At 37.2% G+C, this 72,089-nt stretch overlaps 2 protein-coding genes across 2 annotated transcripts; one reads left to right on the top strand and one right to left on the bottom strand.

Annotated features, from left to right (window-relative positions):
* Nucleotides 1-21,107: 21,107 nt before the first annotated feature.
* On the bottom strand, nt 21,108-51,002 carry LOC135745020 (SEC14-like protein 1). Its single transcript, XM_065263406.2, has 16 exons — nt 50,845-51,002; nt 50,327-50,410; nt 35,835-35,984; nt 35,440-35,571; nt 35,224-35,352; nt 33,582-33,765; nt 33,296-33,405; nt 32,641-32,830; nt 29,075-29,163; nt 28,925-28,995; nt 28,451-28,622; nt 28,038-28,172; nt 25,602-25,736; nt 25,126-25,377; nt 24,106-24,284; nt 21,108-22,384 (listed from the first exon to the last, which is right to left on the bottom strand). The coding sequence occupies exons 2-16, from the start codon at nt 50,387-50,389 to the stop codon at nt 22,225-22,227; spliced, it is 2,151 nt and encodes a 716-aa protein (XP_065119478.1). The 5' UTR covers nt 50,390-50,410; nt 50,845-51,002; the 3' UTR covers nt 21,108-22,224.
* On the top strand, nt 40,922-44,603 carry LOC135744849 (E3 SUMO-protein ligase ZBED1-like). The gene is made up of 2 exons (XM_065263225.2): nt 40,922-41,705; nt 42,358-44,603. Exons 1-2 carry the CDS (start codon nt 41,362-41,364, stop codon nt 43,772-43,774), a joined length of 1,761 nt encoding a protein of 586 aa, XP_065119297.1. The 5' UTR covers nt 40,922-41,361; the 3' UTR covers nt 43,775-44,603.
* Nucleotides 51,003-72,089: the final 21,087 nt, after the last annotated feature.

Raw genomic sequence — 72,089 nt, 5'->3', positions numbered from 1 at the left:
GATCTTTCATAATACGATGTTGAACATGACCATTTGTGGCTGCAATGAAAACGCGCTATTTTTGTGTGTGTTTCTTTAAATGCAAAGAAAGCTTCTGTTCACCTCCCCGTATACAAAGAAGGGGTGGAGCGTTTACACATGTGCTTTGGACTACATCAAAATATACGCGCTCATAAGGCAGATTCTTAGTGGAGTGTAATCAATGTGACATCACATTGATAGGGGATCCCCAACAGCCTGTTGCAGTTAAAGGAGATTACACAAAGATAAGATGGATTTGTATAATAACAATATGTTTCTGCACACTCACTGGCGATTCATTTTCTGCTAGAAACACATTTAAAAGTGCATTAGGTTAGGGGGGCTGTAAACAAATATAGCAGATCATCTGCTTATTTACAGTACTGTATCTTCACCAAACTACCCAAAGTGCCTCACCTGGTCGATTTTTAAGAAAATTTTGAAACAGTAAGCAATCTGCATTTATAAATTACAAGCATCAGACTTTGCGTTTACATTTGAATGACAAGTTGGAGGCATTTTCTGAACTTTATTTTTGATTAAACTGATGTGCCATACTGACAATTAAAGAGATCTAGAAGTCTGTCTCGTTCCACTGAAACATCCCACATCCTAATAAAATGAGATTTTAATTAAATATTAATAAAAAGAAGCGCTGCTGATGTAAATGAGTCATTTCTTGCTCTCCGAGTGCTTTTTGAAGGAGCCGAATGACTGGGGTGACTCTTGTGATGATACACAAGTAACATTTCATTTCCCTCAAATGATACTTCTAATTGGTTAATGATTCATTTTGTCACGTTTTAGAACTGCTTTGGAGAGAAAAGTGGGGAATGTTGAAGTTCAAACAAAAGGATGAATCTAGTACTGATCTTTTTAATCCAATTGCAGTTAACATATTGTGCAAAATGTCTATCTGTAACTTGGCCCTGGGACAGAAACTTATAGTTATAGTGTAACACCGGGCTTTTCAATGTTTTTTCAGGGGTCTTCAATGGGGCAGGGACCCCTTAGATGAGAGAGGCATGGAGCAGGGCCCCATGATAAATGTGTAAAACAGAGATTTTTCAGCAAGCAGTAAGAAATGAGAGTCTGCTTTATTGTATTAGGCACAACGCAAAGTGGAGTACAGCACAACTAACCAATCAGAATCAAGAACTGGAACTGTTTTATAAATAGAAACAAACCATATTGTCACATAGCTATACTGTGTTCTGGAAGAAAAAAATAGAGACGAGTCAAACAATTGCTTTGTGCATTTAATGGTGTAAAATAAACTTAATTTCATTCATGATTTGTAGGTCTGGTTCCCCTGAGAAAGCAGTTCATGCACTGGTATGATAGTCATTAATAAAGGGTTTTGAACTGTGTCAGGACCTCATTTGTCTGTGACTGCAGTGTGAATACTCACATGATATTTGCAGCTCAGGCCTAAAAAATACAGGGGTGAAGCACAAATGGTGGCATCCAGGCTGTGACTAAATTTATTAAAATGAATGGAAATGAAGATGAGTAGCTTTTAACAGGCATAATGGAAAAGTTTGGCTGAAAGGTAGTCCGGAGCTGAAGGACCTTTAAATATGACCAGATTTTTCAAATGACAAGTAGGAACATGTTCTAGTTCAATGGTTAAAATATCATCGGAATCTTATTCGTTATTGTCTATGATTTTAGAAACAGGGACAAAACCTTTTGGAATGTTTTCATCTTTTTATTGTTGTAAGTTTAAGGAAAACCGAACACCAAAAAACAGGACTGGGGACATCTTGTCACCTTAATCTATGTGCACAAGTGGGAGAAGGACAATCTGGCATCTCACCAAACCTGTATGTCTTTGGAAATCGTAGTATCCGGAGTAAACCCATGCTAATGCCGCGGTCGGTCAGGCTAGACTTTTCCTTTCATTGACTTACCTTCATAGGCATGCAAATGCGGCAGACGAGAAACGCAAGGTCCTGTGAAAAACAAAGTTCGAATCACATGAGGATGTGTAAACAATAGGCGATTGACAGGTCGCATACGCGACCTTTCCAGAAAATCCAAGATGGAGGAAGTATTAATAGTAGCGGTGTCGCACAATCCCATTGTTCAACATTGAATTGAAAGATTACAAAGATTCATTTAAAGAATACATTGAAATAAAATTAAATTGTTCTCTAATATCTACAGGTATGTGGCTTTAATAAGTGCAAAAATGATCCAGAAACATTTTTACATGTCTGTTTCCTAGGATTTGCCTTTAGAATGAAATGGTCTATTATTACCTTATTTGAAAGGGTCATGAATAATAATGTTGAGCTCTGCTCTGATTGGCTGTTTCTCAGAGCAGCTTCTTCAGTAGCTCTCTGTGTGTGAAAACAGACCTTTAAGCATATATCAGACGAAGATTCAGAATTCAAGGAATAATCAATAGTTTGGAGATTGTTAATGGACGTTTCTGAGTGACAAGTTTGTGGTTTCTTTTTCAGTATTGACCTGCAAAACGTAACTGTAACGTCAATTCAGCCTAAATGTTAGCATATAGCATTAACTTGCATATAGCGTTAACTCAACAGTCACAACTTTATTGTTAGCATTGTGACAAAATTGCATGTAACATTGCATTTAATGCTTTGGCGTACATTTCGACTGTAACATCACAGTCGGTGTTATGTTGAGATTGGTCTGTTTTCCAGTGGTCTTTTGCATGCACAAGTTTAACGTTAGAAGGAGGAAAAATTGTGTTGTACAGAGCTCTTATTATTCATCTGCCTTGACATAAAGAAGCTGCCTGGATGAGTGTCGATGTAAGCTGAAATAGGTGGTATATTTGAGAAATTTTAACAATTGGCCTGAATTTTAATTTTAAATGTTTGCTGGATTGAGTTTCCTACACATTTGTTGAAATATAACTTGGTTTGTCTTTTCAACATTTCTATCATGTTTTGTGATGTTTATTGAGCTTGCTCATGCAAAGTTTTATTTCGAGCCATTAATCCCATTTTATTTGAGTTGCAAGGATTAAATAAATGGGACATTAATGGGTGTGATAGATGTAATACTCAACTGCTGAAAAAAAATCACAGGAACATTTTGTAACTTGTAACCTGATTTATTGTATTTTTTTACCGTTTGCTACTTCAATCTGTACTAGTTGTTGTTTTCTTATGTCTCATATGCTCAAATAACTTTTTGTTTGTTTTGATCGTTAATGTGATGTTGACACCCATGTTCATCTGCATAGAGAAGTTCTGAATTGTTCAATGGTTTTGTGAATAAGCCGTCCTGACGCTATCTACACCTACACAAGAGTGCACTTAAGGATAACAACACCTTTCTCCACGGTTTAAGTTACAGTACCCATGTAGCTCTCAGACAGGATTGTCTACCACATAATAAGTGCATAACAGGATTAGAAGATCTCTGCAGCTTAGCGATTTCAGATCTGTGTGGTTTTATTCCTCTCCAGGGTTTCGTGCTGAGGACCATTAAGAAAAACACTTCTGAACTGCTGGATCCATGACATTCAAACCATCGATGCTCCCTCGGGTGATTTAAATTAAACTGTTTCACATTAAGTGCCACCTTTGTGGCCAGTTTCTTCACCTTAAAACATATTGACAGTGATTTATTTCCCCATTTGTCAGTAGGTCGCTATAGCAGCCCAAATTTGAAGGATACATGAGCATTTACCCTTGCAATGTCACTAAATCTCATCTTCTGTATTTAGCTTATTTGTACAGTAACTTGTATTGGTGTGTCCTTGACTTTAATGGTTGGTGATATAACATCTATTGAAATGTGCTCATGATTTTAAAGGTCACATTATTATACTTATATAAAATTTTATTGTTTCTCCTAAAGACCACTTCCAATATCTTTGAAGTATTCTACCAATCCTTACAATTAGCTATTTAATATGATCATTTACTACAGGGTTTTGCAGCTGTACTTTTAAAATATGTATGTTATGTTATGTTTAGCTGTTTTTCTCAAGGACATATTCAGTTTTGGACATTAGAATAGGTTTGCATTAGTACCAGGACTAATACATTTGTGTCTCTACACCATTTATGTCCCAGTAGCTGTTAGTAGCAGGACTCTTTTTACATATAATTGAGCACCATTAATTAGTATAAGCAAAAACAAGCCTAGACTTTTATTATGGCTGCTCTTACTAATAATTTTATCACATTTTATTGGGTTTTTTTTGTGGTACAATATCAGTGTTTTGTTGTTGTCCTTCACCAGAGTTTTCACATGTCGTGCCATATCTCAAACATTATTTATAACTAAATTAATAAAAAAATATATGCATATGAATTAAATGTTACTTTAACTAATAAACTACATGCACCGATTAAGCATATATATGCATTTTGTACTTTATTTTGCATAATTTCTACCTGTCCCATGGTTTAGCTGTCATTACCAGTGTTGGGGGTAACACATTACAAGTAACGTGCTATTACTTTTCTGGAGTAATGAGTAAAGTAAGGCATTACTTTTTAAATGTACACATTAATATTTGACTTACTTTTTCAAAAAAGTAATGCAAGTTACTTTTTTAGTTTAATTAATTTGATTAAAAAAATTACTGAATTAAACTAAACGTAGTCATATTATGCACTCTATGCGTTCACACCTATGTGGGAACAGTTTGAGTCAGAAACTGAGATGGCAGGCCAGAGCTCGACAATTTTGTGATGAAATATGCAATTTCTGAATGCAGAACTTTTCAGTCATAAAAAACACCTGCAAGGCCTGAAAGAGATCAAGGCTCAGCCAAGAAAAAGTAACGCAAAAGTAACATAAGCATTACTTTCCATGAAAAGTAACTAAGTAACGCAATTAGTTACTTTTTTTTTTTTTGCATTACTTTTAAAAGTAACTTTCCCCCCTTCACTGGTCATTACCAACACGCTCTGCATAAAGAGACTTTCCCACTGTTTTTTCATCGAAAGTTTATTTGGTAGCCATGGTAACCTAATGACATAGTGGAGCACATGGATTTCAATCTGCAAGACTGATGCCTTCATGTCCAGAAAAGTAAGTAAATCTACTCTTTATTCTTTGTGTTGGGCATGTACACTTATTATGTGTCATTACCATGTGTGTTGTATTTCTGTATTTTTAAACAGTTTTGAAATATTTTTATCACTTTAATAGTTAAAATGGTGCACAGTACATGTAGAAAGCTAGCTACACTTGCTTAGTCGTCATCTTAGCTAGTTGGTCTAGTTTTTTGACAAAAATGTCATTACCACCACAGTCATTACCAGCACAATACATAATTTTGCCAATAAATTATGTATAAATAACAAAAGCATCCTACAATTATACATTTCTGACAATGTATTAAAGTTTTGATATATGGCATTCACTTAAAATAAGCTTAGATTCCAAGCCAGGGTAGATTGATGAACCAGAAATTTAGATACGTAAATGACTATAATTCATCTTGCAAGTGAAAATCTCATTAAGTTCAAGATAAATTAGATTCCATGTGAAACCACAAAATGTTTTAAAAGCACTGATTTATTATTCATTTAAGTTAAATTTTTATACATATATTCGATGATGTGATGGTAAAGACACTTGTACTTGACATTTGACTTTGACGTACAGATGTGTACCAAACAAGTTGAGAAGATGAAAAAGAACCTATTATAAGAAGTCTTATGCAAAGCCCAAATATTCACCCTTGGTCATGCCAGTATGGGTGGTATTAACCATCTCATGTATACAAAACAGAAATCTGTTATTTACATAGTAATTACTGACATGATTCTGATTTAGATCAGATCTGAAGAAGCGTCCTGCTATTCTGCAAAGACTCCCGCAGAATGATGGAGAAGCACGAATCACGGGAAAGAAACAGGACTTCATGGAAAGCGCTCCAGGCTCAGACGTTGCCTCGGGCTGCGATTGCAATAGATATTCACTGGGGACTGGCTCCATATCCACCCCAACTTATGTGAGACTCCAAAGACTTCAAGTCCCATGACGATAAGAGTCGCCCACGGGTCTGCTCAAAGCTGAGCAGGTTCAGCTCAATCCTTGAACTCCTCCTCAGCCTTACATTTCCATCTTCTCTGTCATCTCCTGTATGAAATTGAGTTGCACCTGAGCTTTGTAACTGACAGATGGTGCATGAGCTCAGGGGAAATGAATGCTAATGGTGGGCAAAGTTGTTGGCACTGGGTCCATATTGGCCTTTAAATTATGTATGGGGGTCACATTGTATGATTCCTTTGAAGATACAGTGGTCCACTCTGACTGCTTCTTACAGTGTATCATTTTGAGGCCAGAATTAATTTATAATATCTCAATATAATGTACTGATATCTAATTTTATGAGTATATGTGGATTATTCGTCCTAAAGCTCTGTAGCTAGATGCATAGCTAATGCACTGTGAGTCGCTGATGCATAGCTTACGGCTTATAGAGGCAATGGTTTAGGTCAGATGCAGAAATATAAATCAGCCTAGAAAAAAGGCACTTCTTCTGCAATGTAAAAAAATCTTTAGCTTTTTAGTTAAAGGTGCAGTGTGTAGTTTTTAGAAGGATCTTTTGACAGAAATGCAAAATAATATACAAAACTATATAATCAGGGTGTATAAAAACATTTCATTATGAACCGTTATGTGTTTATTACCTTAGAATGAGACGTTTTTATCTACATCCCCGGGGGTCCCCTTACATGGAAGCCACTATTTTGTGCCAACATGTTTCTACAGAAGCTCTTAACGGACAAACTTTTTACTAAGTTGTCCCCGACGATGAAATGTTTGTCCAGTGGCGGCTAACGTAGCTTCTCTATGCATTTCGAAAGTGAGGGGTGAGCAGTGGACTAAGCTGTTGGTTGCAATGCTCAACCTCACCACTAGAAGCCGCTAAAATTTACACACTGCACCTTTAAAGCAATTCAGATTTAAGTCATTTTAACTTACTATGATTTATTTTTAAATAAGTCAACTTCATTTTATGAGTTGTTGCAACTCATCTCTAGTCAATATAAATAATAATAAGTTGAAATGACTTGTAAGTCCGAGTTGATTCACCTTAAAGAGCACATAAAGAAATCTTCTTCTTGTTCCAAAATTTCGTAATTTAACTTTTGATCGCAATCTGCATAAAATCACTCTCGTGGCTTTTTGTGTTATACGCTATTTCCTAAAATAAAGATAGTGATCTTCCTCAGGGAGAACAGAAATAAGCATCCACTCAGATAAATCAATGTACCTGACATACATAGCAATATTCATTAAAATGCATTATCCAGTAATCCAGTCTAAAAAAGTAATACTGATTGCCATTCTGCCCACTTATCCTATTTCTACAGTCTATAGGGTTGAGCTGGCAGTAATGGAGGTGCACAGGTAACTGCTACAAGCTTTTCTGACAGGCACAGACCATGATTGCAATTGAAACGTGGATAATTGAAATGTGTCCGGATGGCAGTTAGGAAAAAACTCATGCCCACTTTGTTATCCGAGTGTCAAGGTATAAGCAGAAATTTCAATTAAACCAGGTGCACTCTTGCCAGCGAGCGGAAAAAGAGTGCAAGGCTAAGTGCTGGCCTGACACTTGTCTGAGGTTGGAAGATTGATGGTGGAATTTTTAACATTAAAGAAAGAGCTCGGCCTCTGTTCAAAAGAGGGCACTGAGCGAAATGTCACCAAATGAAAGCAGTCAGCTCAGAAATTCCCACGGAACAACATCGCCATCGATCTGAGAAACAAGAGTGGGCATGGAAATGCCAAAGACAAACACAAGGGACCACAGGTTTTCGCAGATAATAATGTTTTAACAATCTTAAGCCATGTTAGCTGATCTGGAACCTCTGCCACTAAATTGGACACAAAACCCTACTGTACTGAGACGGTGTAAGAGGAGAGCAAAGGCACAGCGGCCATTAAATGCAACTGTAACCAAATAGCATCCTGACATGACTGCCTATAACACTTAAATAATAAAAAACAAGTGACGGCCGGTGACTTTTCTTCCGTGAGGCGTAAATTCTAAATATGTGTTTGGAGTGCTCGTCATGTCAAAATATACTGTACGCATCATACGTCTTGTCCACATACGTGCCTGCTGCAAATGCGTTGAAAGGGTTTATGATTAAAGGGACACTCAGATGCACAAAATACTCAAAGACACTAACTTTACAGTAAACTCTGATAAAACATGAGATTAAGCACTGAAATGTTTGAATCTGATTGGCCAGTTTTGACATACGTATATTTGTAATAACAACTATGGAGTAAGAAAAATTAGTGTAAATAAATGAATAAATGAATAAATACATAAATGCATAATACATAAATAAATATAGAAATACAGAAATAAATAAATGAATAAATGCATAAATAAATAAATGTAGAAATAAATAAATGAATAAATACATAAATAAATATAGAAATACATAAATTAATGAATAAATAAATGAATTTAGAAATACAGAAATGAATAAATACATAAATGCATAAATAAATAAATGTATAAATAAAAAAATTAATAAATACATAAATAAATAAATAAATATAGAAATACAGAAATTAATTAATAAATAAATGAATGTAGAAATACAGAAATAAAGAAATGAATAAATACATAAATGCATAAATAAATACATGTAGAAATAAAGAAATGAATAAATGCATAAATAAATAAATGTAGAAATACAAAAAAAGAATAGATAAATGAATGCACAAATAAATAAATAAATTAATAAATACATTAATGCAGAAAAAAACAAATAATTAAGTAAATGCAAAAAATAAATAAATGCAGACATAAATAAATAAATAAAAAATAGTTTTGTCAAAAGTATCAACTTTTAATTTTATTATTTTGCACCATTTCTATTATACTACATGTATTTCTACATTTATTTATGCATTTCTACATTTATTTATATATTTTGACATTTATGCATGTATTTCTACATTTATTTATTTATTCATTTATTTATTTATATAGACTTGAGTCATTTTTAGTCCTCCATAAACAAGGCCTACTATAACAGTGCTCCGGCCCTCCAGGGTAAGATTTGGGGAACCTTGATGTATAGTATGCAATTTTATTTACAAATAATTAAACCAAATTGCCTCTGAATTTTGTCTTGATCAAGGCTTTGAACCGGTTCACGGAACAAAACCAGAAACTTTTTGATGTTTTGCAAGGAACAGAAACGAAACCAGAAACTTTAAAAATATATATGTGTCGGAACAGAAATGTTTATTTAAAATAATGGTAACCGGTTAATACCGTTATTTTTTTCGTTCTTTGACAAGATTTCTGTCTAATATGACTCTGTGAAGTTCACTTCCGGTCGTCGTTTACTCATCGGAGAAATGAGAAGCTTGCCACCAGCAAGTAGCCTACTTAAGCCCAAGTCTCTAATGCTCAATCCTAAGAGGGAAATATTAATATGGTGTAACAGATCGCAGTTAATCCGTACAGATCACGACCCACGGTTAGGCTCACATTCGATTGGCGGATTTATACGCAAATTTTTAAAGGGTGAAAGTTGATCATTTGCACATGTTTAAAAGGCTTGCAGATGTTAACACTTAAGTTATTTTAAACAGTTTAACCACAAAAAGGCGCTAAAGTGAGCAATTTTCTTTACGCACAGATGCATATGCGGTTGAATGTGTCCGGTCCAAATCAAACGTGAAATCAACTCTTGATGTGTTGCACTACTGTGTCTCATACTGTAGTCCATTAAAATACATTTGGTGAATAAAGCACTGAAAAACAACGGAAGTTTCATTGTGGAGCAACAATTTATGCTGCATCTTCTTCCCGAAGCGCCGTTTGGAATTCGTCCTCTGTCTGTGTGTTCGCGTGTTTAAGTGCATTCAACAAATGTAGGCATGTAAGAATTACAGTTATGCCGCTTACATAATGTAGCCTTTTTTAATGTTTGACGACAAGATAGAAACTTAAGGAAAATTATGTAGACTAATAATTTAAGTTTAATGTCCTAATGATCAGCCTACTTATTTGTATGTCCCACAGCTGACATAAAACGTTATTAACCGGTTTGGGTACTAAATTTTTTTGTTCTAACTGGTTCAGGAATGGAAATTTTAGGGTTGAACCAAAAACCGGAAACGTTAAAATACTGTTTCTGTTTGGAACGAACCAATTGGGGAAAAAATCTGATTTAAAGCCCTGGTCTTGATTAAACATCAGGTCTTGACTTAAAGGGAAAATTCGGCCAAAAACTATATTAAACCCATGATTTACTCACTCCCAAGCTGTCCGAGTTGCATATGTCCATCGTTTTTCAGAAAAACACATTTTCGGATATTTTAGAAAATATTTTAGATCTTTCAGTTGATTAAATGTAATGTTACGGGGTCCAGCCATAGTCCACGACCTTCAAGTCCAAAAAAAGTGCGTCCATCCTTCACAAATTAAATCCAAACGGCTTCAGGATGATAAACAAAGGTCTTCTGAGGGTAATCCGTGCGGTGTTGTTGTAGAAATATCCATATTTAAAGTTTTATTAACATAATTAACTACCTTCCGGTAGCGCCGCAACCAACTTTTTGCCTGTGAAGGCTTGCATATGAAGTGTTTCTTGTCCATATTTACCACAAAAAAAAAAAGGAATATTTTGTCAAATAACATATAACACATGTTTATGCTACATTAACCTAAATTAAGTAAGTGCTAAGTTAATTAAATCAATTTCAACTTGATTTTATTAGTTATGTCAACAATTCAGAGGCCAAAACTTAAAATTCTATGTTGAATTGACTTGCAAAACCAAGTTGTTTTAACTCATGCTGCATTTTTAACATGTACATACTGCTGGTTGTTATTGCAAACAAACCCATTCAGGGTCATATAAGATCACTTTGCTTCACGTCAGAGTCCTGATCAACCTGTTGAGGTTTATTTTGTAAAAAAATAATGTTCACCTGGCTGTACATTAATCCTTAGACAAGAAGCAGAATGTGTCTGACTTGACAGCTTAGTTTTAAACACTCCTAAAGGAACAGCAGTTTTTAAACTGATTATTGTGGATTTAGCTTTAGATGAAGATTGGACCACATTTTAAAAGTTAGACTTAAGAAAAGCTCTTTGTTTATCTGCTGACAGGCTATGCGAATGCTCCATCACTATTTTAAGGGTAGTAGTGTTTCTATAGCATGACTGCAGTCAGTGCAGAGGTGATGTTTACAAGTATCTGAGGGCCTGACAGACTAAATCAGACACAGCACTGCATGGGGACGAGTGCACGATCCAACATCATTCACCTCTCACTGCAACATTCATTAAACATCCACAAATCAATATGAAAGTCTCTTGGTGATTTGGCTGGACATCAGGGTTACCCGAGGCAATCTTCCTCAATTTAATCGGCTCTTCTTTATCTTCTTCATCCAGCTGCCAACTCATCCAGACCTTTCTGTAACAGTATGACTACAATCACTTGTTTGTGTTGAAGTCAGTATGGGAATATTAATTTATTCAATATACCCCATAAAACACATGGGCTATATTGAGCTTTATTGATCTTTACCCTATTTGATCTTTTCATGTAAATATCTAAGAAACCACATTTAGAGTTTTTGCTAGCAACTTTCAGCAAAGCTTAAATAACAAATATTAAATACAAAATTGTCATCATTTTCTCACTCTTATGTTGTTACAAACCTGTATCAATTTCTTTCTTCTGATGAGGATATTTTAATGAATGTTCATCAACAAAATCAATCAAACAACAAAATTTGTGAGCCCTATTCACTTCCATAGTATTATTTTTTTCCTACAATACTATGGAAGTGAATGGGGCTCACAAATGGTTTGGTTACAAGCATTTCTCAAATATCTTCCTCCGTGTTTATCAGAGAAATTTATACAGGTTTGTAACAAAATGAGAGTGAGAAAATGATGAATTTTCTTTATTTTGGGTAAAATATCCCTATGTACTATATATAAAGAATATTATAAAAATATGTATTTATTGATTTATGCATTTATGTATTTATTCATTTAAGTATTTATTTATTTAAGTTTATTTAAGTTATTTAACTACATTTATTTAAGCATCTATTTATTTGTTTATGTCAGCATTTATTTATTTTTTGCATTTAATGAATAGTTTATTTATTTCTGCATTAATTTTTTAATTTATGTCTGCATTTATGTATTTATGCATTTATTTATGTATTTATTTATTTATGCAGCATTTATTTATTTTTTGCATTTAATAAATTGTTTATTTATTTCTGAATTTATTTATTTAAGCATTTATTTTTGTCTGCATTTATTTTTTTTTCATTTAATTAATTTTGTATTTGTTTCTGCATTTATGTATTTATTTGTTTATTTCTACATTTATTTATTTACGTCAGCATTTATTTATTATTTGCAATTAATTTACTGTTTATTTATTTATGCATTTATGTATTTATTTATTTCTGTCAGCATTTATTTATTTTTTGCATATAATTAATTGTTTATTTATTTATGCATTTATTTATGCATTTTTTTTGCATTTAACTAATTGTTTATTTATTTATGCATTTATGAATTTATGTCAGCTTTTATTTATTTATTTATTTATGCATTTATTAATGCATTTATTTATGTCTATATTTCTACATTTATTTATTTATGTATTTCCACATTTATTTATTTAAGCATTTATGTATTTATTTTAGGGCCGGGACTTTAACGCGTTATTTTTTGTGTAATTAATTAATCTTAATTAACGCGTTAAAGTTAAACATTTTTTACGCATTTTAATCGCACTTATTTTTGCACCGCGGAACATTTCTCATTGGATGAGTTTCGGCGGAACGATTATACTGGAGCACCAACTAGCGTTCATGACTTCAGACAACAACAAACCACAGTGAACATGAACGAAGAAGCTGATGAGATCGCTTTGGTTGGCCCCATGGATGGGAATAGTTTTTATAAAAAACGAACGGATGGAAGCGTCGAGAAGAGCATGGTTGTGTGTAAGCTATGCAACAAGGAATTCACATATCACCGCAGCACATCGAGCCTCAAGTATCATCTCAATGCAAAACATATAGCAGCTAGCGTGGACGTTAGCCCGACTCTGGGTACAACGACTTGGTTGAACTAAAATAATCAATATTTTGTTGCTTAAGCTTATGTATTCAGTCATTATTCATGGTATACTAAAAATCCATGTGAAAAAATAACTTCTCAATGTTCTCAGGTCAAATATTTATATGTGATTAATTTCGATTAATTAATTACAAAGCCTCTAATTAATTAGATTTTTTTAAGCGAGTCCCGGCCCTAATTTATTTACACAAATTTTTCGTCCTCCATAGTTGTTATGACAAATATACGAATGTTACAACTGGCCAATCAGAATAAAACATTTCAGTGTATTGTCACAAATTAAAAGAGATTTATCCACAAGTTTCCTGCGTCTCATGAGTCCTTGCGTCAAAAGTGGGCATGTCCTCTGGTTTGAAGTAAACAAGCGGGAGGCAAAGCGGGAGGTGACATTCATTCATTCATTCATAAGTAACTAATGAATGAATGAATGAATGAATGTCACATCCCGCTATGCTTCCCTAATGATAAGTTGACAGTCACTAAAGACATAGCGATCCAAACTTGTTAACGATGTGGGAACACAACCTCAACGAAATAAAAAAGGTTGAAATATCAGTACTTTTAACCTCCGCAGTAGATGGTTGGGTACGGGTTATCCTGTGTTGGCTTCTTATCCATGAAATAAAACGAGCACACAGATGAGGGTTTTTTTTTTAAGTTTAAGGTCCAGCCATATTCTTTTTGATTCGTCGTCTTTTGGGAGGTGATGAAAACAGGACAGTCGTTGGCAGGATCACTCCGATTTAGTTTTAGGCTTATGTTCAAAACACTCAAGTATAAGCTTCTGACTTACGTATAAGCCACTGTACGAACAGCACACATTGTCCCTGAGTGTTAGGAATCACACAACACAGGAATGTCACGGTGATCCGTGTCATGTTTTGTTTGTCTCTCCGATTACGTCACCTGGACATTCACGGACTGATTCATCACACCTGTTCCCTGTTAAGTGTTGTGTATTTATACTGCTGTCTGTTTCTCACCTGTCGCCGGATCATTGTCATTGTCATTACTACCCTGTCTGTTCCCCGTGTCACATTTTGGATGTTCCTGTGTTGCTGTTTTACTCCTCGTGTTTTGTTTCTGTTCATTTTATATTAAATGTTATTTATTTCATGGTGAACCCTGCACTTGCGTCCTGATTCCTGTTTCCCAGTCGTGACAGAATGATCCGGCCAGACTGGACGCAGCGGGTTCACGGAGGGCGGCTCCCCCAGGAGTTTCGTCGAGGGGGAGTAGTGACATCGGGGTTCATTCCCCATCAGCCCCGATGTCTCTTGGGGACCACCGTGAGCGATCGCTCGCTCCTGCGAGCATGCGGGAGGAGGATCGGCCCAGGCGGTCCCCCAACGGTTGAGTCGTCGTCGACGGTCCCTCAGAGAACTACCATCCTGCTCGCAGGGGGATCCGGAACGGACCACGCCCGATCATTTCCCCGGGGTGGCTACCGTGAGAGGGTCTCCGTTTCCGCGAGGGGATGGGAGATGACTTCCGGGGGCAGCTGATCGTCGGCGATTCCCAGGAGGGGGGTAATTCGTCTGCCTCGGTCCTCGGAGCGATCGCTCCGGTTCTCCTGGCGCAGTCCGGCCTACCGTTCCTGTTGGTCTCATCCCGGCGGCTGCCGGCTTCGCCAGGGTCCCCAAGCCCTCCACCCCTCCCTTGGACTCTCGCTACCAGACTTTTGTGTTTGTTTTGTTTACGTGAGTGTCTGGTAGCCACTCTTAGAGGGAGGGGTCATGTCACGGTGATCTGTGTCATGTTTTGTTTGTCTCTCCGATTACGTCACCTGGACATTCACGGACTGATTCATCACACCTGTTCCCTGTTAAGTGTTGTGTATTTATACTGCTGTCTGTTTCTCACCTGTCGCCGGATCATTGTCATTGTCATTACTACCCTGTCTGTTCCCCGTGTCACATTTTGGATGTTCCTGTGTTGCTGTTTTACTCCTCGTGTTTTGTTTCTGTTCATTTTATATTAAATGTTATTTATTTCATGGTGAACCCTGCACTTGCGTCCTGATTCCTGTTTCCCAGTCGTGACAAGGAATCCCAGCGCAGAGGTTTTTAATTCAAAATGTATAGAAGAGAACACTCAATGTCATCATGTAGAAATGTAAAATAGGGAAAAACATTTGGTGAATCAGTAATATGTATAATAGATAACTCTCAGTGTCCGTGTGTGTGATGGATAGATGAAGAGATAAACACTAGCGATGCGAACCACAGCGATCTCCTCTGGATGGTCACAATGTGGGAAACACAGCCGGGCTGTAGGATATCCACAGAACAGTACACACAGAGATGTAATCCTGGCGGGCAAACAGAGAGATTCCTGGCGGGGTACAGAGAGACCAGGTGGAAGGCGCGCACGTGTGGAGCTGTCAAAACAAAAACACAACACAAGTGAAACAAAGACAAAGCAGCCAATAAAACCGAAATCATGACACTGAGCTACGTAACGACATCTCTCAAAAAGGTTTGCGATTTTAAATAGTACAAAAATTATCCGAAAAACACCTACACCTGTAACCTGTTCGCTATACACCACACAAAATACCATTGATATACTACTTCCGCCCCCTCACAGGAAGTTTTTTACCCACTTTCTTTTTTACAGTAACTTACCGGAAACTTGTGGATAAGAGAAAACTCAAAATTCCCATATTCCCATACTGACTTCAACACAAACAAGTGATTGTAGTCATACTGTTACAGAAAGGTCACACGGCTAATGCAAGATAAAAAAAGTTGTGGTTTAAAAGTGCATCTTTTAATTTTTTGGGTGCAAATGATGATCGTTTTGCTAGAAAAGACTCGGTTGGGATCGTTTAGAGCCTGAGGTCCACTTAAGCACTATATGGAGAAAAATCCTGGAATGTTTTCCTAAAAAATTTAATTTCTTCTTGACTAATTAAACTTCTTGACTAAGACATAAACATCTTGGATGACATGCGGGGGAAGTAAATATCAGGATTTTTTATGAAAGTGGAGTAATCCTTTAACATATGTTAGACACGCACCACAGGCAAAACAAGGAATCTCTCTTGCACATGTTCAGATATTCAGCGTGACTGAAGTATCCTCAGGTATAGGACGAGAGAGACAGATATAAGCAGATGAAGAGGCGATGTAGCTGGAGGCAACTGATGACTTTATGCTAATGACCCTTGTACATATGCAAATCAGCCAGCAGCTCTCATTGCTATATTAAACTGAGAGAGATGCAGAACAACACATTTGAGGAAAAGTGAACCCCAGAGACGACGTTAGATGACTTCATTATCATAACTTATTATTTTAGCTTTGCAGATAACTCGCAGAGTGTTGACCAGAATGAGTTGAACAGCTGAAAAGTGAATATTTATGGAGTCGACACAGGACGAAGATTACGTGAGAGATGTTAGCATTCCCCGCAGTAAATTGACACGTGTATTTCCAAGAGATCATTTCATTAAGATATTTTTTCATGAGCCTCACAAAACCCTCGCAACAGAGGCACAATCTGTACAGATCACTTCAGAGATGCTGCAATACTAAAATTATGACTATGGGATGCGGGGGTTCTTCAGCAGGGGTCCACAAAACCTCTGGGGGCACCACAGCGTTACTGCAGAGGTCTTTGAACTACAGTACGCTATTATATAATCTCAAAGTTTTTTGTTTTTAAAAACAATGCTAACCCTTCATTTTACCTCCCACAATAAAATGTATTCAATACTCAACACATTTAATGATTTTAACTAAATATGTAAATACATTAGTAGCGATGTAATACTTGATTTCTGCTTTCTCGGACTCGTTCCTTCAAAGACTCAGACTACAGTGGGAGGAGAAGGACTCGTAATTTCAGACCGAGTCCTTGAGACCAACACATTTTATGTTCATATAAAAAAAACACATAACAAAAATAATAAAATGCAATGTTGACGGGCATTATTTGAAAATGACATCCCATTGTGCAATGCAAAGATACTGCCATCAGAGGCGTTGATTTATCTCTAGAAAAATAGGCAGAAGATGATGCATGTGGTAGGGATTTTTTAATTATAGTAAAAGCATAGTTCATATTAAGATGTTAAGACTGCTCCTCTAAACAATTCCCAATCTAGCTTAGTCTGTAGGCCTAACTGTTGATTATTAACTGGGGTGATATTAAATCACGAATATGAAAACTGACATATTTTTATGGTCTTGGTCTCGACTCGGTCTCGACTCCAAAAGGACTCGTTCTCGACTTGGACTTGCTTCCTCAAAGACGCTTTCTTGACTCAGACTCGACTCTATTTAAAAACCAACAGATTCGGTCTCGACCCTTCAAAGACTTGGTCTTGACTCGGACTCAGCATAGGCGGTCTCATCCCCATTACTATACATGATTAGTATGACAGGATACTATATAAAGAATAGGTAAGTATTGAAATGCAACCCTCATTCAATGTGCATGTGTACTTTATCTAAAGAGCTGCATTGTGGCTCATGTTGCCATTTGCTGACTTCCATCAATGTGTTGCCATCTAGTGGAGAACACAGGTAAGTGCACTCCAACAATATTATTATCAAATAGACCTATGTTATATAAATATATAGAATTGATATGTAAATATAACTATAATTTATTGGCTTATATTTTGCTTTAAACGTATGAAATCGGACAATTTTCTTGCATTTCTTTACATTTCTGTTAATCACCAACATTAAATCATTTGAATCACATAACTGCAGAATGAAAATCTCTTTTTTGTCACCTTGAACTAGCACACCGAAAATCATGGTTCACAGCAGCTGTGGCGTAAACACACACACACACAAAAAAGAAACATTTTCTGTGTCACATTTAAGGGTCTATAATGTTAAGACCAGTCCACTAAAGCCTCCTTTTAGGCTTTTAGCCGAAGCTTTTATCCAAAGTGACTTACAGCCAAACAAACATCTCTACGGTTTATCCTCACTTTGTGAGCAATATCGTCATGAAATGGCCGGACATATATTTATTAAACTCTGAAATGTCTACAAGTTGGCGGTTTAAAAGCTTTCTTAAGTTTCCCAAACACAGTACAGCAGGAAAGATGTCATGAGGCCATTTACCTTCTTTTCATAGTGTCGTATTATTTTTTTTCCAAACACCAGATTCTGAATTTTTGCACACTCTCATGCAAGCTTTGTATTTCAAGGGCAGCTGAGTGACTGCAGCATCGTGAACCTTGTAAAAGGTTTTATTGAGAATGGGAAAGTGAAAGGTGCCAATTCTGCAGTCATTTATGCTGTGCAAACTATTCAGTGCAGTGTCCATCTTTCAGCAGGTCGCTCTTAAAGTTTGCACAAAAAGTTTCTCTAAATGTTTTAAAGGTGCCAAATAATGCATTAATACAGTATGTTAAATTGTTTTCTGATATCTACATAGAAGGTATGTGGTTCTATTTAGTGCAAAAATTATCTAGAGATGGTTTACACGTTACAACCATAGGATTTGCTTTTTGAATTAAATGGTCTATTATTACCTATTATTTGAATGGGTCATGAATAATAAATGTTGAGCTCTGCTCTGATTGGCTGTTTCTCAGAGCAGCTTCTACAGTAGCTCTGTGTGTGTGTGTTAACTGACCTTATGTTTGAGTCTGTATCAGACGCAGATACTGATTTTGAGAAATATTAAATAGTTTGGAGATTGCTAATGGATATTTCTGAGTGGTAAGTTTGTGTTTTTTCATTATGGACCTGCAAAACGTAAAAGTAACATCAATAGCAGAACTTCACCCTAAACATTAGCATATAGCATGAACTAGCATATAGCGCTAACTCAACAGCCACAAATTTTTTTGGTATTGTAACAACATTGTACTTCATTTAATGTGTAATTTAATGTTGGGGCGTGCATCTCGACTGTTGGTGCAGAGATTGGCCTGTTTTCCAGCGGTCTTTTGCATGCATGAGTTTTACATAAGATGTCATTTCTATGTACAGAACTTTTTTTTATTCATCTACAGTCAGCAGGGGTGCCCAACCCTGTTCCTGGAGGGCTACCGTCCTGCAGATTTTAGCTCCAACCCTAATCAAACACAGCTGAAGCAGCTAATCAAGGTGTTCAGGGTTGCTTGATAATTACAGACAGGTGTGTTGGAACTGAAGTCTGCAGGACGGTAGCCTTCCAGGGGCAGGGTTGGGCACCCCTGATCTACAGTATGCCTTGGTACAGTTTTACATTTTACAGCACCTTTAACCCTTGTGGGTTGTTGAGGCCATTTTTTTATGTCTTAATTTGGCCACAACTTTCTCTGTGTTTCAGCAAATGGAATTTTGGTGACAAATCTTATATTTACACATATTTTGAGAAAATGCTTTGAAATTTTTCAATAACACACAAATATAACGTGGGCAAAATTACTTTCCTTTCCGGTTGTTAGTGTACAAAAAAGCCACTTAATTAAACAGCTGTAAAAATGTATCATATTAATATTTTTTCAAAAATGTATGTCATAAATCTGTTAATCGCCCTCATTACTGATCAAAACTACAAAAAGCTTGAAAAATTCCATGAATTTGACTCTTTAACTCTTTAACCGCCATTGACGAGATATCTCGTCAATCAAGAGAAAACGCTTCCCTGCCAATGACGAGATTTTCCGTCTTTCTGCAATACCGCTATTATCCACCAGGTGGTTTTAAAACCGGAAGTATTGCCCTATGGCAAGCGGCTGCATGTCCGTGTCTGTTTTAAAGATCGCTCTGAATGGGATCTCTATGAAAAGTCCGTCACAAAAATAGAATTATCTCTGCTTTTTGCTCAAAATGTGGTGTTTTTGCAGAAACCTACCCATATTCAAAAGCTGATTGCAAAAGAACCACTGAAGGTAGGATGAAAAGTTTTTTTTTGTTTGAAAGCAGGGTCTGTTCTTTCTTTTGGTATATTGTATGTTTATATATTTAAAGAAGAACATTTTCTGGAAGGCATTAAACTTTGGTGAAAATCATGAAAAACGCTGGCACTGGCTGGCAACTTTTTTTTTTAAACGCTGGCGGTGAAAGAGTTAATTGCCAAGTTCATAAGTGGTGTCACTGAATTGATGAGAAAAAAAAAACACAAAATTACTGATTTTCAATATAAAGTGATTGTGGACTGGTCTTGGGCTTGTCAAAGATTGGTAAAAACATTGGCTTTGATGCATTTTTAGTTTTTGTGCAGAATCAGTTTTTATTTTTCTCCCTAATTAGTTGTTTGTGGCTTTTTTGCCCCATTGACTTCCATTATAACAAAATTTTTTGATTGCAGAGCTATGACACCTTTTTATCATGCATTTTTGAATGTTGGTGTTTTTCCTTTTGCTAAGAGGAAAAATGTGTCATTTTTACTGTTGATCACCATGTGGCACCATTAACGCTTTAGTAGGCCTGTGCAAAAAAACAGAGCTTAATTTCTGGCTTGTAAAAGAAAAACCACCAACAATCAAGAATGCATGATTATATGGTGTCATGGCTTTGCAATCAAAACATTTTGTTATAATGGAAGTCAATGGGGCAAAAACAGTAAATGAGGGAGGAAAAGAATAAAAACTGATGCTGCACAAAAACAAAAAATGCATCAAAGCCAATGTTTTTACCAATCTTTGGCATGCCCAAAAATTCAGCCCACAATCACTTTTTATAATGAAAATCTGTCAATTTGTTTTTTTTTCCGAAATCAGTGACACCTCTTGGCAATTTAAGAATTAAAGTTATGGAAATTTTGCCAACATTTGGTAGGTTCAATCAGTACTGAGGTTGATTAACAGATTTTTGATAAAAAATTAATCTGATAAATTTTTACAGCAGTTTAATTCAGTGGCCTTTTTTGTACACTAACAAGCCAAAAGGGTAGTGAATGGGAACAACCCACAAAGGTTGATTAAACCACAAGAATGTGAACATTATTGCAAAATTACATCCTATAATCTGAAATGATATAAAACTCTCAAAAAATGCTTATAGTCCTTGAAATCTTTCATATCAAAAAGCTGTTTATTAAACCGCTTTCATCAGTTGATGTACTTCAGGTTTTTATACATACAGTACAGTATAGTAAGTTCACAAACCTCTGGTGCACACGGCAAGAGCTGGCTGAAAACCTGCCGCTTTAAACAGAGTTTGCATAAAAATAAATGCTGTTAATAAAATTATTGTGTCAAATATCAAATATTTCAGTTGGCAGAAAACAAAATGTTATTTGCCTTGTGCTTTTTGTTAAATATATGGGTCCAAAAGACTTAAGATATAATGTTCAAAAAACAAAACAAAACAAACGTTAAAGGGATAGTTCACCCAAAAATGTTGATGTTGTCATTATTCTCACACTCATGTTGTTCCAACCTGTATATGTTTTTTATTTTGATGCACAAAAGAAGATAAATGATGGTGAGCACACAGTTGACAGTTCCCATTGAATTCCACAATATTTGTTTTCCTACTATGAAAGTCAGTGGTTACAATCAGCTGTGTGCTAACCATCATTTATCAAAATATTTTCTTTTGTGTTCATCATCAAAAAGAAACCCATTTTCATTCATTTTTGGATGAATTATAACTTTAATTGTTACATATACATAAAAGGAATAAAGAGTATTTTAATCTGGTTTTATTTTAAAGTTTCTCACCCATTCAAGTAACCTTTTTTAGTTCACACAAATAGTACTGCAGTGAGAATTTTTTTTAAAAAGTACAAATATAATATAAAGCCCATTAATACATGTGACTTTATAAAATGCTATAAGATTAAATGTCAACTAACCTCTTAAACCTGTGTTAGGCACAATCATCATTTAGCAAAGTCATCAAAACTTGTTGCATAAAACTTGTTAAACCACCAGAAAAATGTAAACAATATTTACACATTTATTTGTAACAATGTTGAGAAAACTTGCATATTCATAATTCATGCCTTGTTGCCAAAGATGAAAACGAGATAAAAGTGTTTAAAAATAATCATGACTTACAGCATATAAGTATTTGTTAATTTATTTAATGTCAACAGTGTTCTCTTCAATGATTAGTCCAAAAAAATGGCAGGTCTGAAGATGAAAAGCAAACCAAAGACTCCTGATTTCCATCCAGATGCGGGCGTCATCTCGAAACGATCGATCCAGTGTGTGATTGGCTGGAGGTGGTGGTTGCCTGTGATTGGCTGGATGAGGTGGTGGCCTGTGATTGGCTGGAGGAGGTGGTGGCGGCACTGAGCAGAGAGAAGCCGCTGTTACTCGACTCCAGGCTGCTCATAGAGCCCCTGTACAAAAAAAACACAAACACATTTAAACTCTATTCTCTCAGATCTTTTTAAAACATTTCAAATCATTACACAGAATTCAGCAGAAATGTTCACCTGGCCCTGGCTATAAGTAATATGATGCAGTGTGCTATTAAAGCTCTGTTTACAGCATATTGTGCCTAATACTGCAGCAGCATCATTTGCATCTTTACAGCAGCAAGTAAGTATTATCAGCCGCAGCATAAGCAGATCTATTTCTGTCATGATCATTAACAAGCTAAAATAGAGCTGTCAAGCCTGAACTAAGATTAGGCAAGTATTGTTTTACGTTATTTAAACCACCAATTACACACAAGTTTTCAAAGCCCTTAAAGGGGACATATAATCTGACTTTTTGCATGTTTAAGTGCTATAATTGGGTCTCCAGTGCTTCATCAACCTTTATCAAAATATGAAAATGTGAAAAAGATCAACCCAGTAACTTAGTTTTGATTAACCATTCTCTGCAAGCATGAGAAAAATAGGTCTTTGAAATTTGGCTCCCTTTGTGATGTCAGAAGGGGATCTTATTATAATAATACCACCCCTTAATCTGCACGATCCAACCACAGCACTGCCATTTAGTGCAAACAGAGAGAGAGAAAACAATTGACAGCACAACTGAGTTTCAATTTCAACAAACCACCATTATGGCGATCAGCGTTTACATTTCATCAGCTCATTTGCATTTTAAAAGACACACCCATAAATGGCACATTTTGCTCACAACTACAAAGTGGCAATTTTAACATGCTATATTAAATTATCTGTGGGGTATTTTGAGTTGAAACCCCACATATTGTACTCTGGGGACACCAAAGATTTATTGGATATCTTAAAGGACAAGTTCGGTATTTTACACTTAAAGCCCTGTTTTCAGAGTGTTTATGGTGAAATAGAACGGTTTTGACTGAAATTTCGACATATTTCTGCCCTGAGAATTTTCGGATGTTTGTGTTTCACCTCACACCTCTACAATGGGTTTAATGGTGCACTGGAACAATCCTTTCTAAAATGCATTAAACTTTCGTTTATAAAGACGTGAAACTCACCGAGTGGTCAGGGGTGTTCACTGATATGCTCACACAAAAATCGCTGCAAAAGATGCTTTCCAACAGCTGTTTTAGCATTCGTTGTTAACTTGTGGACCTATTTTTCCAAACGCCTCACACCCGTACACTCTTCCGCTAAGAGCTTGAATAATAAACACTCCAGACCAGGTGGTGGCGCTAATCCGCCATTGCCAATTGCAAGAATAGAAACAAAGTTCCCGGCGCGGAGTAATACCGTACCTCACAGGACATCTAATACAAGTCAATGAAGTTGCACAAAACTACGATAAAACCTGTTGGAATGCGTATTTTGCAGCGATTTTTGTGTGAGCATACCAGTGAACACCCCTGACCACTCGGTGAGTTTCACGTCTTTGTAAACGAAAGTTTAATGCATTTTAGGAAGGATTGTTCCAGTGCACCATTAAACCCATTGTAAAGGTGGGAGGTGAAACACAAACACCCAAAAATTCTCGGGGGAAGCCGCATATGTCGAAATTTCAGTCAAAACCGTTCTATTTCATCATAAACAATCTGAAAACAGGGCTTTAAGTGTAAAATACCGAACTTGTCCTTTAAAGTCATGTGAAATGTCCCCTTTAAGGCTGCGTTTAATGTTCATAGTAAATGGACAGTAAACATACAGACCTGAAGTCGGTAGACTGCAGCACCTCAGTGAAATACATGACCTTGCATTTGTGTGAGGAGACCTGCAGAGATGCCAGCACATCGTCCACACGCGGCAGGCTGGAGGAAGAGTTTGAAGGCGTACTATAAAAGCGCCACTGCAGGATGTAGAATCCAGACCAGCGGGTCACATGAGATCCCTGATGAGAAGATGTGCATCAAGATAAGACAAGGAGAAAACATTTGCTCTTCTTTAAAAATTTTAATTCACATCTCATGACCCATCAACACTGTTTACAATAAAAATATGTCATATAGTTTTATAACAACGTCATGAATATTCTTCATTTCATAATGCTTTTTTTTTAGTTTCCTCCATGCGTTTAACCAAAAAATCAATCATTTAATAATAATAATAATAATAATAGATAAAATTATATTTTATTGCATTTGGAGACCAAATCACCTAAAATTGAATGAAAACAGCAGCGGTGGGTCCATATCGCTGGAAAAACAGTTAATTACATTTAATAAATTAAGGAATTAACTCATTGTTTTGTTAGTTTTTTCTTCTATGTCATAATTGAACAAATGACACTTAATGACAGTTGTCATAAATGTGCATAAATATCTCTCTGCGTCATGTCATGATTATAAAGGTGTTATGTCAGTCTTATGAACACCCCTTCAAGTAAAGGGTTACTGTTTTTCCTACTATGTCTATCAAAATATTGAAGTGTTCATCAGAAAAAAAAATATTCATATAGGTTTCTAACTACATAAGGATGAGAAAATGATAGAATTTGTATTTTTGGGTGAACTGTCCCTTTATTCGGGTTTAACAACATTAACAGTCATGAGATTTAAACCCACAACCTTTTAAAAGCAACCAAATTCTTAACCATTACACCACAGTGTCACATACAGAATTGCAAAAAAAACACAAACACAGTGCCTGGATGAATATGTAATAATGTAAACATCTATATTTATGTATTTTTTTCATGCAGGTTGTTTATATGTTTTTTAATATTCATTCACCTGTACACTTTCGCCCTCTCTGCAGGTAAGTGCCGTCTCCACCATGCTGTAGTCTTGCCCAAGCATCCATGATTTATCAATAAACTGGACGTTGTTGCTGCCGGGGCAGGCGAGGTTGTGTGTGCTTAAAGCGTCTCGTTTTGGAGGCTGAGGGGCCTTTCTGGAGTGGTAGATGTTGAAGATGACGTCCCCTTTACATACGTCAAAGTCCCAGGTAATAACAGAGGACTCATCTTTAACCTCAATCAGCACCTGAAAACGAGCAGCGCGTTCACTTTTATTCCTTTATGTCAGAGGCTAAATATTATAAAACAAACACTACAGCACTAGTTATGACACTAGCTAGGATAAATCCATTGAAGTGCACGTGATGCCCTTACATTACCAACAGGTGGCACCAATGGACTACAGATGCGCAACCGACATTTGTTAAAAAAGTAAACACTAGCTCTGTGTCTTCTGTGAATGAGCTTTACCTCATGTGGAGCTCCCTTAAAAATGCTTGCGCTCTTGTAGATCGATTCAGTCCACAGTTTGACCTCTTCGTTCTCCAGCTCCTCTGCCGTGCGGTACAGAGATTTGGGCACTAGACCTCCCTCAGGAATATCACACTAAACAGAAAAACACAGTGATCAGGTTAGACTGGATGTGATAACGGTGTCATCATTTTTTTTTAGGAAACACATACAGCTTAAGAAAATTAAACCATTTAAATGCTTTTTAAATGATGAATGGTAGTGTAGTGCATTGCCAGAGGATTTTTAATGTAAAAAAAAAAATAAAGGATTCACCACCAAAATACCTAAAGGTTACTTCACATCTGAGTGTGAGATCTCAGTGTGAAACAATGTTTCCCTATGGATGCCTTTGCACAACTTTACAAGCTAAGTTTACATGCAACTAAAAAATCCGTCTGTAATCGTATTGATGGCTCAACTGATTTAAAAAGCCTTCGTTTAAATACACCTTAATCAATATTGTATCAATGAGGTCGGTCAGATGCAAATTTCGGTTGTATTGAAAAGGATGGTGTAGTCTGATCTGTGATCTGATCTTCAAGAGAAAAGTATGCATGTAAACGCATGTAAATGCAAAAATTACCAAGTGCACATGTGCAGAAGAATTGTGCTTAAGTTCACGTCTTACATTTACCTCTTATTTACATATCACATGATTCTCATCACAGAAACATGCAATAGCAAGGCAATGGCAACGCATTGTTAAGATAATGGAGGTCAAGCGCTGTACATTCTGCAGCGTTCATGACTTTCATTACATAGAGTAATAAAATAACATTGTGCCCTATAAAATAAAAGAGTGTTTTCTTTGCCTTTATCTGAAAGATCAACTTTGTCCAACTCAACTTTGACTTTGTACATTTATCCAGAGATAAAAGCGTGACTTTGATGAGAGATGCTGTGCTCAGCGTTGCAAAGTCCTCCGCTCTTTTCGAGTTCAGATTTGGGCTACTGTTTAAACTGTTTACACGAGTGGTTTTCTTCTTTGGGTTAAAAATGAAAGGTTTCATTCATAAGTATTATTATTGGTATTTGGGCTGTGAAAAGTCATTGGGATGCTTTTGGAATAGTTTTGAGTGTCCATTGGGATAGTTTTGATAGACAAATCTGGCAACCCTGGCTGTGCGCTTGCGCAGCCAATTGATACGGATTATATGGAATGTACATGTAAACCAACATTTTAATTACATTGCAATGTTTAGGTTACATGTTAACAGCATTGTGTTAATCTGAACAGCATTGTCTTAATCACCTGCAATCGGATTAAATTCAGTCGAATTGACAAAATGTTGTGCATGTAAATATAGCCACCATGTTATGGCTCCTTAAATATGGCATACAGACTGTCCAAATGTTCTCCAAAATAATAAGACCACAGCCATACAAAGCCAAAGTTTTCCTTATTGAATATTTTTCCCTCATTTTAATTAAAAGTGGGGTGAAAACATCATGTCTCAAACTACAGGATTGGCTGTACACACGAAACCGCAAAGGTGTCAGATTTAGCCGCTCTGGGACGCGGATTAAAAAAATAGCTGTTTCAGGCCCCCAAAATGCAGGATCAGTCATTGGGGTACCACATGCTTCAGTCCTTGGCCCTTTTCCCTTTCCTTATCTTCACAGATAATGAGCCACTCTAGTTGCTTTTCCAGTCTGGTGACCTCACCTAAACTCAACACAATCTCTGTCTACCTCTCATTTGTTTCGGCTTAGATATAGGAATGTCACCTCCAGTATAACCTTGCAATGAAAGCACAGCAGGGTTTGATAACAGCATGCTAGCCAAATCAGAGAGCACTGAACTTTAGTGACCACATCTTAACAACTGCTTATTCATCCAAAATCACCCTGAGCAAGTCAAAGAAAGACTCGCCTACTACATGTCAGGTGGCGTAACGATACACATATTCCTACTGAACCGTTTCGGCACATGACTTCCAATTTGGTGCACACGTGTAACGGAATCCAATCTTTAACAGTAGTTAACCGTTTTACATCTGGACCTTTAAATTCGAGTTCCCACACAAAGATATTAAATGCAAACTAGACAGACGTGTTTGAGCAGGTTCTTACACACTAGTGGCGATTTTTAAGAAAGTTACAAAAATGTTAAAAATTTTAGGTGTACTGTTGCGCCCTTAGTGTATGCTAAACAGTAAAAGCTCTTGTCATCTAAAGACTAGACTACTGCAATTCTTTCTAGACTTGAAAATGTGATTAAGTCTTAAAGAGTGCCCTTTTCACTGCCAGACTGTTGCTATCCACATAAAATGCAATGTTCAGATGCCCTACAGATTCCTACTGGTGTACTTTTCAAACTGAAAAGGTTATTTACGTCATTTCTAAGTGGATTTTAAAACGTCTAATCTCAAAATGCAATTTTTATGCACTAACCAGACAGTCTCCTCCCAAGAAGTCAGGTATGAAGTCTTTGTTGATGTAGTCCACCAGACCTCCGGGGCCTTGATAGTCATTACCAGCGTAGATGAGGAACTTCTTCCGTGTGTTTTCATCAATGAATGGACTAACCTAGGAGGAGAGCAGGGGGCATAAAGATAATCATTAATACTGCGCTTACACAGACGCAAGCAAATATGACATTTACAGCAGGCCGGTAATTAACAAAGGGCCAGGCGAGTGCAAGACTTGACATTAAACTCTAATGGGTCACTGCCTAGAGACATTTACAGCCATTAAATTAAAACTGAGCATATGCCCATCTCCGTTTTTCATCTCCAAATATTTGTGAATGGGTTTTAACGTGTGACTATTTGAAATCCTGTTAGTTGGTTTAGTTATCTACTTACCAAAGTCCAAAGGACTGGAAACACTCTGGGAGCTCTTAATATAAGCAGACAGCCCAGTGTCTCAGGGTAGTTCGCTCCTACAACCTCTATGATCCTCAGCAAGGCTTTGATTCCTGGCCTCCACAAGTGCCTCATGTTTAACCCCTCAAGATCCACCAGACATGTCCAAGAACTACATGAGAAGAGAAATCAGAAGTTATGAGTGTAAAGACAGCCTTCAGGTTTCAGGTTGGTCCTCACTGTGGTGATTCAATACAATACCAAACATATAACCAATATTCAATGTAGTCTGGGTGTCCAGGTTTGCATCCATCTAATTTGGCTAGCCAACGTGGGCTACCAAATGAAGTCTTTGTCACTGACAACAAAACATTTATTCTCATATTTGTTTCCTCCTCTACACGACCTTATCAAAACTTAAAACACATCTGTAGTGAAACACACAATGCAAACACAGATTAGTATGTTTAGTACCTGATTGGTTTTCCAAAGATTTTGGTGTTTTCCTCACAGCACCTGAGACCTTCTTCATTGATGGACAGCACCTACAGGTTAGATTAAAGGTGAAGGGGGTCAGTAAACATGCTGAATTGTCATTGTTATTGTTATGTTTATTTGTCTTACATGTCTCAGAAGGGTCTCTTCACCCAGAGCTCGCACTAAACCTTTGGTGTCCATTTGTCCAAGTCGAAGGATATATAGAGGTCGACCATCTGTATAATACACAGAGAGACAAATAAGCCATCACATTTACATTTAGTCATTTAGTCCAAACGACTTACAAATGAGGTAACATTATAAGCAATTAGAACAACACAAGAACAGCAATACATAAGTGCACTAGAACTCATCTCATCAAGTCCAACACAGTATACATAGTTGAGGGATAATCATTTTTAGGACAGAAAAGATTCCGTTTAGTGTGTTCACGTGAAGAGCTTGTGATGTCCCAATTTTGCTTTTAGTTGGAGGGGTAGGGGGTCAAATAGCCCTTCATATGAAGATTTTTCAGGACCCCACTTCAAACGAAGGGATAAAAAAAATCCAAGATGGCTGCTCATGCAAGAATAATTCAATTCTTTTTTCACATTAATAAACTTTTAATGATAAATAATAATTTGTTTTATGATACATTTAATCTTGTGTTCATATTTACGTCATGTTTTAAAATAAATGTTCACAAAAAAAAAAACAACACATACCGCTTTACTAATTGCACAATAGTACAGCAACATGTGAACAAATCAACCTCCGGAGAGCGATCGCGTCCCCCGCGTTTGATCGCGTCCTGGTTCCCCGGCTCTGCTCTTGCTCTGGAGGCGGCACACCCGGAAAAACTCCAGCGATTGCGAACAGGAGAAAAGCATCTGAATCGAGGGGTGTGTGGTGTGCTGCTTTTGGGCTTCCAGAACCACTTTTTAGGCTGTAACTAAACTTATATGACTGCAGGTGAAGGCGGCAATGTCCTAAACATTGCATCTAATTTGACGTAGGACGTATGATATCATATGACAGTGTTGTAGTGGTGTCCCATTTCTTAAGGGAATATTTTTAACCCTTCCCCTTTTCACTCGGTTTCAAGGGGCAAGGGGAAGTGTTGAGAGGTAGGCATAGGGGTATAAAACAGAATTGGGCCTTTTGGAAAAATTCTAAATTAGTAACTTAACAGGAATTTATGGGAATTATTTGGAAATTTATATAAACTATAATCACATGACTATACAAAATGTTTTTTTTTTATGTGTGTATAAGCAGACATGCATGCAAGGTAATACAGATTTTAAAGAATCCTGATTATTGCGCTCGTCAAGCCTGGATTTATTTAATCACAGGGTTCCCACACCTTAGTTAACTTCAAATTTAAGGACTTTCCAGGTCCAATAACCTCAAATTCAAGGACTAAATGTTACCTTTAAAAATACATTGTTACAGTTCCCTTTCCAGGGAACTCGCGCTGCATCACTGCGGTGACACTTTGGGGACGCCTCCAGGGGTAAGTGTGTCTGAATGTGTATATCAAATTCAACCAATAGTGAGGCTTAACGATAAAGACAGGGTGACGCGGGAGCCAGGAAGTATATCGCCATCTTAAATATTGCCAAAGACAGCGTTACAGGGACGCAGGAAGTATGGCAAGGAGACGCAGCGTCTCGTTCCCTTCTCAGGGAACAACAGTTACATACGTAACCCGAGACGTTTTCATTTGTCAAACACAACTATGCAAAAAAGCATTTTGGTATGAATCAACATTCGCATACATAAGATATAAGCATTTAAAGCGAACAGTTTAACACGTGTGCTTAAAAAGTCTAGAATTTTTATGATATTATCCTACACTACACAGAAATAATATGGATTTTTTTTCCAGAAATATTCTTGTATAAAATAGATTCAAGCACTTTCAATGACCTGTATTCTATGTATGTATATTTTCAAAAACATCCCAGGGCCTTGATTTTTTTCTCCCAGATTCACAAACTTTCAAGGATTTCAAGGACCTGTGGGAACCCTGTAATCAATACATTTTGTGTGGAGTATTCAAGAAATGATCCGTGCATGTTAAGAAAGAATGCAAGTACATGCAGGGGGTGTGGCATCAATATCGCTTCAGTAAGCAGTGTGCTGTGTTCATGTGACTGAAGAATAGAAATTCAACTGACATGGCATTAAAGGTAGGGTAACACATTTTGAAAAATGCTAACGGTAGCCGCCTAGCAATGAAATCCCGATCCCACCCTCAAGTCAAATCGCCATCCAAAGTCACGCCTCTTTCCAAACACATGAACACGCACAGATCAGACGGTCACGTCTCATGTCTCATTCACCAGTGAGAAAACTTTGCAGTACAAAGTGAATAACACTTCCAAAATAACCAACATAAACAACTGGTTTACATCAGAATTAGTTTAAGCACATGTTCGATTGTGTAGACATAGTAACTATATCGTTATGCTAATCCGGAAAACGAACACAAATTTCATAAGCAAAACAACGTTTCATCAAAGTAGAATATCTGAATCCATCTCAATACAAACATATCGCGTACCTACCTTACCAAAATAAACAGTGCAACGACCCTTTCAGACCCTTTGCCTCCTGTAGCTGTTTGCATCTCGCGGTAAAGCAGTAAAGTTACCGATGTTAATTTGGGTTTTTGCTCTTGCTGATCCAGGCAGTTTTTGCTGTTGTTGTTATAAAAGATGCATTTAGTTTTGTTGCTCCTGTGTAGGTTGTCAATTCAGCAGAAAAGTTTGCTGTTCTTGCTGTTTACAGCCAGAGCGCACGTGAACGCGCCGATGACGTATGTTATCTGCGTGGACTCGCTGTGCGGTGGGAATTCAAATTACGCTTACGTATGAGGGACATAAAAGGAAACGTCCGTTCGGACCGAAATCTATGATTTGTTGAACATTTTTTGGTCCTACGCCTTTCACAGATGACATAAATATTTACAAATACATTTAAACAACTTAACACAGTAATTGCTATCAGAATGTGAGGAGACTTTTAACCAGCATAACTAAAAATGTTTCAGGATCAAATCTGTTACCCTACCTTTAAATGTTGTATAAAACAAAATTATGCTGCAAGACTTGTTAACTACATTTAAGTTCCCTGCTATAGGCAACTCTGCAATATTTTTTTAAATTACCAGGAATATATTATTCCCAGTAATTCCCATATATTCCTGTTAATATAAAAATACTCTGCAATATTTTTTATTATTCCCATTAATTCCCATATATTCCGGTTAATTCCCATGGAAAGCCTCCAGCCTTGAAAATTCCCAGAATTTTGCAACCCTAATTAGAGATAAACAAACAAGGCATTCATATACTAAAAAAGCATTTAAGTGTTTCCATCTATTATGAAAACGTGATGAATTTGGTGAGTGGAAAAACAGCAACATCACCCATCAGAAATTCTAATTGGTGCATCATATTGTGTTCACATGATCTTCGTGTTTCTACTTCTACATACTTTTAACACACCCTCTTAATTTCCATCACAAATCGACAACTCTGGTGTGTGTGGACACCTTTCCCGAAAACATTTAAATGCCTTGTTTGCCTATAGCTTAGTTTTAAACAAAGAGAGGTTGCGTGTGTAAGGTGTGACTGACACATCCTGGATTAAAATGAGAAAGCGTTCTCTGTTAGTTTTGTGGCACACAGTCACGAGAGATGAACCTTTGTCATGGTGGTGCCAGCCACCAGTGTAGTAGTCCTGTAGCAGGTGTGGACGCTGCCAGGTGTCCAACAGGAAGTCCATCTGATGTTGTTTTCTCCACGTGAGTGTCTGGCACAGAGCCTCTTTGGCCTTGTCTATGTTAAAGTCCCTCGAGCGTAGAAACCGCAACGCATGCTGGTCTTTAGGGATCTGACAGGAGATAAATATGTAGGTCAGACCAAAAATAATACATTATGGGGCGGACAGGGCTTATCATAGTCCCAGATGTTTGAGCTGCCCTAATTTCAAAGCATCTTGCACTGACATATCTTAACATATATTTGTTTTATCTCAAGATGCACACCAGTATTGTTTTATGTAAGGTTTGTTTGGATAACCTACTTAAATGTCCCAATATAACTATTCCTGGATTAATCTAAACCCTGTCCGGGACGTACAGTACATACACATTTAAAAAAAAAAGGTGCTACACAATGTCTTAGCAGAACCATATTTTTTTAACTCGATTATTCTCTTAAATGCTTGTCGTGGTGGTAATCTAAATCTATGGGTAAAGTTTTTCCTCTTTAATATAGTCAATACAATGCTACAGTCAATACTACAATATTGATTTTACAATTTTAATGTTGCTGTACTGGTTTGTGTGGTACTTACCTTGCCCTTGTGCGTTTCCTGCAGCCACTGTCGTAGGCGTATAAGGCAGCTTTCTTGGAAAGGTGTCAGCTTTCCCAAATAGCGTGAAATGTAGTCTGCGTCCAACTTGTCTGTAACCAATTCACAGCCGTCAGACCGATGAGAAATGTGTAGGGAATCTTACTGTACTAAGGGTTTTGCTTCAGTAAGCATGCAAGTTGATACACATTATCTTTTCATTTCTCTTCTACATTAGATTATATACAGTATGAGCACATGCTGGTGGCAACATTACGATTCATCTCACCATCCGGAGATCCTGGCAGGGCGTCTGTGGAGCCGGAGTGAGCTCTGCTGAGGCATGCTGGGATAGCCTTGGCTGAGCTCACAGGCAAATGAGATGGGGTGGGGGTAGGAGGTACCCAGCGGGGCACATGGGTAATACCCTCCTCTTCCAGTTGGTTGAGGTAAAATTCAATAATCTCCTTTCCCTGTAGAGAGAAAGAGAGAAAGAAATGTCTAGTAGGGATGTTCATTTCAGTTAATTTTCCAGACTGATAACCACAGCTTGTTAACCGATCATTAACCATTAACTGTTAAGATTTTAATATAAACATTTTTATTGAGTAAAAATACAGTTGAGCGTTGTCTGTGACTCCGTAAAAACAATACAAAAATTTAATTTAAATTCAACGTGCAAACAGCAGCAACAGATAAACAACAGAACCAGGATTCATTATCAGATTTTCAAACATTACATTATCAGGGAGCACGCGATCAGTCCGGAGGATTAATATCCACCTACCACAGTGGCCATTTCTAAAGCAGGATACATTTCAAAAAGTTTTGCTTTTGCGTCTCCTTTCTCTGTTTGTGCAAAAAAAGAGATGTTTATGATCAGGGTCTAGGACAGAGGCGATCAGCAAAGGCCTGGACTCGCACGAGATGGAGACTGCTCGTGTCATCTTGAGCACACGTGCGTAAATTCCAAAAAATACTCAATATGCAGTACAAATGATTTTTCATACAAATTATTACTTTACCAGACCTTCAGGGCAGCAATCATTTGCATCATTTACAAGCCATTTACAAATTAAGGATAGAAAAGTGTCTAAATGTTTATAGGCATGTGTCGATACACACTGTCCATTAACATTATTTTTTATTTTAAATGAGAATTTTAATCGTCATAGATTCTTACCTGACGATATATCGGCAAATATGCTTTTTTCCAATAAATGTTACTTTTTTAAATTGAGACTTACATTTTGCATCATTGTGTAATTTTAATGATGTAACTTGAGTGAGCAAAAGCAGTATCGGCTTCAAATATCGGCTCAAGAAAATCGGCAGCCTTTATTGGCTAAGGCTGATGAAAAAAAATTCGGTATCGGCACAAAAAAAAAAATCTATATCGGTCGATCCCTTAAATCTATATGGTATTTTGAGCTATAACTTCACATATGTTCTCTGGGGACACCAACGTTTTATTTGACATATAAAAAAGTCTTGAAATGTCCCCCTTTAAAATAATAATAAATAAAAATCAATAAATATTAAAATAAATAAAAATAAATAAATATTACAATAAATAAAAATCAATTAATATTACAATAAAAAACAATGGTTCTCATTCACTAAGCATGCGTGCGCACAATTTGTTCGTAAAATGTGCTTACGGATGTTTAAACTTACAAATCATGATTCAACAAAAACTTTCATACTAAAATTTATCTTAAATGTATGCAAAAACGTAAGAACAACTTAGACCACACGTGTGAATAATCATGAACAAGGAAAAAGAACCCTATAATATCTGTGTTATATATTTAATTTTTTTTTCTGGTTCATGATTATTATTATGTACGTGTGGTCTAATTATTCATGTAGAATAAGGATTGAATCTTGCTATGGTCACATTGTAATTATCAATTAAAAAGTCCACATACTTTTTTAATACTGGCAGCGTACTGCTTCATTGCGATCTTTTCAGCAGTGCTCTCAAAGCCAAAGAATGATTTGATGTCCATACTGGCAGACTGTTCAAAACAGGTCCAGTCCTCATTCTCTGGGTGAACCTGAGGAACAAACAAATAAACATTAGGATCGTTTTTGTTAAATCAGCTTCCACATATCCACCCAGAGATAAAGAGATGTGTTCAGACCGTGTAACAGCAGTTTTCATTGACCATCACTCTACTGGAGAAGGACTCATTGTACGCCTCTATGTGCAGTGTCCTCTGTCGGCGGTCCAGAGAGTTCTTCTGAATAAAGTACAGGTAGTCCACTCCTGCTATCTGTACACAGATACAAAGTCTCATTATCACCACAAACCATCTGCTTTTGTACCTTTAAAAACAAGCTGAGAGGCAATAAAAAGCCATAGCGGTCCACTACAAATGGGTTGTGTATTACACTTCTGGACTGAGAATCAGATAACTGTATTGTAATGTACACTTAACTTTCTGTATAGAAACTTCAAACGACTAGTTGTAAAAAAAGTAGGGCCAAAAATAATCAAAGGGTCACAAATTTTTCTGTTTACGATGAAATGAAATACCCTCTTCAGAAGCCGAGGGGCGTCCACATCTACAGTACATCTGCGCTCAGTGACTTGTGTCGCACCATCTTCACTTTGGACCTCACTGGTGATCTCACTGTTCACAAACATGGGGATCAGTGGACAGTTTGGAAATCTTCTCTCGTAGGCCTATGACAGAAATCAAAATAAGACATGTTAAAAAGTGATTGAGATCAAAGACTAAAGTAGGGAGGGGTTTAATTATATAGAATACAATTTTAAAAAGTTGGTTAGAATTAATATCATCTAAAAACTTTAAAACTACATTTCAACGTTTTTTGTTTTTTTTTTTAAGTATGGACATAATAAAACAGGCTTTCACCAAACAAAAGATTCAGATTCAAGTTGGATAGTATCATACACTACAAAAAAAATGGCTCAAAATATTTAACATGTTTGATTTCATAAAAAAAAAAAACAAGGACTGTGAGTATGTCTCATGCACGTCACAGTTTCTGTAAAATCTGTCAAACCAAACCGCACATTACACTTGTGCTGACATGCAGCAACTCGCACAAAATATGCATGCATCTTGTGATGTGTTATCTTTTTATTTGAGAGTACTGCAGCTCATATGACTGGGCTACCAAGTAAGCCACACATGTTAAATCAACTATACAAATGAGTCAAAGGTACACCAGCCAATATTTACTTCGTCTAAACAAATAATGTGGTTTCCACATCAGCTCATGAAAATACTTAAGAGCTCTTGCTGACGCTTTAAATCATGTGATCAGTCACATGTCAGTGTCAAAGGGGTCAATACACTACAAGAAGTGGTGGCTTATGTATACAACATGAACGGTTTACAATGTGACATTTATTTGATGACAAGTAGCTGTTCTTTGTTTTAATTTTAGAGTCACTTGAAGACTGTGAACACTGTGGCTTTCTATGGTGTTGAAAAAAAAAACATTTCCGTTTGGGGCATGATTATCTTTTGCTATGTGTGTGACCAATGTCAAATGGGGTAGTTTGGGGAGAAAATTTTTTGCCACAGCACAACACTAATCACCATTTTAAAGTCCTTGACATTTATTTTATTTTAACAAGGCACTGAAACAGGAGAACCTCACAAGTGGTGCAGATATAAACACTTCACCTTTAAATTGTACGTTTATTCATCAGCTGAGCATGTTGACAGTCTAACAGCTAACTTTGTTGTGTGTATTCAGCTATTCACATAGATTTGATTGCAACAAAACCCAGCTACACAATTTTATAACGTAAACATGCAATACGTAAATTGTATCTATAAACGTAGCCTACTGTAGCACACTGTTCATGCGTAAAAATGTACACAAAAGCTAGTGCGTTCACACAAGATGTGGCAAAAATGCGCTATTCACACGTAGTTGGACACTTGAACATTTAGAGTTTTCTCGCTTCATTCGCACGTGAAATTCTAGTCATTTGAGACATTATATAGCTAGAATTGAGTAAACTTAACAGACTGTTTGACCTCCTCACTCATTTTCTTCCAAACTTGCAAGCTCCTGATTGGTTAATGCGCCGTGAAAATCCACCAAAGTTCAGATTTTTCAATTCGGGCTTACTGCATTCTTTGCATTGACTTAACATGTAAATCACTTGCGCTTGCCGCCTCTTCCGCGTCTGGTGTGAACGCACCATTAGAGTTCATGCGGATTTCATAGTTTCACTGGGAAATGCACTCATCAAATACACACAGACAACCCATCAAAATAGAAGTCTGTTAAACATAATGAAGTTGACAGAGATATATTACTATTGTATATTAAAATCTCCTTTTAAAATAGTAAAAAATAAATGGACCAACCACAAGTCAAGTGTGTTGAAAATAATTTTCAGGATGATGAAGTTGTGGTGCTCCTATAATTTTCTCCTACATTTTTGCTGGTGCTCCTAACTTTAAAATTTGGGAGCACCAGTGCTACTTACAAAAAAAGTAATTTAAAGCTCTGCAAGTCCAAATATATGTAATTTCAAAATATGTGTTCTGCGATTTGAGAGATCGCGTGTGCATCACGTGTCATGCCAAAATAAGTGCCTGCTCCAGTCGCGTCTAAAGGGTTTATGATAAAAGAGACGCTCGCGTTTGCCAGATACTCAAATAATCTCATGCGTAATCAGAGTTTACTGTTAAGGAAGTGTCTAGCGTGTATTTTGGGAACATGAGCATCTCTTTTATCATAAACTGTTTTGACGGGTGTGCAGCAGACACATATTTTGACAAAACACGTGATGCACACAGGATCTCTCGACAAGCAGGACACATTTTTTGGAAAAGGGAACCACACACGTGACAATCCGAACACTTATTTTGAATTAGCGCATCCTCGGATGAGCAGTCACGAGCCGCCACTGGACTGATCTGATTTCTTGTGCATCCACATATTACAAGATGTTTTTTAGCAACATTTGTAATTACATTTTTATGTATTTAATCTTCCAGAAAGGTGTAATTTACACTAAATTTGGATGTCAATATTTAAATAACCATTTTGTGATATGTAGCCAAATTAAATTAAAAATTTTCTTCTAAACTTTTGAATTTCCAGTCCCTACAGATATGCACACCTTAACTATCTACAACAATACACAGAGCCTCATTTATTAAATTGCTGGGTAGAGAAGAACTAAATTTGATCTTTATTCAAAAGTGTGCACGTGTGATTTATAAAACGAATGTATGCATAGAAAACACGCTTATGCCTCACTTTCAGAAGTGAAATATATAAACTGCAAATCAGCTTGAAATTGTGCGCAGCTGAACAGTTGCAGATTTCTGCATTTAAACAATGCCTAATAAATGTCATTGACATAAAAAAGAGCACCTGTCAATATTTCCGAAAACCTGCAGCAATCGGCCAAAGAAAAGTGCGTACGTCTGCTCAGACCCTGACGTGACGCAAAACACTTTTCCACGTCAAATATAAAAATCTTTGTTTTTATAAATATTGACTTTGCCGTGGATTTAGGTACACACGCTTTATAAATGAGGCCCCTAGAGTTTCTCATATACTGACACAATTACTTGTTGGGTCAATGGGTTTATTACAATGAGAAACAGAAAGGAGAGATTTCAGGAAATGTAGCTAAGATAAAATCAAAACCACTTATAAAACGATTTCCAATACTGTATTCAGGCTCAGTATTTAATGCTTTTGATATCAATGCCATTAAGCAGCCCTTACACTAAAACACAGGTTTCTGTCCCAGATGTGGTTTGATTGACAGGGGAGTCTGACTGTGCAAACTGATTTATTCAGAAGAGCGTGGTGACCCATGCTGACTAAACCATGACGTCAAATTGTGCACTCAGCTAATCTGAATACCCAATACGCAGTTATAACCCTGTTAAGAGAGTAATTAGCAGTTTAGTCACTAATGATGATGTCATTCACAGGGGTGGGTATGTGTGATCGATGTACGTAAATGGTGACCTAATTGCCCAACTGATCAATTAGGGTTGAGATTATGCAAAAGTACTGCACTAGTATCACTCCAAAGCAGAAACATACAAACAGACAATGTAATTGTAAATATCTGTTAAGTAAAAGAAAGAAAATGTGATTTTTTTGATGAGATTTTATTTGAAAAAAATGTTTACTACCATTTTAACACCTCCAGTCCTGTTGGTGCACTGTGGTGCACAATATCATTTGAGCTTAAACATGAATAATGCGTAAAATACTGCAGGTGTTGAAATGTATTTATTTTATTATTTCTATTATTTCCTGAAGCATTGATGGATGATCAAACAGTCTCAGACTTCCCCATTAGGATCTCAATCTCAAATCATGGTAACTTACAGTACTGCATATGTAGATTATAAAATCATAGTAAAATCAATGTAAGGCCATGTGTCCACCAAAGCATTTTAATGTGAGTGAAAACACCAGGCACTCTTTTGAAAAACTTGATTGAGGGCCCTGGAGATAGTTTTTTTTCTTTTTTTTTTGAGCTGAGGCACTTTGGTTGCTATAATCAAAAAATAAACTTTTAAAGAAACTAGTATCATATTTCACAATTTGCTTAATCAACAAATGGGATGTCATAGAGAAATGGAAACTCTGAGATATATTAACTTCTGCATTGCAATTGAGACAAACGCTTTGTACAATATAGTATTATTCATAGCTCCACGTAGGAGGCTACACCGTAGGTACGCAAAAGTATAATTGCCCTTAATATGTGCCAGTTGATTTGTGTGGTATTTGTCCCACCTTTCCAGCACTGCGATTAAACGGCTCAGTAAAAGTGATAAGCAAAGCATTTCAAATTTTTTTTAAACTCTGCAACCAGAAAAAAACAGACTGAGAGGGTTACAAAAAAAATCCAAAACCTTGAATATATCAAAAAATGCTGTAAAGACAATAATCAAAAAGTGGAGAAAATCTAGCACAACATTGAGAGTTAAAGGAACAGGACGTCCCTCAAAACCTTATGGGATAACATAACTGGCACGGTAGGGCTTCTAAAAGGCCTACAGCAATAATAAAAGAATTGTTGAACTGGTTGCTCGCTGCATGCAACAACAATCTCCCAAATTCTTCATCTAGGCTATGGGGAAGGGTGGGAAGACGCAAGCCTTTTCTTAAAAAATAAAAACATCCACGCCCAGCTAAAGTTTGCAAACACAATACATTATTCCACATGGGTTTGGGAGATTGAATGTATTATGTTCTGATGAGACGGAAAAGCCAAACTTTCTGACCACAAACAAAAAATATTTGGCACATCAACAAACGAACACTATGCCCACAGTAAGGCACGTAGGTGGCAGCACATGCTTTGGGGCTACTTTTTTTAATGGAACTGGGGCATTGATCAGGGTGGAGGGGAAAATGAATAGCTTTACATACCAGTCAATATTAGAGCAAACCTTAAGGCTTCTGCCAAAATATTGAAGATGAAGAGGATTTTCACATTTCAGCATAGGGTGTGAGTCACAATTCAATTCTGGTTATAATGTCAAAGGTTCAGGAATCTCAATGCATTATGATGCTTGCATTCTCAATTTTGAATTTACTGCACAATCTATCTCCCTCACACTTTTACTGTTGCAGCTGTTTGTCGTCTTTATTTTTCAAAACCCCACATTAAAACTCTGCTCCAGAAGTGCTTGCTAGGGCTGTGACGGTTGTCATGTGGCCGTCGCTTTGGTGAAGTGAGACACGTCACAAACTATGAAAAGTACAAAGTGCAATCTCGCCAAGTGCAATGTCTTCAAGTTCGTGTGAATGCAAACGGCCAGCAGACTCAGAGTTAGTGCACTATGAAGGGGAGGTAACTGACATCAGTGATATAACCCCACTGGCTAGGAGGCGAAACAATGAGACAAGATATTTTCTCTTGTGAAAATATATCAATCTGAACTACCAGTACACCATCAGAGGTTTTCAGTGTGGCTGGAAACCAACATATCCTCCAACCCATACGATTGCTTTGGTTGTCCCCCGATACCTGGAATCGATACCACGGTCTGAGAAATGTCTATGTTTGAGCGGCGTGTAAGGGGTTAATGCCTCGTGTAGGGCTGGAACGACGCGTCGACCAAGTCGATTACGTCGATTACGTAATTACGTCGATTTGCCGGAAGTGCGTCGATGCGTCGCACTGTTTACATTTATCATTTGAAACGATGGCGGCGTCAGCTCACAGTGATACGGTCAATCCGGCGTTAAACCAAACAGCCAGAACGAGGTCAAAAGTTTGGGAATTCTTCAAGCAAAGACCGAATAAAATGGTGCTCTGCACATTGTGCAAAATGGAGATGGCATACCACAGCAGCACGACATCTATGCACGAACACCTTAAACGAAAGCATCCTGGCGCTCTCCGACCTCAAAACGACGAGACGGCAGCGTAAGTATTTGAACTATTACTGTATGTTTTTACACAGCAATAGAATGCAGGCTATACACTATGTTGTGCTTAATACAGCTGCGTTTACATCTTTATTTAATACGAACTGCAAGGCGCCTGACTGACGCGACATCGCGTCGCATCTGAGCAGTATGTTGAAACAGTAAATAAAGAGCGGGACATGTTTTATATTAATAAGAAGTTATGAAATAATCCGTTACTGTCACACGTGCATGTGACCGCGTGCACAGAAAGCCAGCTTTACTTTAAAGTAACAGCAGCGTAAACGCTGCTTATTAAATATTAGAAGAAAGTGTAATAAAATTGTACATTTACCTAATTTTCTTTGTTACATTGGTTTGGATAAAGTTTTGTTGTATTTTTAATAAAAAATACCTTTTGCTTTATAGCCACCTGAAAAACATTTCATTTAATTTCTATGGTTAAAATACTGTTGTGACAGTTAAGTTGAAGAGATGTTCAACAGCTACTGTTATCAGTCTCAATAGTGAACGCAGCTGTAATAAACACCTTTCCTAAAACACACCTTTGCCTGCACTGCATAAATCTTAACATTTGTAATTATTATTATTGGTTAATTAATTGAAATTTCACATAGATTTCATGTTGAAATGTTTGTTTTGTTTCTCAGGAAAAGGCAAAGCTGTGTGTCCGATTTTTTTCAAAAACGGAATGCCACTGTATGCACACCCATTATGGCCGCTGGGATTACTGACAGCATTCTCAAAATGATTGTGAAGGATATGAGGCCTCTTTCGATTGTGGAAGGTCGCGGCTTCCGTGAGATGGTCAGCACATTATGTCCAGGGTACACGCTTCCCAGCAGGCCCCATTTCACTACATTAATGGAAAACAAATATGAGATGACACTTGAGAAAGTGAAAACTTCACTCAAAAAGGTCAAAACAAAAATCACTCTCACAACAGATGCATGGACAAGTATAGCCACTGAGGCATACTTGGGTGTCACCTGTCATTTTATTAATGAAAACTGGGAGCTGATTTCCTATAACCTGACCACAATGCCACTCGAAGAACGTCATACAGCTGAAAATATTGCTGGTTGGGTGGAACAAGCAGCAGAGAAATTTGGTATATCCATGGCTAAAGTGTTGGTTGTTGTACATGACATCGCTGCTAATGTTGTTGCAGCTTTAAGAATCCTGGAAGAGAGGCACAGGGTTACTTCACTCAGGTGTGCTGGCCATACACTGCAGCTAATCGTGAACCATGCTCTAAAGAATGCGCAGATCAACAAGACAGTAAGTGCTGCAAGATGCCTCGTAGAACATTTCAAAAACAGCGAGCTGGCCAGCACCAAGCTCAAAGCCAAGCAGCAACAAATGGGTACTCCTCAGCATAATCTAACACAAGATGTATCAGTGAGATGGAATAGTACATTTTACATGATCAGTCGCTTGCTGGAACAGAGGTGGCCCGTGACAGCAACCCTTTCAGACCCTGAAGTCACACAGCGAGGGAAGCGCTACCTGGATCTGAAGGGTGATCAGTGGAGCCTACTTGAAGAACTCGAACAAGCCCTAAAGCCCTTTGAGTGTGCTACAGTCTTCCTAAGTGCACAGGATTATGTCACTGTTTCTGCTCTACCTCCACTGGTGAAGGGCCTTCAAAAGTCAGCACAGAACACATCATTTGAGACCACAGCTGTCAAGGCTTTTCAAGCTGCTGCGGCAGAAGAGATTGCTTCTCGATGGATGAAAGAGACCACATTCAGAGATGATGCACATAATGTATGTATTATTGCTGCTGCTCTTGACCCACGATTTCGAAAACTTAGGTTTCTGTCGGAAGAAGAGAGCCTTAAAGTGCAATTCAAAATTCAAGCTCTTGCACTGCAACAAAAAAAAGTGAGAGAGAGGAAACACAGCAACTTAATGTGGAACAGGAGGACGCAAATGCCATACCCCTCGCTTCAGAGAGAAGGCCAGTGTCTCTGCTGGACACTTTGCTGGGTTTTGAAGATTCAGATGAGCCCAGCAACACTGAGGGAGACAATGAAAAAGGTAATGATGAAACTGAAAGTGTAATGGTGGGGAATGAGGTACTAATGTATTTTAGTGAACCACCTATCCAAAAGAATGAAAATCCTCTCAACTGGTGGAAGGTAAATGAAGGAAGGTTTCCTACCTTGGCCATAATGGCAAAGACATACTTGTCTATTCCTGCAACATCCACCCCATCCGAACGCCTCTTTTCTGCTGCCGGAAACATTGTGACCAAGAAAAGAGCAAGTCTGACTGCAGAGCATGTAGACATGCTTACATTCCTCCACCATCATTCTAGCTAAACATTTTTTTACCCAGAACTTCAGAAAAGTTCAATGTTTAAGTTGATGTTTATTCAGGTTTTATATATTTAATTTTGTGACTTTTTTATTTTCAGGTATTAATATATGCCTATTTTATTGTGCAAGTTAAAAAAATGCCCATTTTGCACAGTTTATGTGGGGTGAATTTGTGTTTAACTTGTTAATGTGATCTGTTATATTTTCCTTGGCACTGCCACTTTATTTTTATTTTGGAAATGTTTGTTTGTTTAAATAGGAAAATGCTTAATGCCGGCAACTTGGCATTAATAGCAAATGTTGTTACCTTTATTATTTGTCTATGAATTATATAAAATAACCCTTAGAATATTTTTGTTTATGGTGAATAATGGCCATTTTGCACTTTATGTTGGGCTGAATTTATGCTGGATTGTTTTTATGTGATTTCAGTTATATTTTTCTTGCACTGCCACTTTATTTTCCATGTTGGAAATTGTTGTTTAATTTGTTAAAATGTTTAATTAAAATGTTGGCATTAATAGCAGATGTTACATTTATTAGTTGTCTGTGAAAAAAAAATCATTATTATGAAAAATCATCATACATTAGACTATTCGAAAAAATAATCGATAGACTAATCGATTGAGAAAATAGTCGATAGTTGCAGCTCTAGCCTCGTGTTGTCCAAAGAGGCAGAGTTTACAACAAACTGGAAACCTAGTCCTTTGTTTTTTTGTTAAATTATATGTCTAAAGCTGTTACCTGTAAATTTAAATCATGTTTTTTTATTAAGTACTCGGTATCGGTAAGTACTGAAATGCAAGTACTCGTACTCGTATTCCAGATGGTTATTTTACCAGACCATCAGGGCAGCAATAATTCGCGTCATTTACAGGCTATTCACAAATTAAGGATAGAAAAGTGGCGAAATGTCTGTAGGACGTGTGGACACGCACAATGCGTTAACATTTTTTTAAACTGATAATATTAATTGTTCAAGATGTTGAATGTTGAAATTGAAGAAATGTGGAAGGAAATAATATTTACTTTACATGTTCCTTAAGTAATTTGCACGTGTTTTGTATTGAAGATAAATAAATCATGTTATTTAATTCGTTGTCTTGCCAATAAACCGCAAAACCGCGGGAATTTGTTGATTACTGACCGCGGTAAAAAAAAATACAAACCGGCCCACCCCTACCGGCAGCAAGTGAAACTTAATATATTAGGGTATAAAATGATATTTTGGGGTATAATTTTGCTATGATGACATGTACAGGGATAACATTTTCAATTTAAACCGCCAGGATTAATTGTATTTTATTACACATTATACTCTTCAGGCATTTAGGGCAAATAACATATTTATTTATTATATGATATAAACACAGCATACAAAAGAGTCACAACTTTTTAAAAATGTACTTCAAGGTCAAACAATCGATTTATTTGAAGAAAAGATGCAAAAGTGATGACAATCCGCTGTAAATATCAGATCCGGTATACAATGATTCAAAAACTGCCACAATGCTATGTCATCTATGATTGTGAAAAGCATTGGCTTTCGTGTGTCTCGTGACCAATCGCATCATTACGTCAGCTAAGAATGTGAAGTGCGATTGGCTCTTGTGACCGACTACGTCATGCTGGTTTATGTTTGAATGAGATTCTTCATATAAAGTAATTGTATGGCTTCAGTTTACAAGGTTTACAGCGCGAATGGTTTGTAATACTTTTATACTGTATTATGCAATAAATATCTGACTGTACTTTTACTTGCGTGTTGTGTTTTATATGGTTGAGAAGTGGTTGGGTTTAGGATAAGGGTGAGGGTGGGGTTAGATGCTCCAAAATATCTTTAAAACCATAAATGTTTATGAAACCGTTTATACATTTACCAATTCATAAAATGAAATGTGTCTAATCTGATGTATAAGGAAAAAACTTTAAAACGTAACAACAGGTTGTATTTATAACCTACTGCCACTAGAGGACACTAATGCCTTAATACGTCACTTTACGTCATAATAAGGTGCTTGCACAAACGACTTATGAGGTCGTTATTTTTTGGAGGACAGTCTCCTGGAAACATTATAACCCCAATAAGGTTCCTCACTTGAACTGTTGTTTCCCAGATGGAAGTGCTACAATAAACATGCACATGAATAAAGCTGAATAAGGGGTGCTTCACATTCTGTGTTTAAAACCACGCTGAAAACGTGACTATGCCGCTTTCCTCCATCTATACCAAGCGCTTGGGTGCTCCAGAACGTCTACTGTTGATTTTCAACAGTAGTCCAAGTTCAAAAATATAAAACGTGCTTCATTTACACAGCCATCTTTAAAAAAACAGCTAAAAACCAATCTCTTCTAACTTACTAATACGGAGTTTAATATCTTTTCCTATTTTTCCGTCTTTATCTTTTCTGTTCTTAAAAAAAAAAACAAGTCTAGTCTTAGTGCACTTATGTATTGCTGTTCTTTTGTTGTTTTAATTGCTTCTATCGTTCACCTTATTTGTAAGTCGCTTTCAATTAAATCGTCTGCTAAATGACTAAATGTTATGTAATGTAAACAGTCTCCTGTGTGCACACACTCAATTATAGACACAGAGAGAGGTGCATGCGAAAAAGAGTGACGTGCGTGCAAAATAAAGAGACACGCACATAAGTGATTGAGCCGAGAGCGATGTGCGCAAGCATTGCTTTGTTAATAATCATTTAATTGTCTATCAACAATAGTAAGACATATTGTCGATAGCAATAGCCTTCATTACGATAGTTGGCTTGTTTGCCCACAGGTTTCGGATTGGCATTATGTTTGAGAAGGTTGTGGTCGTGACCATAGTAAGGACAGTCTTACTATGGAGAATATTGCCCAACACTAATAGTGTTTAGTCTTTTTTTTAAGCAGACTATCATTACAATCCTGCTCATGTGAGACCAGCACACGGTTAACACCCCCTTAAAAAATCTGGTAGAGCAGGACTAACTAGGACTTCACTGGGAGAAAACACAACTTGCTTTATGTTTATTTTCTTAATTTTGCAAAAAACACAACATTTTGTTTATATTGGGAGTGGACACTTTAACGTTTTAAATGATGTATAAATCATATATGTATGTCCAAAATCAGCAGTAATCTCTCTGCTCAGCAGTAAAGTCTCTTTGCACAATGATTAAAAAAGAAGAAGTTGCGGCGCCTGCACCGCTGTGAACCCAGAGTGTTAAGAAAGGGCTGTAGACTGTCCCAACCAACCAAACAGAAACAAAAACCCACAAGAAAGCAACCAGAAACAATAGAAAGAAAGCAACAGCATTATACACTTGTGAATCACGAGGTGGCTTCAGTCTAAACCAGAGAAGCAGATTTTGGTAGCCATGACACTACATGACCGAAACATTCATAAACAGAATTATTTGCGAGCATTGCAAATATTTAAGCCTGGCAGTGGGGTCTGTAGGACCTATATTTAAATTGCAATCTCGGAGCCAAGAGCTACCTATAAATAGCTATCCTACTGTACATGTATGTGCACTTGGGTTCATATTGCAGTCCTTTAATGCTAGAAGGTACACTCTTTGAAAGTGAACTTTGTGTGTTAAGCTTTTAACACATTATGTGTCATTTTAACACATATGTCATTTTGTGATAAAAGGTTGTGTTAACAGTAACACAAAATGTGTTGTTTCAATAATAACACAGAGATGGGTGGATTCTGGGAATTATGTTGTTTTTAACACATCCGTTCTAAGAGTGTACCATTCATGTCTCAGGGTCTGAAATGAATTGGAGCTTGAAACAAAAACACCACGAACATGAACAGAAATGCAGCATAAATTAAATATTAGCGGGAAAGCCCGTGCACAATTTTTTATAATGACAGCATAACATTTAGATCAGCCCGGTGTTCAAAGATTTCTTTAAAAGAGCATTACAACCAATTACAGTCATGTCTGCGGAGTGCATGAATGTAATGGCCAATCAGAGGTATTTAAATGAATCACAAATCCAAAAGAGTTTTGTTAAGGCATGTGGCGCTCACTTATCATAAGTGTGCAGATATGATGTAACATGTTTAATGTTTTCTATACTTTGACATTATCATCATGAAAACAACATGAAGGGTAATAATCAATAATAGGATTGTTGACATGACAATGAAAAAATATATATAATAAATACGGTCATCAATTAAAATCCAGTACATGCTTAAACATTTCTTTGCATTAAATATAACTATTGTTATAAAAACTGCTTTGTTATTGGATTATTTAATATTTAAACCAAATCCCAAACCTGTCCTATGTTGTGGCTGTCTCAAGCATGGTTCAATAAAATATAACTTTAAAAAAGAAAAAAAAAACATATATATGCTTGCTTATATCCACGCATACGTGTCTAATTTGCAGTTTCATCCACATATCTGTGAAAACCTCCTGGTGTCCTCCACATTCAAGCTCATGTTACTGTAAGTTTTTGTCTAAGAATTCAGGGCTCAATGCAATGATTTTTTTTAATAATCAGTGGCATCATTTCCCCCACCACAAAAAAACACTAAAGTAAAACATGCTTTTCAGGTTTTTCAGATTGATCTAACAGTACCCTACTTTTCATGTACAGAAATTGAATCAAGCAATAAAATGTAAAATAATACTGCATAGTCTTTACTGTATTAATTAAATATAGATAAGTTACTAAAGTTAATCATTCAGGAATAGTGAGTGTTTTTTCATAGTAAAATAACAACGTACAAACATTAAAAATAGAAAACTGAAGGTTTAATTGGGCTGCTGTCTCTTTAACTCTTTCCCCGCCATTGACGAGATATCTCGTCAATTAAGAGAAAACGCTTCCCCGCCAATGACGAGATTTTCCGTCTTTACGCAATACCGCTATTATCCACTAGGTGGCGCCCTTCCGCAACTTTTTAAACCCGGAAGTATTGCCCTATGGCAAGCTGCTGCATGTCCGTGTCTGTTTTAAAGATCGCTCTGAATGGGATCTCTATGAAAAGTCCGTCATAAAAATGGAATTATCAATGCTTTTTGCTCAAAATATGGTGTTTTTGCAAAAACCTACCCATATTCAAAAGCTGATTACAAAAGAACCACTAAAGGTAGGATGAAACGGTTTTTTTGTTTGAAAGCAGAGGGTCTGTTCTTTCATTTGATATATTGTATGTTTATATATTTAAAGAAAAACATTTTCTGGAAGGCATTAAACTTTGGTGAAAATCATGAAAAACGCTGGCGCTGGCTAGCAACTTTTTTTTAAAACGCTGGCGGTGAAAGAGTTAAGACCTAACATGAAGATCTATGATACTGTCACACATGCATGTGATTTTTTAAATGTTTACGTTTATAAGAAGAATCAATGGCATTTTGAGATCATATTGCATAAATATGTCAGTTCAGTTCAAGATCTGTCTCAGGTCTTCTTTACTCGAATATTTAAATTTGCAAGGAAATGCGTACATAAACTTGTGATGATGTAGCAGTGGTCTGATAAGTTCTGTTCAAACTGTTCTGAACATGATACAGGCTTGCCACGGGCCATCGAGCACTCCTTTTTGTTGACTGGCCTTGATCAAATATTTAACTTTTTTGGAACCACTGTACATAAATAAAAATTATTACAAAACAGTGTTTTATAAAAAATTACACCTGTCAATTACCCATTTTTTTTTAAATCTATAATGAGAGCCTGTTTATTATATTTATAACATCTGAAATACACTTCTGATGCTGCTTTGCTACTGCGTACATGAAAAAGGCATGAACCGTACATGAAAAGAGTCATGAACCTAAACATTCTGTCATTTTTATCATTTAAACTTGTATAATTTATCAACTTATGCAATTACATTAATCTCATATCATTATGCAATACTGTGTAAACACATTTGAGCAGCATTAAACTGTCATGCAACCAAACATGAATGCCGTGCCAGATGCAGCTTCTGCGGTGTAATGATTATTTTTTACATATAATATCTGCCAGCCCACCCATCTATAGCTGGCAAAAAGTAGAGTAAGGTTAAAGATTTACCCATGTTTCAGATGACCTAACACAAATAATCTGATGAACTCTCGTGTACTGGAACATAGAACAGCTGACTGTTTGTGAAAATTACATATATTACAACAAAAGTTTTTAAATGATCTGGTGACTGGTCTGTGAATATGGTAAAGACAATGAATGTTGAACTTGAGACAGCCAGTATGTTAAACAATTCAACCAAATCTAGTATAAAGGAATTTAAAAAAAATATTAATTATTTTCTCATTGCAACAACTTTTTATAAACTTACCATCATTACGAGCTCAAATGGGTATTTGTAGACCCTGACGGGCGACTGATATTTCTGCACCATCTCTGCAGCCAATAAAAAGACCTTTCATAGACAAAAACAAACCAAGTGGTAAAAAGTACTGAAAACACTACATTGTGATCTGAAACACACACCCACACCTAGAAACATATGGATTATTAAAGTATCAAAAATAATAGCTAAGCTTACATTATGGTTATAGCTTTCTTTATGGGTATCTTCTGTTATGGTTGCATTTTCTAGTTAAGGTTAACGATTCCCGGGGGACGAAACATTTTACCATATTCAATACTATATTATATATTGGTTCGGTATAAATTATGGACATAATAATGTAATTATATATTATATTCTGTATTGTTTTATCAAGTGAGACGGGGAAGTTAAAAAGCAAAACATTTAACCGGAATTAGGCCAAAGCAATCGAGAGAGGGACCGAGCAAGGGCGCAGGCGAACATTCAAAAAAATGAAGGTGAAATGAAGTTTCAAACTTTACCTTTTGAAGTTAAACGTTTAAAGAATACAGTTGCATTGAGGTCTTGATTACACCCGATCCGAATGAATATAAATCCGGTCTGGTTTGCTTTAGTTTTTCTGATCCATCCTGCCACTGAAGTAAAAGCTCAGCTGCTCTTGAGTCACATGACGTTACATAAACCACGTCACTCACAACTCCGCCTCCATACTTTACATAAAAGTCTATGTAGAAAAAAATAATTGAACTTATTTTTTCTGGCTTAAATTATCTTTAGGAAAAAAACTTTAATATACATACTATAAATAATTTTAAAAATAAAAAGTATATAAACATGTTGTGTGTTTAGTTGTTTAAGAAAATGTAAATATAAGCTATACGTGTTGCTTGTAAGTTGTTTATATTTACAATTACCTCATACAAATCTGACTAATATTCCAGCTAGTAGCTAGTGGTTTGGGTGAGGTAAACTACTGTTTAATGCAAGCACAAGACGTGTTTTGACAGGTGTACGACATCAAAATACCACAACAGATGTTCGAAAGCATGCGGAAGAGTCTACTCTCGAATCGATCTCGCGATATTTTGATATCATATTCTTGTCGGTCTGCGCAGTGCAGATTTCGAACGCACCGATTGGCAAACATTATCCTAATTACCTACCTCAGGTGGAATTTCATTAAATTGATTTAACTTATCCTTCAGCACTAAGAATACAACTGTATTTTTCAAAAGTAATGTTAGTAGCTTTACTAGCCTGACAAAAAAAGTGTTTTTAGGGCAGATTCAGTTTAGTCCACCGGAGGGCGGCCGACAAATTCAAAAAGCTGTGGATTTCCCACAGGATCATGTTCAGGTGAGTGAAACAGGAGGTGTCTGATAGGAGACGACTAAAATTGGGAATGAGTGTGATTGTGGTCAGACAAATAAAAGGGAGCTGTCTCATATTGCTTGTGTAAAGTACAAGGAAACAAAGTAACTGGAAAATTATATGTTCACCTATTCCTTGACTCGTGCAACTTGCCAGATGATTTTTCCTTTCAGATAATACATTTACCATGCACATGTGTTCAGTATGACTGTAATGTCATGTTTATTTTAGTGTTTTGCACATTTGAAAAGCGAAATTAAGTGCATTTATTGAGTGCTTAAACTAATTTAAACATTTTGATACTGATAGGTGTCATTTACACTGGGGACATGTCCCCACCACTTTTTGAAATGGGTGATTTTGTCCACACCACTTTTTGAAAGCATTTGGGTCAAATGTTCAGAAAAATAAAGTGAACCAAGAAATGTAAGGTTTATTTGCACAAAATAAAACATGCAATGCAGTTTAAATACAGACAGAAATAATGTACATTGTCAAAAAAGTAACTTAAACAAAATAAACTATTACTGACTCTAAAATGACCCAAAAACGTGCATGCGCCGATCAGTAACTTGAACAAATTCTTGACACAGTTTCTTCTTTTCCAAGTTACACATTCTCTCTCTGTGAACATGACAAACAACCACACTGTTGAGTCGGGATGTGACATTGAAGGGTCAATTTTTTTGTCCATTTTTGATGCGCTGTTATTCAATATTTTTCCCGTCCTGCTGTAACGTTTTTTTCATCTTATCTACCCACTACTTTTCAACACAAACTGACGCCCCTGCTGATGCCTTATCTTAATTCTGAGTAAATGCACATACAGTGTGATTCTTGCACTGCAAAAAAATGAAACTTTCTTTCTTATTATTTTTGTCTTGTTTTAAGTACAAATATCTAACAATTCTTAAATCAAGATGCATTTTCTTGATGAGCAAAATGACCTTAGGAAATAAGTCTAGTTTTAAGACAAAAAAATCTAATGTAAGTAAATTTGTGCATAAAACATGAAAACACTTTTTTTGCTTGTTTTAAGCACAAATACAACTTGATGAGTTTTGTACAAAATCGGTGTGTTTCAGGAAGACCGTATATCTGGAGCTACAAAAATGTATGGTATGTGGAAAATGTGTTTTTGAACCATGAACCATGCAAAATGTTTTGTACCAGCAAATACACAAAATAATGTTGTTTTTAGCAATGAAAAAGGTGAACTTTAAATATAGGGATGCACCGATACCACTTTTTTCGAGTACGAGTACTTGCATTTCAGTACTTGCCGATACCGAGTACTTATAAAAAAAACATGATTAAAATTTACATGTAACAGCTTTAGTAATATAATTTAACAAAAAACAAAGGACTAGTTTTCCAGTTTGTTGTAAACTCTGCCTCTTTGGACAACACGAGACATTAACCCCTTACACGCCGCTCAAACATAGACATTTCTCAGACCGTGGTATCGATTCCAGGTATCGGGGGACTTTTAATGAGTACGAGTACTTTAGAAAATGTGGTATCGAGGCCGATACCAGTATCGGTGCATCCCTATTTAAATATATTGGCAACATTGATTATGTCTTCAGATGTCAATGAGAGTGCAATAGCTACTCACAAATGCATTGATCACATATCACATATTGCCATTTGAGCTCATGCAGAATTTTGCATAGTTACCCAAAAAGTCAGCACAGAAAATATAAAAAAATCTCTGTCTGGATCATCTGTCTTATGTGTTGGTCTGTTATGCATAACTTTAAACTGTGTCTATGGTCTACTTATCTGTTTGGTTAGTCACAGCTGAGAATGCAAATGAATATTCATAAAGAGTACAAGTCAGGAACAGGTGGTGTCAGAAATAGAAACCAATTTTTGTGTCACGCTGTTGGTATTAAAAAGATGTTGTGAGGCAGAACTGCAACTCAACTGTCCATAATTTATTGTTCTGTATAAAGAGAAATGATGACAGTTCATGAACTTAACTTCAAACTTCTGATCAGCCATATTTTAACACTAAAAAACAGTAACCGATATTTACTAGTGTTTCTGTAGCTCACCTGGAGAAGCATTGTGTAAGCAGTGCAAAGGTCATGGGTTTGATCCAGAGAACACCTTGAATGCTTTGGATTAAAGTGTCTGTCAAATGCATACATGTAAATTGAAATATATGACTGTACAGCAATTGGATTCTGTTTTGGTCCATAATTGTTATAATTTGTAATGCTTACATTTTATATAAAGGCATTTAGCAGAAACCTTTATCCAAGGAAGAAAACAATAAAGCGAGTTATTTTAGGGAAGCAGTAATATGAGAAGTGCTTTACCAAAAATTATAGAGAAAGAGGAAGAGCGAAAGGAGAAGAGTGAGCTTTTAAGAAAGGTAAATAACTTTTAGGCTCTTTGTGAGGGTGCCACAGGGCTCCGCTCGTAAAAAACTCACACTAGACTTTAATACAAAGAATACTATTTTAACATACAAAAACAGAAATCTGGAACAGAGTTATGGCAAACATGAAACATCCAAAAGTATATTTAGAGTCCGGTAATATTGAGAAAGTAAAGATGGTAATCAAATATTGTAAATGACAGGGTGCAAAGGATCATGGGTAGTGTAGTCCGGAGAGTGAGGGCAGATGATGGGGATACCTTACAGCTACAGTGGATGTCTTTTATAATACTGCTGTTTCTGTCAATTTTACGATATCCTGTGCTGTCATCGTATTTACAGGATGCCACCACTGTTGTCATTACTAATAGAAAAAAGTTACCTGTAAGGTACTTAGGTGATTGTTAAATAAAATGGTAGACAATAAATATCCCATATACCCATTACCTGATATATATACTATAAAAATGTTTCCTAATATATTACTATTATTTCGTGAAAGACTGAAACATATAAATATCAGTTGTGATTCTTTGTTTAGTCAATCAGCACTTTATAACACTTTTACAATACTTACCTATAATTCAGTTTTGATGTTTATAAATTTGTTGTGGTGTTGGCAAATAGTCACATTTCATTGTTTGTTCTGAATTTACCACACCGGCACAAAAAATGGTTCCACTTCTGGCTTATGTCAGACAGTCGACGTAATTTCTTGATGACTGTACATGTACTGTAGTTAAACTGAACTGGTTGTTTACTTGCGTCTACTTCTCTGATTTGAGAACTGCAATGATTTGCTTACTTGCCATATTCTTTAACTGGGAATTCAGGGTACTTGGAAAAGTAGTCAACACAGAGGAAGTGGAACAAATCCATTTTGACCTTTAACCATGCTACTTCTGGGACAGGATGTGACCTAAGCGGTTCTCTGGAATTGTTGTTTCTGTGCTTATTGCAGATGTTACATTTACTTACAACATCTTTAATTTGCGTTGTTATCCCTGGCCAGAACAAGACGTCTCTGGCTCTTTCTTTGCACTTGATGATATTTCGCAAGCAAAAACCAAGACAGTGAAATGACGGCTTACTATACAGTAGACCCAATATAGTCTGGCTATGAGTATCCCACTTCTATCCTTAATAACTATGAATTTGGTTACATTCCATTTTTGCATAAATAACTTATGTACAATGTTCAAGGTGTTTGCTTTCATTTCTTTTACATGTTGTAACCATGTATGCATAATCTATTTTTGGGCTATGGTTAGATGACAGCCCAAACTTTGCCTTGTTTTAGCCAAAATTGCATGCTGAATGTGCTTTATGTGTGCTTTATGAATTCTTTCAAGCATTTCATCTCATATTTTGTTTGGTAGACTACTACTAGTTTTCCATTTTGGAAAAACAGACCATCTGTGTAACACAGTTCCTCTCTAAACGTCCAGTACTGTTGTACGGGTTTGTTTACTCTTCCATACGTTTCAGTTCTCTTTCAATGTCTTTTTTTAAAGCCACTGAAACTTTCCTGGAAGCATGAATCACTAGCATGACCGCAGGCTTTGTCTAAATGTAGTTGACTCCCAGAACACAACGCAGTCCTGTAAACAAATCTTTAGATTCACTCATAATATATTTCGAGGTGTGTCCTTTTATTTCATACATCCTTTTTATTACTCCAAATGTGTTACAGGATTCTCTTCCCAGAATTGCACAGGCATTTTGTTCTGTGACCTGAACAGTGTTGCCAGATAAGAGTTGATGGTTTCCAGCCCAAAACCCACCCAAACGCACAAAAAAACACGCAAAATATTTAAATCAACATTTTGATTCAATTTGATCAGCATTTAGTTATTTTAACTACCACAGTTAATGCACCATACTATAGAACATCTGAACTTTTCAAAACTATTTACAGTCTGGCTGAAGTTCATGGTGCCAGAATAGGCTTTATGCCCAGCTGCACTACTTCCTGAACTTCAGCCAGCTCCTTGTTTCCTGTCAGCCATTATTGGACAAACTGATTAATCCAGGTGTGCCTGACCTCAGTAGTCACAACAACAATAATCAAACACACCTGGATTAATCAGTTTGTCCAATAATGGCTAACAGGGAACAAGGAGCTGGCTGAAGTTCAGGAAGTAGTGCAGCTGGGCATAAAGCCTATTGACTTAATGACAGCCGAACATTTGGTTCTGTGCACCTGAAGTGCTCCAATATGTATACGTATACGTTGCTATCCGGTGTCCGTGTTGCAGAATTTGCAGTGCTTATTTTCCAAATTGTGATGCATTATTCATTGCTTCAGGCCTGGATCCCACTCCTTTTTTGTAACTTTTTTTTATATTTTCCAACTTCGACATCTTGATTTCCCGATGAGACTGAGAGCTGGCTGGCTTCTATCACTTGTGATTGGCTATACAGGCTCATCATCGGCGTGGCGTCAGCACAAACACATGCAGTGGGCGTGTGTTTAGTAATGTCACGATGGAATACATGCACACTTGGGATTTTTTTTAGACTATAAAATGCATGTTTTAAACCCGCCCAACTGATACCAAACCCTCCCAATCTGGCAACACTGGACATGAAATTGAAGAGTACAGCAAATGTTTCTACTGGTATTCAATGCATTGCTGACCCAAGGGCGACATCTTGTGGCCTGAATATGTCACTAGTTTACATCATGATTTCTTATGTCATTTCGGTCAATTTTTAATACATCCAGTTCTTGCACTGATATTACATTACAGTCTGCACTTGTCTCTAACTTTACAATCAGCTTCTGGTTGTTTACCTTAAGGGTTTCAGTCCACTGTTTCAGTTTGCTTTTCTTTTGTTTTCACATCACCATTCTCATTGATTTGGAACAGTTCAGTCTCCTTCAATTCAAGGGTTCTAAGGAACATTTCATTATCTTGATCGATTCCATGAAATCTTCGTTGTTTCTCTGTGTTCAACACATGCACTTCTTTGAATAATGATTATTTTTGTGACAGGCTTTGCATATCTGTCCATATGCAGGGCATTTCTTTGTGTTTGTATCCACATTTTGTGCATTCTGCTAGTGATTTCTTTGGCTGAACATTCCCCCTTAACAACCTTCCTCAGTTCTGGTCATTTTTAATGCCATCGATTCGATCCCTTAACCGTGACTTGGTAAGTTCTCTGAGTTCACAGTGCTTCACTTTGTTCTTTAAGTTTGTCACATAAGCATCAATCGACTCTATTTGACCTTGCGCTATAAAGAACAAATGTCTCATGTATGTCAGGTTTTTCCGTTGTTCATATTTGGCAAACAGCACTTTTAATTTGTCAACTTCGTCATCAAATGTAAACGTGTTGAATACCTTGATTGCATCTTCTCTTGCAACGTGCAGAAAAGTGGCACACTTATTTTTTCAGACTTTAGGTGTATTTACAATCACGTTAATTATGTTAAATGTTAATTTAACATTTGACATCGATTACGATGAATAAACAATTTTTTTGCCTCATAGTTCACTGGCAAGGTTTGTACTGTATGAAAATATGCTCAGATATTAAAGGAGACATATCATGCAAAATCCACTTTCTTAGCTCTTAAATGCATTTTGTTGTATATTTGTAGTGTTTAGAAGTACATAAAAGTTGAAATTAGTCTCTTCAGGTGCTTTGTTGTTATCTTTATATTCTGTTTTGGTCATATTTTCCAACCTGTTCTGTTTTTTCTATTATCTATTACGTTTTTTGAACAATTACATCACAGTATTTGCAGCGGAACTGCCAAATAAGGACATCGACTCCCAGCCCAAAACTATGAGCAATCCGCCATTTTCAATTTCTCGCTGCGATATTGTAGTCCAAGCTCAAGGATGCAGAAGTTACGAGAGAGTAAATCAAAATGTTCGGTTGTTGAACATGTGCCTGGTTGAGTTTTATTTTTCACAGAAATGTCATTTTTTTTTAGTGCGCGAAGCACTTCAAGGATAACTATTTCACCAACCTCCACCAGTATAAAGTAGGATTTGCCGATAGACTTCGTCTGATTGAGGGGTCAATTACTTCTATCTTTGGAGACGACGAGCAGAGCACTTCGGTAAGCTGTAAATAACTTTAAAAACACTAAAGTACACGGTGGTCATGGTTTAGCAGTGCCGTTTCTCAATCCGAAGGCTGCAGCCTGCGGATGTCGCATTTGGTCATCAACCCGGGATTAAGTTAAAGCATATTGCAACAACTTACAATTAACTAAGAATGATAGTCAACTATATAATTGTTAATATTCTGAAATAAGACAGCCGGCATTGCGATACCTCCATATGAAGACGTTGTTCTGCAGGTTCGTCGTCTTCAGTTTCATCTCGCTCCATTTCCGACTCTGGCCCGAACATATAAGGCTGGATGGACAAGTCTTCCGTTGTTGACATTTTGTGAATAACGAGTAAATAAAAAGTTTCTGTGCCGCTAGATAATCGTATCTCTGCTATAAAATTACAAAAATGGCCGAACGGGGTGGAGTTTAACCGAGTGTCACCTCTGCAACCTGGAGAGGGGGCAGGGTATGACGTGCATTTAAAAAGACAGTGTTTCCCCTACCATTATATAAGGGGGGCGCCCCGCCCTCCTTACGGCTCGACCCGCCCCCCTTGAAGGTCAAGTAAATTTGATTTTCTTTGAAGCGCCAGAGAACAATTTGTTATTTTATTAAACAAACTAAACAGCCCTCAAGTAATATGTTATTTATCTTATTTCCACGATGGCATGTCTTTTCTGTCTGTGTTTGCGCGTTTACAATTATCCAATTGAGTGCGCACATTTATATTTTACTGTTCGGCTTAATTTACTGCGCACGCTCTCTCTCATGTTGTGTTCAGCGCCAGCGCGCGCCTCTCTCTCCCATAACTGAAAAGGTGACGGGTGTTTTCAAAGTCCGTTCCTCCGTATACTCTCTTTTTTTGCGTAAACATTAACAGTCACGGATGTTACTTACAGAGAAGACGACTGAGTTTATCATGACTTTCCCACACACGCGCGCATTCTCTCCCTCTCTCATGCTATATGCCCGCGCCGCCCACGTGTTTTGTAGTAACTCTGTGTAACAGTAACATTCTATGCTGTCATATTTCTGAATTTGCGAATGACGCGAATTGGGCGGCGCAAATGCCGCGAAAACACGCGCTTTAAACACGTCTTCGCGCAAGTTGAAAATACGCAGCTCAAGCGAAACAACTCAGAGCAGCTTCAAGAACGCGCACGCAGGATCATTTCACATTGTAGAGGTGTGTGTGTGTGTGTGTGTGTGTGTGTGTGTGTGTGTGTGTGTGTGTGTGTGTGTGTGTGTGTGTGTGTGTGTGTGTGTGTGTGTGTGTGAGAGAGAGAGAGAGAGAGAGAGAAAGAGAGAGAGAGAGAGGTAAGAATGGTGCCCACATTGAGAAAACTTAATAGAAGACTAAAGTATATGTCTCATCTAATTACAGTATGTTAACTGGATAACACTGGATATAACTCATTGTATAGTTTAATAAAATAATGTATTTTGATTACACAAATCAAACCTAACTATATGATTTTATATGATAACTATTGTTTTACTAGCTGCTGACCAGCATAGGGAATCTCTATGGCTAATTTCTAAGATGTGTTGCTGATGCAGTACTGTGTGTTGTACCTTTTCTTGATAATTAAGTCTTTTAGGGTAGCATCTTATGCCTAGAATTACTTCGTTCAAAGTTTGATCAATTGTGCATAATGACATGTGCAACAAATGGATATACTGTAGGGTGTCAAACTCATAGACTTGCATCATTTAAGATGCCCTTTTTAAAATATTAATTTTGGGTCAACCTCTGACACAGATTTAAAGCTGAAACTTATCAGATCATATCAGAAGTCCAGAATGTCATTAAAACACACCAGTGGCTCTGCTGTCATCAGTATTAAACATGTTACCCCTCAAAGTACCCCTCCCCGCAGAGCTCCCACATAACAAATCACTATTTTCCCCTGTATATATACCTAACCAACCAACCAACCCCCCCCCCCCCCCCCCCCCCCCAAAGCTGTAAACCTAGGGGAAACACTGAAGACAGTACCAAAACGAGTTGCTCTCAGATGCACATCAGAAAAGGGGTAGAAAGGGGGCCTGTGGAGCTATAATAATGAGGAATTCAGACCCAAGCATTGCAGTTTCGCTTTACATAGACCACAAATAGATGATTTATATGTAAAAAGGACAGATTTAAAAGCATGATATGTCTGCTTTAAAGGTGGGATATATTTTTCTATTGAAAGGGCATTTGTTGTTATCTTTGTGGTTTTAAAAGAATTGAGCCAAGTATTAGTTGTTAAGGTTATTTATTGAACATTTTGACTTAAACTGAAATCAAAGCACACATTGAGCTCATTTACATGTACACCAATAATGCGATTATTTCCAATAATCAGCGTAAGGACTTAATCGCAATAAGATGTTTACATGACTGGAGCTAATCCCTTCATTCCGGTTTGCATGCAGTTTTTATTTTCGGATTATTCACACATAGCCTAATGCAGAGCACAAATGATGAACTCACATATATGGTCCACTGTTTTAATTTACTTACGTTGAATGACAAACACGTTGTTGTATTTCATTATCCGGTGCCGTGATGAAGACAGAAATATTATGACAGTGCCTGTAAAGGGCGTTCACATTAAAACAATAACTAAAATCTTTTTATATTAAAGATAACGATAGCGATTTTGGCACATGATGAACGATAAACCATTGACAGCCAATCAAATTTATTTAAAAATGCAGTAGAAAAGCGCATTCATTGCTGAGGTCTATAACATAAAATTACCTCAGGTATCCAGTGCTGATGCAGTTGCTGTGAAATTCACTACTTAATGCTTTTTCTACCACACTGACTACTTATTATTACACAAACTACATTCATTGTTTAGTTACGCGAAACGCAGCGAGTTGAGGACATCATCTGGTTTCCCGCTGTGTAAATGAGTGCGTTTACATGCACAGTCTTACGCCGATTATGCTTAATAAACTGATAACACGTGGGGTCATGTAAATGCGTAAAGCGGTTTTCTTTAATCGGGGAAAGCTCATAAACAGAGTAACCAAAACAGATCGGCACAGGTAGTTTTTTGCTCATTATGGCGATTTCGCGTGGCATGTAAACACCTTAACCCGCTTTCTCACGGTTTTGTCCATGTGCGCATGTCTCCGCGTATGAAAGATAAACGTCACACGCGGAAGTAAGCGCAAGGTAACGCATAAAAGTCTCCGCTCGACTAAAGCAGTTGGCAGAGAAACTGTGAAAATAAAAGTTCATGTTACACTTACAGGTCCTGCAGACACGAGGAGAGATACAACAGTACAGCTTAAGACAGATATGTCGTTGAATTTTTGATCGACTATTGTGTACTATAGGCGGTGACGTCACTGCCTGCGAGAAAACTGATAAGTCCCATGTAAACGCAGTTGACTGCATAGCCGGCTTATTGATTTGCATGTAAACGCATGAAAACAGTTTTTTATAATAAGCAGATTTTTAATAGTTATCCGCTTATTCTGTGCATGTAAACGCACTCAATGCAACAAGAAAAGCATATTTACATATTCAGTGACATGTAAAGAATTGCAAAAAAGTTTTTATTACAAGAAATATCCAATATTCGTTAATGCCGCGCTCGTTGAGCGAATTAGCATGAAGTTATCATTATGATGTGGTCACTTATATATTTATTGTTATAATTATCGTTATAATGTCCCTTAAAGGTTTTATACACCAGAGATGGGACCAAGTCACACATGTGCAAGTCTCAAGTAAGTCTCAAGTCTGAACCTTCAAGTCTCAAATAAGTCCCAAGTATTTTTTTTTTCTTGGGCAAGTCAAGTCGAGTCACAGGCTATGTCAAGTCAAGTCAAGTCCTGTAGTAGATCAAGTCAAGTCTAAGTCAAGCCACCTTATTATTGTAATTTTACCTTCAGAATCTGATCTTAATAAATATATATAGAATATAAAGATATAAAGAAATACTCATGTTCAGTAAAATACATCATGGAGTCAAACAAAATTTTAATCTCTTCCGTTCGCGCGCCTACATTTGGAAAAAACTAACTTAAGTGCGCAAAAGATGCGATATGTGAACCGGCCCTAACTTTTTAGAATCCAGTCATTGTCTCTGTGTGTGTGTGTGTGTGTGTGTGTTCAGGTGGCAAACTTAGAAACAGTAGCCAAGTCTCGTACCGCTCAAGGGAAGTATTTTTTAAAAAAAATCAAAATTATTTTGCCCACATTTGTCCCCAAAACGATATGATGAGGGTTAATGGCTACTTTAGCTATTATTACATAAGCTAACTACCAACTAACCTGATATTAACAAATTGACAAGCACTTACTGGGCAGAATGGCTCTTCAAATGACTGAAGGAATTGGTTGTCGTCTGGCTGCCCGTGATTTTAACGTTGCATGTCTTGCAACGCACTGTTCGTCTTTTGCCATCTTGTTGAAGCCGAAAGTGATGACCCCCGCTACCCGTCCAGCTGACATGTTGATATCTGTTCTATGTGGGCGTGGTGTGCGTAAGGTACGAAAGGGCATGACTGATGATAGTGTCGTGATTCGGTCATGACAACGCCATTCTGCGCTCCAGCTGGGTCAACTTTATTTTTTAAAATAGTTAATATTTTTTATATTCAAACTGAAAACATGATGTGATTTAACTCTCAAGTCATTCAAGTCATCATGTCTCAAGTCAATTCAAATCCCGAGTCTTTAACTTCCAAGTCCGAGTCAGGTCTCAAGTATTTTATTTTTTGTCAAATTACAAGTCACAAAAATAGCGACTCAAGACGACTCGAGTCCAATCACCAAGTCACAAGTCCCCATGTCTGTTATACACTGCTGTCATGTTATTTGAGCTGTTTCTGGATGAAGGCAGACTGCTGACAGCGAGTTGTGTTGGCAGAGTTCAGGTAAAACTTCCTAATGTCAAGTTTAAAACGAATTTGTGCTTAAGGTGCGTGACTAAAACACACGTGCACTTCAGTCAGGACAGTATAAATGCGATTAAAGCGTTTACATGGACGCATACTGCGATTAAAAACGCTGTACGTCACCTCTTCTAATGCAATTATACTTACTGTGATTATGAGCTTATTCGCATTATTTTTATCGAAGTATTGTGTTTACATGAGGTAAAGTATAATCGCAGTATTGCCAAAATCCCATTATATTCGCATTATTAGGGTGCATGTAAATGTGGTCATTGCTTGAAATGAAGTCACATCTTAGTTTAGAGTAAACTGTAAAAAGTTTCCTTAAAGGGAGAAAATAAATAACTTAATAAAAAATGTTACATTTACATTTTTATTTTTCTAGTCATTGGGCTCCAGACTAACTTTTTTGTTATTAGGATCACTGTAGCCCCTGACTGAAAATATTAGGATCACAAGCAGAAAATGTAGGCCACACCTTAAAAAAGGCAGACAATGCAATTATTCAGATTTCCTCCCAAAATAACTGCATTACTGAAAAATACTAAATAGACTTAACTCTATGCAGTTGTTGCACAATGTCATTATGCAAAATGTATGAAACTTTCAGAATAGAAAGTTATGAACCAAATAATCATACAACCCCCATGACTAATTCTAGCCATAAGATACATACATATACAATAAGTTATATCCAGATAATGAGATGAATGGCATGGTATACACATAATTGCACCCTTTACACATTTCTTATCTTCTATCCAAAGCAGGAAGTAGACATACGCTGGAACAGTATATTTGACATGCTCTCCAGACTTTATGAACAATGTGAACCAGTTGGTGCTGCACTGGTGTCCCTGAGGACAGATTTGTGAGTACCACACAATGTGGGAGTGCCTTGGTGTACTAGAAAGTCCACTAAAGGATGCAACTGCTGTACTTTCTGCTGTGTCTGAGAGGTTGGCTCATTATGAAACTGCAAACCAAATGAACCATTCCACTCTCCTGGATAAACGTTTTAAAACCATTGGGTTTTGCAATCTATTCAATAATACCCAGAATGCTATTAAAAGGCTCACAGCCAAGTGTCCAACAAAGGTAAGGGGAACAGCATCTGACCCCATACCAGAGCATGGTTAAACCTCTACAGCAGCTGCAGACATCAGGTAGGACACAAAGTCTATAATGGGCCCATTGTATTTTACTGCACATATAAAATCTTGTGCATTTTTCCACTTTTCAGGGACAGGACTGTGGGATCTTCTTGATCAACTGCCACTGCCACCATTGAGGTTCAGCGCTACCTGAGTGAACCCAACATTCCCCGCTCTGAAAATCCACTTCAGTTTTGGTACAAGCACATTTACCCCCATTTATACATGCTGGCCTTTAGCTTTTTGTGTTCTCCTGCCTCTTCTGTGCCCTGTGAATGAGTTTTTTTTAAGGCTGGCGAAGTGGTCAGCAAGAAGAGAAATAGGCTCAGCCCCAGCACTGTGGAGAAAATCCTGTTCCTACACTGTAAAAAATACTTTGCTGCCTTAAACTTTTTTAAGTCATTTCAACTTACTCTTATTTATCTTGACTAGAGATGAGTTGTTATAACTTATAAAATTAAGTTTTTAAGACTTTTCTCAACTATATTTTATAAATTGTGACAACTCATCTCTATGGACATGACTTGAAATCTGAGTTGATTTAAAAAAAAAACAAAAAGTGTAAAAAAGAGTCAAACCACATAAGTTACTCATTTACTGTAAATCAGTACAATTAATTCCCCCAAGCCTATAGCAACATTAATTTCCATCCCACTATGTATGCAATATCACTCTCATTTTCATCTGTAATTTACATTTTAAGCTTCACTCATTCAGGAACACTTACAATGTCCATTTCACAAGTTCACACTTACAAATAAGAAGGTGTGTCTATAGTCATGCTGAACAGGTGGACACCTGATTGCTGACTGCTGTTAAAGGGACACCAGGCAAGCCTGAGTGTTTTTTTCTATGAAGCTTCCCCATAGTGTCTGGTAGTAAATGCTTTCAAACACACTGTCGTAAAAATGAACTGTTGTCCCTCGCCACTGGCAACCCAGCTGATGAGACATTTACAGATAATAACGAACGCAATGAAAGTACAACAATGCACAAAATTAAAGGGGACTTATTATGAGATTTTTTTTAAGATGTAAACTAAGTCTTAATCTAGGTCTGAGCAAAAGTGTGCCGTTTTGGGTGTGTCATTTAAAATGCAAATGAGCGGCTGAAGTGCAAACACTGATCACAATGATGGACCATCTTCTCCCACAATTGTGTAAGGCTTCTTCTAGTTGAGAATAATGGAGGCCACTGTGCTCTTGTGAACCTTCAGTGTAGCAGAACATTTTTGTAACCTTCCCTTGATATGTGTTGCACAACAATCATGTCTTTGAGATCTGCATGCACTAGGGGTGCGCGGGGAAAAAAGTAACATGGACTGTTTACATTGTTGCACAAGGTTGAGAGTTTTGTTTTTCCGGTATTGTTTTCATGCTGCCAAAAGATGATCTCCCGCAAATTATTGAAAATGTATAATAATGAACGAGTGTTTTGATGGCATGTGTTTTTTTTTTTTTTTTCGGTTGCTAAGTTGGATGTGTAAGATACCAAATCCAATGCTATGTCATAGTCAACAAGTCACTGTTTAATAAAACATAGCATTGTTTTGAAGTATGTCTGCAGCTCTTAGCAACTTTTTTGGTGGACTTGAAAATATTTTGACCCAGCGGGGTTACTTGTAATGCTGTGTTACATTTGACTAAAATTGTAACGGTTAATTGTAACTCTGTGTTACTTACGGAAATGCTGACATCACGGGCCTGCGCGTCGGATTTCTGGGTCGAAGAATCTGTTTTCAGCCTGCGCGGTACTTTAAATGTGTGTCATGCAATATCCACTTCTTACCGCAAGATTGTAGTATGTTTTTACTAAATACGACAATAAATAGGTCAAGTCCGACCACCGGAAGCGCTTGATGTTTTGAGCTTTCAACCCGGAGGTGTTTTAGTTCACAGCAATTGTTTGAAAATCACTGTGTCACTTTCAACCGGTCAGTGTGCTTCCACTAAACTTTGGACACTAATGAAAGGTAGGTGGACCGAAATGTATATCTTTTATCTTGGTACTGAAACATTGTACTCTAAATCTATGGAGGAGAGGGTATTTAAATAAACTGCAAAAATTTGGTAGTCACATTTTTGATAATAGACTATAATAAAAGTCCTGTCAGAACATCAGAACTGCAGGCATCATTCTAAAAACCATGGTTACCATGGGTCCAATGCCCATTCCAAATAAAACAGTAAATGGTTAATTTTTATTTGAATGAACTAACAAAATTCTACCTTCAGTTAAAATTTTGTGCAAATATCTGATGAAATGAGAAAGTTACAAGCAAAAACATGTGAATAAGCAGCATTTTCGGTCACACAACTTCCACAGACATCCATATACATCCATAACTTGTATAGATTATAAGTGTAGATTATTGTGAAACAAAATGAATTAAATCTATTGTAGTGTCAGACTGCTACATAACAAAATTGGAAAAAGTCAAGTATGTTAATACTTTCTGAATTCACTGTATTCCCTCCCCCATGAGGGGAAGAAGTTTCTTATGGCGCTTTTCCATTGCATAGTACCCCACGGTTTGGTTTAGTTTAGGTCGGGTCAGCTTACTTTTGGGAGCTTTTTTTTAAACCACCTTGGTTGGGGTTCCAAGCGATTTGAGCTGATACCAAATGTGACGCAAAAACACAGTAGATCACTGATTGGTCTGAGAGAATCATCACTACCAGCGTCATCTCTATAATGTAAAGATTAGCTTTACTTTCATGCTAGCTTGCACTGTCTCGAGCAAACATGTTGCATCTGTGCTCTGCTATAAGTTCCCAAACTCCCTTTTAGCGATGAAAAACATCCACAGGTTGAGAATCAGGGACACCATAACAGTTTTTTCCAGACTTGCAGTTTGTAGTGGCACATTTGCAACGCACATGCCCATTATATGTGTATATGCAACTTAAATGAGGCTCAGCGGAGAGCATCGACTGACAACGCCACCAGTGTTTGTACAGAAACTGTCACGTGATACAGAGGTAGTGATGTGCAAACATCTTTGTGGTGGTCAATTTAGATTTTGTGGCAGACTGAGAAATAAATGAATGTATGGGGATGTTTAGCAGCATTCCAACAACGCTCTCAGCGCAGATATGACACACCTATAATCCCTCCCACTGCGAAAGTGTTACTAAACTCAATGGAAAGCTAACCAAGGTAAAGTGAGGTGAGCTGACACGACCTAACCCCAAACCGTGGGGTACTATGTAATGGTAAAGCGCCATTAGTGCCCAACAGTTCTGAAGAAGAGTTTGTGTTAACAACTAAACAAACTGACATGATATCTTGAAACTGGAAAGTCCATCATTTGATTAAATGCATTGTAATTTCTTACAATAGTTGTTTGTCTTTGCCTGCTGCACTTGGTGTAAAGAACAAACCCTTTGGGGGTTTGTCGTACTTACTGGAGCATCTTTATTTATTTTAAATATTTGTTTTTCACATGAACAGGAGTAGTTTCATTTTACATAACAGAGAAAACTGTGATCATGTTAACAGACTGCCTGCAGCTGCAATTAATCCTTTGGGATATGAAAATCTCTAATGATAATACTCTTTCAATTACAAATAAGGATTTTCATTCAAAATAAGTGGTTTGTTGTAACTGGACACTGGTTTCTAGCCCTGAGTCGTATCATTAGCTACACCGGAGTTTATTAAATTTCTCATGCCATGGCTCCTATTATAACACCAAACAGACTACACTGCAAAAATGAATGGAATATTTTTTTATTTTGTTAATTGTTACAAATTATGTGGATGCTATGTATGTCCCAGGCATGTATTTTTCTCTCTCTCTCTGTTGTCTCTCACTCCACCTCCTCCCAGACCAAATCATCATCAGCTGCAGCTGGTTTGTGTAAGCTTACTTGACCAAGGCTGTTTCCCAATATGCGCTCTTCAGCGATCTTGATTCCTTGTGTTCTCGCACTACGCCATCATTAGCCGTCAAAGTTCAATTCGAATTCTCAAGAACGCAAGTACAGAGGACGCATGAAAATACCCCGATGTGTTCTTGCGCACTGAAATCGCTTTATGCCCCAGAAGTCATTGCGGCAAAACAATGGCAGTGGTCAGGGGCGAAACTTTTTATCTTAGGTCTTAACTTAAAGGCGCAAAAGAGGATGTTTTCTCCGACTGGGAATCCAATGACTGTTACTGAGTTTTTGAAAAGAGTGTATGCGTAAGAACAGCCCCCCTCCCTCACAGATCATTTCTAGGTAACGCCTCCTGTGCACGAGTATTGGAACACGAGTGTTTGTTTACCACTGGCACATGCTGTGTCGCGTCAGTGGATTCATGTCGGACTCACCGCAGGTAACTCATAATCTGCCGTTGTTAGTCCTGACAAAAACATTTGAAAAATCAAAAATATCTGGCAAATACAGTCAAAACATTTCTTCAAAACATTCATGCTCTGTCAAAATTTTGTATTTAGGCACAAATTGTATAAATACAGCTTAGCTATCGTATAGCGTTACAGCTGCTAACCTAGCATACTGAATATGCTTAATTTTTCTGTAAATTCGCGAGCTCCGTTGTAATGTACTGTGTATTAGAGCACTATAGATGCTGACCCTGAATATTACCCCGGATTTCCACCGACTGCGGAGCGGCTGCAGATCAGCTCCGCTGCGTTACGTCTCCGCACTCTGCCGTCCGTCAATACCCACCAGTTCCGTTTTTGTTGCAGAGCGGCTGCGTGCTGAAGTGACGAGGACTCATGAGGTCTCGCAAATTCACGTGATGATCGCGCGATACCTAGTTCTGTCTCTGCCCATTATGCCGTTGAATTATGATGTTTTTACAAACCAGACCAGATCACAACACGAGATCTCGCTTAGAGCAGTACATCAAATCCATCCAAAATTCAAAAAATAAGAACGCTGCTAAAACATTTATTTATGCTCTATCTTTAATGTATTTATTTGAAACTCCCTCTGGCTCTGTTCCTGTCTATTATTTGTTGTTTCAGTATTAATGACTTTGTTTGTGTGTGTTTGTAATGTTTGTAATGAGTTCTCGTGAATTCAGGTATGATCACGCGATAAAGTCATGGCTCCGCCCTGCGGAGCTGTCCGGCATCCGTCAAAAATAGAAGCTCTGCGTATTTGTGCCAGAGGGCTGCGGATGGCCGGAGCTGTGACGGATTCGGAGCGCAGTCAGTGGAAATACACACATTGACTTGAATGGAAACCGATTGACTCCGCCGCCGTTCCGCAACGGATCCGCAGCCGTTCCGCAGTCAGTGGAAATCCGGGGTTAGGGATGCACCGATACCACTTTTTTGGAATACGAGTACTTGCATTTCAGTACTTACCAATACCGAGTACTTAATAAAAAACATTATTTAAATTTATAGGTAACAGCTTTAGTCATATAATTTGACAAAAAAACAAGGGACTAGTTTTCCAGTTTGTTGTAAACTCTGCCTCTTTGGACAACACGAGGCATTAACCCCTTACATGCCGCTCAAACATAGACATTTCTCAGACCGTGGTATCGATCCCTGGTATCGGTGCATCCCTACTGAATATGAGCCACAACCCTCTAGCGACAGGTGCCTGGTCAGAGCCAGGGAAGTGAGAGGAGCGAGGGGCATGAGACGGCCCACTCGAAGAAGCAGCAGACGCAGAGGACGACTGGCTGACCTGTCACAGGAGGACGTAGACAGGGTACAACATCTTCAAGCACAGAGGCTTGCAAGTGAACGGGTGTGTATACATTGATCTCTATGACTTATTCTAATATTTTCTCTTTTATTAGAACCACTATTCCTTCATTGCATCTAACACCTAAAACATAACACTTGTGTTGCTCTTGAAATGACTTTGTTATTGATCAATGTACTCCCAAGTGAAGACTTTGACACTATTTCCTAGGAAACTACATACACAAAGCAATTGTAAAGATCAAGTACTGACACCTTTTTTGTTAACTGAATAACATTTGCACATCAGAATGCTAACTGTAATTTTGATTTTGACAGGCTAGGATACAGAGGCTGGACCTAAATCAGTGCCATCAGCTGCTAGAGCGCTGTCTCACACGTGAACCCAGTCTCATTTTCGATTTACTGGAACATACCCCTGATACCACCCCCCCCCCAGCTGACCAACCTCTAGCTCTGCCCCCTTATCCAGAGGTACCAAGCTGTTGTGTCTGTATGAACTGCAGGGAGATGCCCACACTTTTGGAAAGAAAATGCTGTGGTCAACAGCAACAACACTGCATATCAAATGTACCACAAATGGATTTATACATCATTCAGGAAGGGGTCCTGCGTCTTGCAAGACAAATCTGGAACGATGTACGAGCAGAGGAAGACGCACAAGAAGTTGGTGAAAGCCATAGACAGTTCCGGTACGCAGCTTACAGACAATTTGTTGTGTGGCAATATGGTGTCCTCGGGCCAGGCCATAGAATTGTTTTACCAAGCTGCTGTGTGTGGAGAATATGGGATAGATTTCCAGACCCTAATGGAAATTACGTTGGTTTCATTCCTACCAGGTTGTAATTTATAGTTGTTGTTTTTTTTATTAAGTGTATGTGTAATAAGTAAGTATTTTGAGAACGTTCTGTAGTATTGTAAGCAAAGTAGCAGACTGTGATAAGCACAACATGTTCAAAGTAGGTAGATTTATGTTCACCTACAAGTAGAATAAAAGACATTTGTTTATAATATTGCTATGTCCCATTTTAATTATTCGAATTAACATATTTACATGTTTTATAAATAACACAACTCATTGAAAACAAAAGAAAGTCTGAAGGGCTGAGCCTCGGCACAGGTCTACTGGGATGATTGGCCTTTAAAAAAAGAAAATAAATGCAAATTATGTATTGTTCAGTACAGTGGCGAACCGTGGGTACTTCAGCTGGGCCTTCAAAATATGCAATGAAGTGCAAATGCCTCTCCATCCATAATACTAGGCTATTCGTATTTCGTTAAATCATACAGTGAACGTGTAAAAATTCTGAGCACGCAAAGTTAAATTACAGAATGGGCATTGTCTGCCTTTAAATGCAGTTTTAAAGTTTAAAATAACTTTAATCTAACTGATAAACACAAATACAGACTCTGCTGCTCTGTAATGACAGGGGCTCTGTAAATTTGCATTTAACAAGCTTAAATTATGTTCTTTAATTTATTTTTTATTTTTTGGAAATATATATTTAGCTGTAGGATACCTTGTTAGCCTTTTTCATAAGGGGAAATATAGCACCCTGCGTTCTCAGTGCACCTCCTTGTGGCTTATAACTGTTGTTATAAGATATCCAGGGCTCGCAAAATCTCTAGCCCGAGCCCCGAGGGCTACCAAAATGTATCTGATGATACCCATCGAGTATAGCGGGGAAAAAATATTTGAATGTTTTCATATTCTCTCAGATTTAGTTAGGAAATTATATTGTATGTAATTCGGCGTCGTCTGTCAGTCATTACTATCCTCACGTAACAAGTGAAACTGTCAGGAAGTAAAAGTATAATTAAACCCTTTATTTTACTCGTGTTCGCGTCATATGCACAGTCTCCTTTGCACGCGCTTCTCCCGGCTGTGCTCTTCACGAGTACGCGCTTAAGTTATTTCGTTTTTACCTCAGCCCTATCAAGCTAACCACAACGTCAATCACGTTTTCCGCCATTTACCTCAACCACTCTCACCGCAGAGATTCGGGGCACTAGACTATATTAATATTAATGGTCTATGATCTTCGTCTTTGGTGTTTTACGGCAGCTCGCATCCAGTTTGTTGCATGATTAGGACTTCATGAAGGCTTACAATGTTTTGTTTTTTACCCGCCCCCTTGAAATCAAAACGTGATTGGTCGATTTGCCCGTCACTCTCCACATCAAAACACATAGCTTGG

The sequence above is a fragment of the Paramisgurnus dabryanus genome, chromosome 3 (genome assembly GCF_030506205.2).
Source record: "Paramisgurnus dabryanus chromosome 3, PD_genome_1.1, whole genome shotgun sequence".
NCBI classification, from domain to species: Eukaryota; Metazoa; Chordata; class Actinopteri; order Cypriniformes; family Cobitidae; genus Paramisgurnus; species Paramisgurnus dabryanus.
This window is presented reverse-complemented; position numbering and strand designations above follow the sequence as displayed.

Excerpts from the sequence above, each read along its gene's own strand:
- LOC135744849 (XM_065263225.2), top strand. The coding sequence starts at position 41,362 with ATGCCTCGTGTAGGGCTGGAACGACGCGTCGACCAAGTCGATTACGTC. Across the intron at positions 41,706-42,357 it reads CAAAACGACGAGACGGCAGC|GAAAAGGCAAAGCTGTGTGT; the intron begins GTAAGTATTTGA and ends TTTGTTTCTCAG.
- LOC135745020 (XM_065263406.2), bottom strand. The coding sequence starts at position 50,389 with ATGGTGCAGAAATATCAGTCGCCCGTCAGGGTCTACAAATACCCATTT. Across the intron at positions 33,406-33,581 it reads CCTGCCAGGATCTCCGGATG|ACAAGTTGGACGCAGACTAC; the intron begins GTGAGATGAATC and ends AATTGGTTACAG. Across the intron at positions 25,378-25,601 it reads TTAAGGGAGCTCCACATGAG|GTGCTGATTGAGGTTAAAGA; the intron begins GTAAAGCTCATT and ends GCTCGTTTTCAG.